At 33.0% G+C, this 60,948-nt stretch overlaps 4 protein-coding genes and 1 long non-coding RNA gene across 6 annotated transcripts; 2 read left to right on the plus strand and 3 right to left on the minus strand.

Moving 5' to 3' along the window:
• Nucleotides 1–16,550: 16,550 nt before the first annotated feature.
• RARE1 (Pentatricopeptide repeat (PPR) superfamily protein) lies at nucleotides 16,551–19,057 on the minus strand. Its single transcript, XM_012992567.2, has one exon. It carries the CDS (start codon nucleotides 18,957–18,959, stop codon nucleotides 16,659–16,661), a length of 2,301 nt encoding a protein of 766 aa, XP_012848021.2. The 5' UTR covers nucleotides 18,960–19,057; the 3' UTR covers nucleotides 16,551–16,658.
• A 7,482-nt stretch (nucleotides 19,058–26,539) lies between these two features.
• LOC105968420 (chlorophyll a-b binding protein 3C, chloroplastic-like) lies at nucleotides 26,540–27,605 on the minus strand. The gene has a single exon (XM_012993045.2). The coding sequence runs from the start codon at nucleotides 27,482–27,484 to the stop codon at nucleotides 26,690–26,692; it is 795 nt and encodes a 264-aa protein (XP_012848499.2). The 5' UTR covers nucleotides 27,485–27,605; the 3' UTR covers nucleotides 26,540–26,689.
• Nucleotides 27,606–28,261: 656 nt separating this feature from the next.
• Nucleotides 28,262–29,268, plus strand: LOC105968042 (chlorophyll a-b binding protein 40, chloroplastic). The gene has a single exon (XM_012992636.2). The coding sequence runs from the start codon at nucleotides 28,366–28,368 to the stop codon at nucleotides 29,158–29,160; it is 795 nt and encodes a 264-aa protein (XP_012848090.1). The 5' UTR covers nucleotides 28,262–28,365; the 3' UTR covers nucleotides 29,161–29,268.
• A 1,183-nt stretch (nucleotides 29,269–30,451) lies between these two features.
• On the minus strand, nucleotides 30,452–32,136 carry LOC148766873 (uncharacterized). Its single transcript, XR_016034270.1, has 3 exons — nucleotides 31,863–32,136; nucleotides 31,121–31,548; nucleotides 30,452–30,989 (listed from the first exon to the last, which is right to left on the minus strand). It is a non-coding gene; the product is annotated as an uncharacterized LOC148766873 (long non-coding RNA).
• A 22,820-nt stretch (nucleotides 32,137–54,956) lies between these two features.
• On the plus strand, nucleotides 54,957–60,125 carry LOC105968151 (aspartokinase 2, chloroplastic). Of its 2 annotated transcripts, none has more exons than XM_012992772.2 (13): nucleotides 54,957–55,486; nucleotides 55,599–55,681; nucleotides 55,903–55,943; nucleotides 56,442–56,596; nucleotides 57,559–57,708; nucleotides 57,801–57,896; nucleotides 57,980–58,096; nucleotides 58,551–58,670; nucleotides 58,861–58,953; nucleotides 59,050–59,166; nucleotides 59,272–59,388; nucleotides 59,483–59,545; nucleotides 59,677–60,125. In XM_012992772.2, exons 1-13 carry the CDS (start codon nucleotides 55,088–55,090, stop codon nucleotides 59,824–59,826), a joined length of 1,701 nt encoding a protein of 566 aa, XP_012848226.2. In that variant the 5' UTR covers nucleotides 54,957–55,087; the 3' UTR covers nucleotides 59,827–60,125. The 2 variants fall into 2 exon arrangements, with proteins under 2 accessions (XP_012848226.2, XP_012848225.2); XM_012992771.2 differs by having other exon boundaries at nucleotides 54,982–55,486; nucleotides 58,861–58,962.
• The last annotated feature ends 823 nt before the right edge of the window (nucleotides 60,126–60,948 follow it).

The following is a 60,948-nucleotide window of genomic DNA, read 5'->3' on the forward strand; positions in this document are numbered from 1 at the left end:
GCTAAGTTCCTGTATTAAATCATGGCTTGACTCAACATTACTTTACTATCATGTGCATTTGTGAAATGTAAGAATTATTTTACTTAAGATATCAAAGGTAGAGTTTGGTTTAACCAGAGGGTATGAGGTTTCCAGTGATATTCATAAGTTAACCATGTGGGCTTGCCTTGTTTGCCGTTATGCCGATGTAAGGCGCAGGCGTTTTCGGGCGTTAAGCTTTTTTCAGGTTAACTTATGAACTATGGATGTCCTCAGTAATATCCGATCTGTGTTTCTAAAAGATCCAACAGGATACTAATGATATATTAAGCGATCTTGTTTTTATATGGTATCAGAGCCATGTAAGTAAAGTATGTTTTGTTCTTAAGTCATGATTTAATACATTTCAATTAATGATGAATATCTTCAGAAATCAGGATACTGTTAAAAACAGTATGACCCAGGAATATGATGTTCCTGAAAATCTTGATTTATTAAATAGATGGACTATTCCACTTATTAAACCTAATATGGTTTACAAATTGGGTACTTTTGAAAGATTAGGGTTCAAACAAATTGTTAAAACCACTGAATCTTCTATACCTCTTCATGAATCTGAAATGGTTATTAAATTACTTAGTAAAAATGATATTTTACCTTTTAAAGGAACTCATAAGTTTTTACATATTGGTTGTGTTCAAGTTGCCTTTAGGCCACTTACATTGAACGGATTACCAGAAAGTTTCCTTGCTACCCTTAGAGATGGTAGAAATCTCAATTGGAAACAATCCCTTATGGGAATTATTGAGTCTATCTTAGTATACCATTTTTGAGAAATAATGATATTAATGGTAGATAAATGATTTTTATTTAAATTGTCAAACTCATCGGAGTCAATAAACTGAGGCTGAGTAGAAAAAGTTTCTTTTTCTTTGCCTTTTTCAATAATAGAAAGCCGTGACGAAAATTCATATATATATTTTAATACTTTTTTAATAAAAATATTTTTTTTAATTTTTTTTAAACAAAGCAGAATTTTTTTTCTCGACAAGTTTACAACGCCGAATATGACTATAGTTGAATATGACTATATGTGACTATCAATTGTAGTCATGTTCTTTCTTTATATTGCATTTTTTAAAATTTTCAACTTAAAAATCCGACTATATAGTGTGGTACAGTCATGTATACCAAATTATATAAAACAACGAAAATTTCCTATTGTTTACGAAAACAATCTAACCAACATCGCCACAAAAACTCACATTTTGAATCTTGCTATTTCAAGTCAACTTGAAACAAGAAGACACAACATATTCAAATATAACTGCAGTCATATTCAACAATTGTCATATTCAAATATGACTACAGTCATATTCGAAAAATACATTAATAACTATAGTCATATTATAGTCATGTTACTACTGTTGTTCAGATCTGAAACTGTATTTTCAGATTTGGAGAAAAAAAAATAAATAAATAAAAGAGAAATCGAAAGAGAGAAAAATAACGAAAGAGAGGGAGGGGAGTCGACGACAACGGCGATGGCGGCGGTGGTGAGCGAATGAGAGAGTGAGAGATGCGGCGAAGGTGATGGCGATGGACAAATCTGAAAAGAAAAAAAACTGAGAAATCGAGAAATATAACAAAAAAGAGAGAAAGAGTCTAACGAGGAAACGAAGGATGCGGCGGCGGCAACAAGCGGCGACGGTGGAGGTGGTGTACAGATCTACGTGAAGACGATGGTACTGTAAAGAGAGAGAAATCGAGAGAGACAACGAACACGAGAGAAAGAGATTATTTATGTGGAGACGAAGGAGGAAGCGGCTGCGGCAACGAGCGGCGGTGGCGGCGCGGCGGCAGCAGCGATGATGGAGGAAGCTTGGAATTTTCGAAGAGGGTTGAGGGATTTAGGTGGGGAGGTGGAGAAGAGAGAAGATGAAAGTGGTAGATGTGGGCAAATAATTAAGGTTATGGTAATTGAGGGTATCTTTGTCTTCTCTCACTAATGTAGGGGGTCTCACTAATTAAGAATGAAATTTGGGTATAGGCAAAAGTCTTTAAAAGTCAATTCGGTTTAGTTCAAAATATTTCCGGAGGGGGTATTGCATATATTCTCATATATATATATATATATATATATATATATATATATATATATATATATATATATATATATATATATATATATATATATATATATATATATATATATATATTTAATTTTGAAAAATATAAAAATTACAATTTATTTAAAAAAAAATTGAATTTTGATTTTCTTTCTTAATTTTGAAAATTTGAAAAATTTCTCAATTATTATTTTCACTTATAAATACCCCTAATCCAATCTTCACAACTTCCATTTTATTTAGTTTATGTCTCAAGGTCTTAATGGTTTTATTTTTTTCTAAAATTGTTTAGTGTTTAAATTCAATTTTATTTGTTATTTTTTTTTTTAATTTTGAATTTAAAGTTAATCGCAAGTTTTTTCAAGTTTCAATTTTTTTTTTCTTTCTTGTAATTATTTGGAAAAAATTTGGAAAATCGGTTTGGACCCGGACCCGGATGGACCCGCCCCACAACCGAACCCGCCTCCCCACGAGTTGGTTTCGAGTCCCCTAGCATTCGTATCCGACTCGCCCTGTGGCCGTGTCTAACCCTAGACGAACCCTATTCAAAATATTAAATATATATAAGTTTGTGTGCATGTAGCTCAAAAGCTACATGTGAGTAAAATTAGATCCATATGTGTGTCCGAACGTACCCTTGCCGCCCCGAGAAATTAAAATTGGATCATAGGTGAATGAAAATAATTAAGATAGTATAATATAGGGTTAAATACAGTTTGCACCCCTAAAGTATACCCTCTGTAACACTTACCCCCTTCAAGTATCATTTGTAACACTTACCCCCTCAAGCACAATTTAATTTGTATTTTAAATGTTAATACCTTAAAAAATTATTTTATTGAAAGGAATAACTAAAAGAATAATGAAATTATACAACTAAAAATATCTGTTGAAAAATATAATATTTAAAAATTTAAAAATATTATCTTGCGTTGGATATTTATTCAATAAATAACATCTAATTGTTGTTGGACCAACTAATCAAAAATACTCTATCGATTAACTTTAAGAATCAATACATAATTAATATAAATATTAAGTATTTAAATTTATTTTAGTTCATTAATTTTTTTAAATATATTTTCATTCATTATTACTCAATATATATTACTTTTTAATTTTTCTTTTCAACAATTAATTTTAGTTACTTTTCAATTTTCTATGAACCGTTAATTATTAGATTGTTATGTTTATTATTTTAAAATTTTAAAATATAAAATAATTGATGTTGAGGGGGGTAAGTGTTACAAATGATACTTTAAGGGGGTAAGTGTTACATGAGCTATACTTCAGGGGTGCAAAGTGTATTTAGCCCTATAATATAATTGGCATGTTCAAATATTAATATTTAGTGGGATAATTAGCAAGAACCACCTCATCTAGAAAAATGAGTTAAGAAACATCCCTTTTAAAAATAATTAGAGAAAACTCCCTTAGCTAATATCCTACTTAAATATTATTTTAATACTTTCCAAACCACCCTTATTAATATTAAATCTCTTCAAAACCCTAACCCATTTCATTTGCCGTTCTCTCTTCTTCTTTTCTCGTCTTCTCGTCTTCTCTCTTCTCGTCTTCTCGTCTTCTCTCTTCTCTTCTCGACTGAAATTCGGAAGAAAAATAAGACGTCGACCTATGGTGGTGGTGGAGAGTGTTTGTCACCGCCCCCGCCGTCGCGTGAAGGGTGGTGATGGATCTGTAATTCGTGGCGGTGGTTTCCACCGACGACGTTGAAGATGATGATTGGCGCTCGTCGTTGAAGACGTAGTGGGTTAACGGCTATGAGGATGAGGCATGAGAAAATCACTGTTGCAATTGATGTTGTTGAAGGTATTTGCTTTTTTTTTCTTTTTTTTTTATTTATTATTTTTTGAAGTTGGTTTTGACAAATAACTTGAATCATTTATGTTTTTTTTTTGTGGACATTGAAATGCTAATTTGTGTTTTTTTGTATGAATTATTTAATTTATTTATTTTATTCTTGTTAGGCATTGGTTGAATAGTGTATTGTGGCAGCGGTGTGGTGACGATGGGGAGGCAGATTTACGGTTTTTTTTGTGGATTGGGCGGATAACGGCGCGTGTAGAGAATTTCGCGCAGGCTGAAACCTTAATCGACTTATGTACATATTCATAGTCGATTAAGCTAATCGACTATGTTCTGGTAGTCGATTAAAGTTGATCGACTCCAATTTTTTTTTACTTTTTTTGGATTTTTCGTTTATTGATTCCAATTGTATAAATCAATTACAATGTTTGTATATTTTTTGTTTTTGTAATATATAGTTGATTTTGTATTTTTTCGCAGTTGTGATTTGTTATTTTTAGTAGCAGATTCTTAATCGACTATGCTCTGGTAGTCGATTAAAGTTGATCGACTCCAATTTTCTTTTCTTTTTCTTCTTTTGGTTTTTTTTTTTTATTGATTACAATTGTATAAATCAATTATAATGTTCTTATATTTTTTGTTTTTTTGTAAAATATAGTTGATTTTGCATTTTTTTGCAGTTTTGATTGTTATTTTTAGTAGCAGACTTTTGATCGACTATGCTTCATCATAGTTGATTAATATACTTGATGATGTTAAAAATAAATCACCTAGGGTGTTAAAGCAGGGAGAGCAAAGTAGGTCACGTGCTCAAGAGCTAGATAGTCCTGAAACACTTTAATTAACTCAACGATCCTGCGAACAGAAAACACGTAATCTAAGCCGGGGGTTGATCCGGCGGAAACTCCTACGACGCTCAAGTCAGACGTGCAGATAATCAATAATAGCTGAGAGATTTTTTGTTGAAAAAGTGATTGAATAATAAATGCGTACCTTCATTAAATGAATTTAAGTTCTATTTATACTTTATTGATTGGGCCAAGATCAATTTATCGGGCCCAACTTTATTTGGATGTGATTGGGTCTTCGTAGAAGTAGCTATTAAGTTGAGCCCAGTAAATATGAGTCTATTGGGTTGGACCAATAGGCATATCAATACTGATATAGAAAAAAAAAGTAAAAAACAAAAAATATTAAAAAAAATAAAGAATTTCCTTAATCAACTATGAAGCATAGTCGATTAAGGCTACTATGCTCCATAGTTGGTTCAGAAAACTTGTACATAAAAGAAGGAATTTAAAACGGAAAAACGGGAAAAATAAAAAATAAAAAATAAATTTTGCTGAGCGCGTGACCCACTGATGATGTGGCGGGCGGGGGCAAAGCTGAAAAACATAATAGCTCAAAATAGGTGTGTGCTTTGCTCAAATGGAAAGAAATAGTTTGGACCTCTCTCCATTAAAAAAATAATGAGGGAGTTTCCTCAAACAGGCCCATATTTAATATAGTACATGTGTCGAAATTACTAGGTCGAAATAAAATATACAAGAGCATAGGGGTTACAAATATATTAGCATTTGGAGACCATAGTCAGAGAGTCAACAGTCATTTTCATAGAGTTGAATTCAACAGCTATAAGCGGTTTTGAATTTTCCAGTGTCTCAATCATCAGGTTTTTCATATCTGCTGCTGATGAATTTTGGTGCTCTGAAAATTCACATTCTTCATTACTTGGTGTAAATTGCTCTGAAATCTTTGATGTTCCAATTACCCTGACTCTATATAATACATTAAATAAATTACAATAATATATATGGTCACATATAATCAATAACGTTAATTAATAATTGGGTAAATTACACCCACACCCCTCAGGTATGACGAAATAACTTTAAGGTCCCTATGGTATCGATAATTACACTTACCCCCTGAAACATAGTTAGAAACTCTAATGGGATAATGCATTAGATACGTTGTTACAATAGAGTTGTAACGGACTATTACTTTTGGTAAGTGGTGGACACAACACAACCATCTGCAATGGAAGAGAAAATTAGGGAACATTGTACCTTAAATTTGTTTGAAACAACACTTCAACATAGCTACTAATACGAGGTAAAACTAGATACCAAAACAACACATCATAAAACACCAAACAACAAAACATTCACCACCCGATTCTTTAAGAAATAACAACACTGACAAAAGCACTTTCAAACACCGTCGAAGTCAACACTTGCTTCAATGTCGTCACTGAAACGTACAGCTGGTTCGTCCGCCTCATTCCCCCCGCCGTCATTCCCGTTGTTGTTGTTTGCAACGTTGCCACCACCTTCGTTTCGGATTCGATTATAAAGATCATCTAGGTAGATCGCATAGTGGGGATCCACAACTAGTGGCGCATTTTAGAGTTTGGCTAAGGAGCAACAACATGTTCGTCAGCGTCTTCATTGCCGATGACAACCGGGTGATCCGGATCATAGCCCACAACTCTGCGAAAGTTGACCGCCGGGGCCTGTTTCACATCAAAAACAAAGTGGCAGTCTTCATACAATGGAAACCTGTTGATTCTAAAGGTCATGTCTTCCTCCGTCTCCTACACATCCATCCCATTAAAAAATGATTGAGTATTAAATAAAATCATAAAACTAGTTATTTGTAAAGTAAAAAAAACTACAAACTATATATAAGGAAAGACAACATTGCATGTACAGAATTTGAAGAGACAAGATATGTCCACAAAGACTTAGAGGGACAAAAACGACAACTGCAACTATCAAATTACTAGTTCAAGAATCTTAAAAGGGTATCTATACGTAGCTGTGAAATCGGCCCTATCTAAAAACTGCACTACATATGAATCGTGGGCTGTGATAATGTGTCAGTTTTACTTGTCCACAATTATTTTGTTAATAGAAGTTGCATGCGTTCAATCATTAAAAAAAAAAGAAAAAAAAAAAAAAAAAAAACCGACAAACAATTGTAGTTCAGTAAACTTAAAATAAGCTTGCGTATTACCTTTCGATTCATTGGCCAGATGCTCCTGTCCACCGTCAATGTCCCTGTACGAACATCGTAAGTGACACCGTCGTGTGCAATGTACTCTTTAAAGGCAAAGTATTTGTCCCTAAGCCAATTCATCCTACTCTTTGTTTCAGCCTCGTCGATGTTACGTGAGAATTGGAAGCACAAAGTGATGTAGACTTCGAACAGGCATTCTTCATACACCTCGAAGTCGTCCATGTTTCAACTTCCAGTGCCATAGGTTGCAGCCGCGTCGATCATACATTCGTCGTACCCGTACGGCCATCGGGCATTGTTGATTATGGTCAAGCTACGCTGATTCCTTGTTCGGGGCGTCATCATGGTATCTTCAATGAGAGCATAAAAAACACAACGTGAAAAAAAATGAAGACTTATAATATTTTAAATGCAGAGATTAAAATGGAAAAAATAAGAGCATCTTCAACCTTACTGCTGGTTGTGAATTGAAGATACGTTTTTTTTTTGTTCTTCCTTCTCTCAGGTGCAGAATACGAACAAAGTAGGACACACATATTAATATCCACTACCAAAATCCGAACTTATTTGGTCATTTAATGCTGCTGGGATTGGTATGGCTTTAGGTCAACTTATCCACCAACTTCTATACATAATTGAACCACTTTAATGCAGCAATTACCACTTGAATGGCCATTTCGCTCGAATGTAGACAATTAATGACATTTAATCATTGCATCTTCAACCATACAAATGGAGATAGAGGTGAACAACCATCATTACTTTTGTAAGAATGATTGATGTATGCTTTTACTCATTAATGGAGGCTGTCATGGCTCATTACATTTCCACAAGCTTTGTGATGCTTAGTATATCATGTTCGAACAAAAAATATCACATAATATTATAATAACAAATCATATATAGTTGACATTTTCTTTTTTGTTTTGTCAAATTGAGTGTACTATTTTTCTTTCAATACTCTTGTCAGTCGTTAATTGAACAAGAAATATAACCGCTACATACAATCATTAATTAGGGTTTATTTATTTTCATTAGTTATGGTTTCTTTATGTGTATAAATGTGGGTTGAGTAGCAGCAAATCACAAGTGTGGCTTCGACAAAATTCATCAGTTGCATAATATAGTAGCATACCATGGCCCCAAAGAAGAAGCCTATTTTTAGGCGCGACTATTTTTTGTACGAGTTGGACTGGAGTGAGAAGATCGGTGATTATTTCGTTAATCTGTTGTGCATGGAATCATGTCGGGGCAGCTTCAAACGTGAAGAGAAAATTGCACTTGCCCTATTTAGTTGTTAAGAAGCTATTCAGAATCAATTCAACTTTTGTTGTTTTACAAGCACTTGACGAAAAAAATTACGTTGCTACGCAAAAGGTTCACCACCTTTCACAGGATTCTAGCTCAAGAAGATGTTCGCTAGAATTCTACAACCAACATCGTTTCAACATCCTCCGACATGTGGGATCACATTTTGAAGGTTTTAACAAGCGTAGCTAAAAATATTCGTACGTTTTATTTAGTCTATAATCTTTAAATATTAGTTAATTGAATCCCAATCCCTATGTCTAATCACACATTAAATCAATTTTTCTGTTTCACGGTAATGCAGACTAGTAAGTTTGCGTTTTTTTACCGCCACTCCGGGGAGCCTAAGTACAATGCATTAAAGTGTATATTCGGACCAGATCTGTGCAAAAACCCAATGAAGCTGAAGAATTAATTGTGGTACTATCATATGACGATGAAGCACACCCTGAAGTAGACGAATGATCTTGATTTCCAAACCATGCTATTGACGCAGATCATGTACGAGTTAACGCTCTAACGACCCGCATACCGTCGTAAACATTTCGTCGGGTTCTTCCGAAAATGTTGACTTCGACATGCTTAATTATCTCAACTACGTTTCGGACTCAGAGGGATCAAAGAGACACCGATGTTAGCACGGCAAACTCACACTACGTGGACAGTTATGACGACCATCGGGGAAGCTCTATTTTACGGTCGAAAACGGGAAGCATGAGGAAATTCAAATCATTCGGAACTCCGAAGAGATCAACGGCTTCAAACAGGCCTACTACGATTGTGTTCTTAACCCAACAAACAAATAAGTTGTTCTAGGTCTGCCCTAGTGGTAAAATAGGGGACATTTTGTGCATGAAAAAACAATGGTTTGATATGCATTCTTCAGGTTTTAATTAATATCTCTTGTATGTTATATATGGTGTGTCCTTTGCGAGTTTAATGTGCTTATTATCTTTGTTGTATGTAAAATAGGGAAGTCTCAACGAAAACGAACAGCTGTAATATTGTGTGGTTTAAGTAATTTGTGTTGTGGTTAAAATATAATGTTTTGTTAGTAATATATTCACTATTGTAATTTCTAATATAGTAATGTTCGTAAATCTAGAAAGTTATGGAACTTGTCTTTTGCATAGGATTGTTAGAGTAACTTAGATATTACTATTGCAAATTAATATGTTTTCCAGTAACTATAACTAACTACAATTTCTAAAATAGTTAGCCCTAAATGCAATTGGTAAGTAAGTTATGGCACGACAACTTAATTATATTACATCAAAATTAATAGCAACCTAATTTAAATTTGTTCTTGCCCTATCCATGTTTAATAAATCACACTATAATATGGAAATTTAACAACCTCATTCATAGGTTAGAATTAAACACATAATAATGTGTACAGCTAAAAGGTCTACACTTCGTGAATGTGTTGTTACTAGTAACGTCCTTTCAATATCACCTGCACCCACGCCCAGGGCTCAATGTCATAGGGGGCCCAAATTTTTTTTTTTACTGTATATATTATATATTTTTATGTGTAAATTTTTTTTATTATTTTAAAAAAAAATGTTCTAATATTTTTAAAAAAAAAAAAAAATTACTCTTTTACTCTTTTTTTCTTTTCTATAAATTTATTTAAAAATAGATTTGAAGTTTAATATTTTTTTATTCTAACATTTGCTTTACACACTTTTTTTTTATCTAGACATCAATATTTCTAGACATCTATTTATGAGGTTTCTGTTAATAAATAATTTATTTATATTATTTCATTAAGCTTAAGATGTGGAAAAAAAATTCTGACGTTGCCCCCGAACTATCGAACAATTATATTCTCACCCCGGGCCCCTGAATACGCCGGACCAGCCCTGACTGCACCATATTTGCCTTGTGCTCATCACTCAATCAAAATAATATATCAAGATCTTTGGAGTTATCGCAAATGCGAGAAGTTTCTTTAAGCCTCTGTTGGAAAGTAAGATGTTGCATGTTGGCTAGTGCGTCAAAAACTTGTTTCCTAACTGCCGACAAATCTTTCTCGAACCCCATGCCACTTACTAATTCAGCCATTTGGACCTCGATTTTCTCGAAGAATTTTAAAGCCACCTTGGCGTAACCACCGTCGTTGGGATCACTACGTGATCGCGTCTTAGCCTTTGATTTACTCTTCGTGGAAGTTGCTTCATCGGCACGGCCTAAAGACATATACTGAGAATAATTGTCTGCATTTGACGGATCCAGTTGTGGAACTTCCTCATCATCGTTGGACATGTATTCTTTCCCTTTGTTAGAGTTCGACACCAGACCATTAATGGCCTCAGTGAATGCTTTAGCATGCTCCTTGGTGGCACGATCCTTGCCAAATATTTGATCCCAATCCTTGTAAAACGGCCACGATTTGTACCGCATGGAACGAGCATTGACATCGGTCTAGGTAAAAACACGGAGCATCAAGTTTAACATTAAGAAGTATATACAATTATTAATGTAACATAATTTCAAGAATTTATTTCTATTTTTTCGGAAAAGGAATACCTTAATGTAATCTTGCCACACTTGGTCGTCAATAACGTTAATGGTGTTGTTCGAGTCATTCCAACCAAATCCGGACCTTGACAACATGGTGCTTAATGCTCCATAATATTTTCTCCACACGTGCTTAATGCTCCATAATATTTTCTCCACACGTGCTTAATGCTCCATAATATTTTCTCCACACGTGGAAATGTTTTAACCATATAGTGTTCAAGGGTTCCTAAATAACCGGTTTTCAAACCATTTTCACATTTCCAACCTCTTGACACAATATCTTTCAAACCTAAAATTAACGTTTGCTCTTCAAGGACTGTCCAACAGCGCCTGCTTTTGGAGACACAATTTTTGCTTGTATTGCATTTTTCCGGAGCACCAGTACTTACCATACTACCTGAATTATATGCAAATTAACCAGCCATTGTAACAACATTAATAATATTCAGATTACAGCATGTACAAATAGGATAATGAAGCATTACAAATTTAAAACACATTAGTATCCATGTTGTAGTTAAACAAAGAAACAATGAAACACATTTAAAGTACAAAATTTGTAGTTTTTTTTTAACTATCGAGACGATAACCACTTATTATACATACTGATTATACATGTTAGTTGCAATTGTATCCCTCAATAGTGTTAATGTAATCCACTAGTCTGATATATATATATATATATATATATATATATATATATATATATATATATATATATATATATATATATATATATATATATATATATATATATATATATATATATATATATATATATATATATATATATATATATATATATATATATATATATATATATATATAGAGAGAGATACTATTTTATACAATTAACAAAAAAGATACAAAAATTTATAAAATTGTAGAAACAATTATAAAATGCAAAACTTCAAGTATCAATTATTGATTTATAAATAATTATAATTTTGAAAATTTTAAATTGCAAATTATAAATTTATTACAAAAAAAGTAATAGGAATTGCTAAATAATGAAATATGCTCTCATAATTTAACAAAATGACAAAAATTATATAAAAAAAAATACTTTATTATAGAAATTCAATAAATATTATAAAAATAAAATAAATATATCCTAGCCCCATTCCACCATCGGAATTTAGAAAAAAAAAATCTCTTCCCACCGTTCTCCAAATTGTACAAAAAATCATCAAAATTTCTCTTCATCATCTTCTAAAAATCATCGAAATCCCATTCCACCAATAACAACTGTCCAAATTCCATCACAACACCAACAACAACCACCAATTCCAACTTAATCCCGTCGTAGTACAAGAACCCATCACCGGATTTTGTGAAACAGTGCTGATTTTTTTGTGTTTGGGGATTCAATGTGAAGGTAAAAGCCTTACGAATGAATTTTGTGGAGAGGGACGTGATTCCCTGAGGAAGAACCCACCCTGGTCAGTCGGCGATGTTGTGGTGACTCGGAAGGGCCACGGCATCAGAAGTTTGCAACAGTGGTGGTCGAGGCAGAGGAGATGGCGTGTTGAAGGGAGGGGATCGATGGTGGTGGTGTAGGCGGCGATGGTGTATCCTTTCAATAGGAGGTGATCGATGGTGATGAGGGTGGTGAAATCATCGTCTCCACTTCTTGATTTTGGTGGGGTGTGGCTGAGAATTTTTTAGAAACTAAAAGACTAGAAGGGAGGGTATAAGAGTAATTGCACTGCAAAATTTAACCCGTCAAATTTCTGTTGACTAGTTATAAAAAATAGGGGTTTTTTTTTGTAGTTTTTAATACTACAGGGGGTGAATGTGACAATTTTTCATAGTACGGGGGTGCAAACTGTATTTGATTCTATTTTATATGAAAAATATATATACTCAAGGTCCAAGTAAACTAAAGTCCTTAAACATATTAATCGGTATCACAAGCTCTCTGTTGCATTTATTGGGTTCCTATATGTGGTTCTATTGAATTCTCTGTTGGACTTTCTTGCATTTTGCTGGCAAAGTCCAAAAAAAAATGAATTTTTTTTTTGAAAATTCCTAAATTTAGTTATAAATTATTGCACTTTCTGACATTTTCGAAGTTCCACCAATCTAGAGGCATTCAGAAATTGAAATGGATTTTTGAATTTCTATTTTTTTTTTAAATGAAAATTGGAACCAATTTTTAATTTCCAAAATAAAAATGGAAATCGGAAGATAAAAGATGTGAGTTGAGATTTTAGAAATATCTGAAAAGTACATTGGTCAATTTAACTTTTTTGTCCTATATGTTTCTCTATGTACGAATATGAATGATAACCACAATTTCTATTTTGAAAGGTTTAATCTCAAGAAATCAATTATCAACAAAAACTCCACATCATAAACCCATATTCTTATTGATCACAAGACTATTGTTAATTTTTAAGCAACATTACACATATCCATGTTCAAATCACTCATACAATCAATTTACTTTTCAACTAACCAATCACATCATTCACCAGTAATTCCAACAAGAACACTCTCCAGATTTAAAGTAATAGAACCTATTAGAATCTCTAACAACAATTGTTCGTCCTGTAACTAATGGAACGTGCTTCTCAAGTAGTCATCTGGTATTAGATGGATGGGCGGTTGCAATATTTGTCTATGTTTGCTATGAAGATGGTGGTCGAGCTTGTGGGAAATTTCCATTGGCAGACGTGTAGGTGGTTGTACATGAGGAAATTGTTGTTGAAAGAGAATGCAGCGGGATACCACGTGACCTTGAGTACTGCACTATTGACAACGACTAAGAAATGGACGAGCAGAGGTACGACTGTCACGAGTATTGGTAGGAATACTTTGTGTGATATTTTGAGTTTGTGTGGATGTGAACCGAGGAAACCGAGTTGTTGTATTAATAGAGGGTAGGGAAGCGGGTCGGGTATTTGTGAGATGAGCATAAGCTGGTATAGGTGAGAGAATTGTTTTGTTGCGGAGAGAGTTCTTTGTTGATGAGTTTTTCGGGAAGTTCATCAAAATAAATGGTGGAATCACGATCATTGACTGATTGATAGTTTTCGTCAAGCATTTCAACTATCTTTTCAGTCAATGGCAGATTGATAGTTTTCGTCAAACCTTTCAGGTATCTTTTCAGTCAAATCTTCAAGATCAAGAGGTTTGCCAAGGGTAGCTAGTTCGTCTGCTCGAACTTTTAAGAATTGCATGTACTCCGTAATAGATTGAGATCCTTTGGTGATATTTTTGAGGTGATCTTTGAGTTGTTTGATATGGCCACGAGATGGACAAGCGTAGGTATTGGCAACAATTTGCTAGGCTTGTTATGAGATTTTTGATTGAGTGATGAGTGGAACAAGAGATGATAGGAGAGTGCCGACAAAAGTCCAAAAATTAGTTTTTGTTGACGTAATCATGTTTGATATTTAGGATTTGTGACAGTAACATTACTTGTAGTGATGGTGGGTGAGGGAGCAGGGTATGATCCATCAATGAACTTTTGTAGATGGCGGCCAATGAGAATGGCTTCGACTTGAATTTTGCAAGAGAGATTGGTTGTTGGTGTAAGTTTAATGGAATTATGGATAATAATCATGATTATTGTTTTTTGGGTTCTTGGGAAATGATTGGTGATTTGAGGAGTCATGTCACCCATTAAAATGAGGATGAGAGGTTTGGCTCAAGAGAAAAGAAATTGGGTGGAGGAGAAAAAAAAATTATTCGATCAAAGAGTAACCTTAACTGTGATACCTTAAAAATAATTGGAATCATACTGTATTCTCATTGATGCAATATTATTATATATAAGTTACAAGACTGTAAAAATAGAAAACTAAAAACAACAGAATAAATAAAATGAATGTTGAATAATTACAATATAAACTGAAACGAATTAATCCCTTGATTATAGAAAATGTCTTAATTGTATTCCTTGATTTCATTTGATTGCATATATTTATGTGTTATGTATTTGTCTTGTTAGAAATTATAAATTATCAAACACATAAAAAGAATTTATTATTCAATTCATAGATTACTGTCCATAATCAGTAAGTAAATAAATAGAGAGATTTAATTTCGATAAGATTGTGTTGTTTTAATTAAGAGCATGTTTAGTTAAGTTTATAAGTTCTTAAAAATATCTTATAAGATGTTAAAAAGAATTCAATATATAAAAAAGTTTTTGGTAATCTTCTAAGGAACTTGTTTTTTTAAAATATGTTGTTAGAGCATATAAGTTGTTTCTAGAAAAGTATCTACACCCCACTTTTGTTTTATAAACGATAATTAGTCCCAAGTAACTTATAAATTTATATCAAAACACTGAGCTTGTCAGTTCCAAAAATATCTTACCGAACATAGATGCTTATAAAATATTTTAAATAAATTCAACCAAACACATCTTAAATCTGTTTTTTTCTAGAGTTTAATAAGGCGTTTCACCATGTGATGGATTGGACCATGTGAAATTGATAATATGATTGACTACGTATTCACTTAATTATCTTATATGACACTTTAAAATGTATAATGAACTTCGTTCACTAATTCGAAGTTCTTTTAGAACCAATGTGGTGAAATTCGAACATTGTTCCATATTCTTGGTTTTTTTTATAAATAGAGGGAAATAAGGAAGAATGTATACTCACAATATGGAGGATGTCATCTGTTTAGGAACAATAATGATTTCATATGTACTTCATAGAGAGTAAATCGAAAGTCACTAATTTGATCCGTGATGGGATGTGGATAAGGGTGGAAATCGAAATGAAATTTTGGAATTCTGCTGATTTTTATTAGAAAATATTCAAATTTAGAGCCGTGTATTTCATTTCGATTTCCGATTTCTTTTTTGTTTTTGAACAGAGTTGGAAGTGTATACAAGTTTATCGAAAATCGGGATTTTCGATCCGATTATAGTTCTGAATATTTCACTTTTTTACGAAATATGTAATATGGTTTTATGATATATTATGTAATTTCATAATATAATTTATGTTATATTTTATATGAAAAATATAAATACCCAAGGTCCAAGTAAACTAAAGTTCTTGAAAAGATTAATTGGTATCACAAACTCCTCGTTGCATGTTTTTGTTCTTATATGTGGTTTTATTTATTGCATTTTGTTGAATTCTCTGTTGGATTTTCTTGCATTTTGCTGGAAATTCCCATATCCGTATTTGGTTAAAAAAATAATGAATTTTCTGAAATTTTCAAAATTCCATCGGTTTAGAAATATTCCAAAATCGGAATGGAATGTTGGATTATGATTCTTTTAGAATGAAAATTTGAACCAATTTTTAATTTTCAAAAAAAAAATGGGAGATTAAAAATGTGAGTTGAGACTTTATAAATATCTAAAAAGATGTATTTTGGTCGATTTAACTTTTTGGAAAAATTAGCAAGATCTCCCCCATTTGAAAAGTTATGTGAGGTAGAACTCCTCAAATCAATAATTTGAGAAAACTCATTTCCCTTTAAAATAATCCTTCTCACAAATTTAAATTATCTAATGTACCCTTCAAGGAATGTAATCTCATTTTTCATTTATCTCTTCTCATTTTCACGCATTTCTTCTCTCTTCTCTGCAATTTTTTGTCTTTTTTTATTTTCCACCCAACTTTTGGTTTCTTCTTTCTCGAAGAGTGAAATATAGATTGAACCTCTCTCTATACAAATGTTTGAGGAGTTTTCTCAAAGAATCCCAAACCTTTTTCTCGTGCACTTCTCTATGTACGAATTAAATCATTAGTCGAATATGAGTGATAACCACAATTCCTATTTCGAAGTGTTTAATCTCAAGAAATCAATTATCAACAAAAACTCCACAGCATAAACCCATGTATATTCTTATTGATTACAAGACTTTTAACTAACCAACCACAACATTCACCAGTAATCGCCACAAGAACACACTCCAGACTTAAAGTGATGGAACCGATTAGAATCTCTAACAACAATCGTTCGTCCTGTAACTAAAGAAACGTGCTTCCCAAAATCGTGACAATCTTTACAAGCCCTCAGATTCTTGAAAACCACAATCGGTGCGGTACTAGCTGCCGTCGAAATCAGGCCAAACGCAATCGCGAGCCTCTCACTGTGCACAAGAAGCTGTTCTTTTCGATCCGACGTAATAATATCCGACACATCATCTTCCGTTAAAATTTCATCATTTTCTTTACGAGTGTCGCAGAATTTCAGTTCTCGCAATTTTGCATATATCTCTTCCGTTTTAGGATGGTGTAAATCACCCACTACAAAGCGGTGTACGTTGCTTTTAACTGTGATCCAACTGCAGCCGATTTCTTTCCTCAGTTCTCGTTCAGACATAAGCTTTCTAACATGTGCAGCTTCGTCCCATTTCCCAGACAAGGCATTCAAGTTAAACAAGAGGATATAAGCAGCACTATCTTTAGGGTCAAGTTCAAGAACCTTCTCGGCAGCAAATTTCCCAAGCTCGTATTTTCGGTGGATCGAGCATCCTCCGAGCAGACTTTTCCAACTCATTGCATCGGCTCCAAAAGGCATCGAATTTATCAAATCGAGTGCCTCGTTCAACAATCCAGCTCGTGCGTATATATCAATCATGCAATTGTAGTGGTCGATTGTGGGCTCCACTCCAAACTCGGTACTCATTGATTCCAAGTATTTCTTTCCTTCTTCAACCAGACCAGCATGGCTGCAAGCGGTGAAAACAGCGACAAATGTAACTGCATTTGTCCTAATACCAGAAGCATGCATTTGTCTGAAAAGGCTCAGGGCTTCCAAAGCGTTACCATGGTAAGCATAAGCAGCAACCATGGCTGTCCAAGCCACAGTGTCGGGTTTATCAATCGATTCAAACACTAGATAAGCGTAATCCAGCCTCCCACACTTAGCATACATAGTAATCATGGCACTTTCACCGTAGAGGCGCGAAACCAGGCATCTTTTGATAGCATCTCCGTGCGCTTGAGAGCCAAAACTGAAGTTGGCAAACGACGAGCACACTTGGAAAATGCTTGTGTACATGAACTCATTCAAAGCAATATCTTTAGTTCTTAGAGACTTGAAAACTTTAATGCATTTTTCGAATTCGCCAATTTGAGAATAGCCACATAGGATTGCACTCCACGACACGTCATTTGGTTCACTTATTACCTCAAATGCTTGACCAGCGGATTCAACATCTCCGCATTTGACGTAGAAATCCACTATAGGTGTACCAACCGAGACCTCACTTTGCAGCCCGAGTTTAACAGCCAAACCGTGAACCTGCTCGCCCGTTTTTCGATAATCCAACGCAGCGCAAGCCTTGAGAGTTATCGAAAACACAAACTCATCCAACTCAACATCTTCATTCAACATACCCTTGAAATATATCAATGCATCCTCATCTCTATTAGCTTGAGTGCAGCCCACCATCATTGTTGTCCAAGAAACAGCATTTTTTTCATTCATCAGGCGAAAATTCAGCTCCGCGCTTTCCAAATGCCCACATTTGACATACATGCTACATATTGCAGTGTTCAATGAAACATTGCCAGTGAAACCAGACTTAACTACTTGACAATGCATCTGTTTCCCGATCTCCAAGTACGACGAATCCGAGAAAGACTTCAAAAGGCTGATATAAACAAAAGGGTTCGATTTATATTTTGAATCTTGAATTTGCAAATACAGTTCCAAAGCGTTCTCCAGTAGCCCTCCATCTGCATAAGCAGATATAATGATGACCCACGAACCCAAAGTTCGGTCACGCATTTCATCGAACAGTTTCCGAGCATCAGAAAAACTCCCACAGTCACAATACATTTGGAGAACACAGTTCACAAGAAATCCAGGTGGGTTATCTTGCAATCGTTCGTGAATCAACTTTCCAAAATCTAAGGACCTCAGCTTGGAACACGTTTCAAGTAGGTGTTTGTACGATCGAGGAGCGACGGCAATATTACAACGGTCCATTTCGAGAAAGAATTCAATGGCTTCTTTGAGCTTATCCTGTTTGGAAAGGGAGACTAAATGGATGTTTTCGAGTTCGCCGTGAAGAGGATGGGTGTTCTTCAGTGGAGCATTGTTGGATTTGAGGGATACCCATGAAGGAATTTGGGTGAAATTTGCAGTTCTTGAGATCGATAATTTATCTGTTTGAGGAAGCGATGCTTGCGAACATATTAAATTGATTGAATGGAGAGTTGCCATAGATTTCATTTGGTGTTGTCAGATGAGAATGGAAGAGATCAACGCACGAAGAAGAATGTCAACACGTATCATCAGATTTCAAACCATGTACGTAATTTTAGCAAATTTTTCAACTTAATTAGTTTTTTCATTTGTTTTATTGGGTGTTTCTATGTGAGATCATGTGTTCTAAAATTATTGCTGAATTAAGTCAATTATTATTGGTAAAAATCATTAAACCACCCATTCAAAATTGCATCAACCTGAATTCGAACCTATGACCATTTGAAAATATACAAGAATACTTACGATTAAGACACAACACATAATTGACAATAAACTAACAATACGGATATATATCACAAAGCTACAATTTATAATGGTTATAAAACTTATATAAATAATGTTAAATAAATTATTAATTCTCATATAATTATTATTATTATATATTAAAAATATCCCATACTAACAAATCTTTATATAATATAATTTAAAAATCTAAGGAAATGTTGTTCAACTCGTGTAATTTAAAAATTAATTTCGAAAGAATTTGAAGTTTGAATTGAATCGTAAATTGTAAGATTTAATTAAATCGTAATATTTGAATCAATTAAGAGTGTGTGTTTTCAATTCAAAAACAATATTCAAAGATTTGATCGATTAAGCTCAACTCATTTCAATTCGTAGACAATATTCAAATATTTGAATCGGCTAAACTCAATAATTTACAATAGCGTATTAATCAATCTATGTATAGTTAAAGTTTAGTAACCTTTTTTTATTGAATTTTATCATAAAAAATAATAAAATTTAATTGGTAAAAATCGTAAGATTTAATCGGTTCATGGTTAGATTAAATCTTACGATTTACAATCTGATTCTTACGATTTTACGAATTAAATTATTATTTTGTTGTTAAAATTGAATTAAAGGGATAGTAGACTTTAATTATAAATAGTTAACTCGATTAATACGTTCTTGTCAGTGGTTGAACTTAATCGATTCAAATTTTTGAATAATATTTACAAATTAAAAGGATTTGCGCTTAATTGATTCAAATCATACGCTTTAATTAATCTTATGATTTGATTCTTGTGTAATTTAGGAATTATTTTTTTATGATAAAATTGAATTAAAAATGTATTACACTTTAATTAATAATAGTTAATTTGATTAAGACGTTCTTGTCAATAGTTGAGCGCGCTAATGAATCGATTCAAATATTTGAATAATGTTTACGAATTGAAAGGACTTGAGCTTAATTGGTTCAAATTTTACGCTTTGATAAGATATTATGATTTACGATTAGGTTCTTACATGTGTTAGGAGTTAAATTTATTATTTTTATGACAAAATTGAATTAAAAAGATATTAGACATTACTTATAAATAATTAAATCAATTTTGTAACATGTTATGTCAATAGTTAAGCAACCGATTCAAATATTTGAATAATGTTTACTAATTGAAAGGGTTTGTACTTCATCGATCAAATCTTACTAGTTGATTAAATTAAATATTAAAAGAAAATTCACAATATAGTATTTGTAGTATATAATTTTATTTTAAAGTAAGAAAACTACTAATTGTAATGAGTTATAATTTTTTCTTCTTCTAAATAAACATTTTATTTTATTTTTTATTTGGATTTGCCACACTATCGATTAAATAACATAAGTGAGTTTGAATTAAGTTATGCATTTTTTTTTATTTAATTGAGCATTCTTTACATTTTTAAATTGTGGATTTTATTAATACTTCTAATATTATATAATTAATGATAGATGTTTGGCGTATTGAACTGCAATTCTTTATATCTTTCAAACTTTATTTTATTAAATTTGTTAATAATTTATTTAATACCATTTAATAATAATGAATGTTGCAATTAATATTTGCATTAACAGTATTTATACAATTATGGTTAAATATTTCATAATAAGTTAATGTGTTGGGATGGTTAGGAGTAATAAATGTATTAAGAGGTCACAAGTTTGATTTTCAATGAATGCGTTTTTCTCGATTATTTATCAAATAAAACTCAGTCAGAATGAATTTAAATTAATTATTTAATTAAAATATAGTAGGGGGTAAATTAGACAATTCAATGTTAATCAATTTTATATTAATTTAATAAAAAAAATAATCGAAGGATAATTTGGTAAAGTACTTCATTTTTTAGAACATAAGCCATGTTATTTTTCTAGGGTCCAGATTTAATCTTAGAAAATTAATGGTGATTAATGCATATCTCAAATAAGTTTAGAACATGGGTGGTCTCACCCTAGAAAGACCCTGTTTTATTTTTACTTTTTTTGAACAAAAACTTAATTAGTTATATTTTAAAACTAATAATATTAAGGCGCGCGGTTACATGCAAAGCCTATTTTTTATTAGTTCAAGATCTTCAACATGAAAATTATAATTTATCATCAATAAAATTTAAAACTAAATAAAAAACACAAAATTTTAAAAAATAAAGAAAATCATTTCATTTGTACAAGACCAAATAAAATACATAAATCCAAAAACCCCTCTTCCTTATTTCACGACTTAAAAATCTCATTCTTCTCCTTCTTCTTCACAAACTCACCAAGAAACCCTATACACCAAAATTATCAAATACATAACAAACATTCACAATGGAACCAGAAAACAATGATATGGTGATTTACGAGGGTGGAGAACACAATGAAGTATGTTTTAACCGTTTATTTTTGCTTTCGGGTCGTTTTTTTTTGTTGGAAAAAAAAAAATTCGACGATACCAAAAATCGGTCTGCAAACACCGATTTTTGTTACTAAAGTCGGTAACCACATATCGATTATTTTAATAAAAATCGGTACTTAAAAACCGATTTTTGTAGTACAACGGCATGACAACACCAATTTGTTTTTGTATTATCGGTATTGTCATGCCGACTTGTACTACAAAAATCAGTTTTTAAGTACCGATTTTATTATCTGTGTTTTTTTAAGACCGTTTTCCCATACTTCGTGCAGCAACCTAGGGGATTGATGGAGGATTATTCAAATGAATTATCTAACAAACAAATATATGAGACACGGGAAGCTCTACTCGATTGGGTTAAAGGAGTTGGTAGACGTCACGGAATTGTGATAAACATTTTCGTTTCAGATACGGGATTGAAAGGGCGTAGAAGACCGTATGTTGTACTCGCATGTGAGCATGCGGGTGAGTATCGTGGGAAGAACAAAGCCGGTGAGGATGACCAAGGAGAGGGAAAGGGGAGGATGGGTTCTAAAAAATGTAATTGCACATTTAGATTAAAGGGACAAAACAAGAAAAGGATACCTATAATGTTGGGTGGGAGTTAAAATGAATTGTCCTATACCTCCTATGGCGGATTATTGACGACGTTACCATGATGAAAAAGTGGATGGTTGGAAGACTTACGGTAAGAAATCAAGGATTACAATGTTTAGGAAGTTAGTTGGTCAAGAAGTAGCCTTGCAAGAAACCTTCATAGATTTAACATACGTAAGTGAAGACGAGACGGTAAAAGATTTTTCGTGAAACAATGTACTTAATGTACAATATTTTAAGATTGTTGGTAGTCTTAATTATTACTATGCATTACTTACAATTGCTCGTAACATATATATTTATGCTTAATACCTCTACAGTTGTATTATAAGATCCAAACACCTAAGGATAGTGTGTATTACGAGTTGGAAAAAAAATCCAAAAAGCGAAAAATCGTGAAATATCGGATGCGTCGACCGGGAGGATTAAAAGGGGCAAGCCTTTTTTTTGGCTTTTCCACCTTGCTCTTTTGAGCATTTTCTTTTCGATTACGGTTTGAGACGGTCGGGGGTACACGAGGAGGTCGATGTTCCAGTGCAAAATATTTAAAAAATATCAATTAATCAAATATATAATATATTATTTAAAAACAAAATCTGAAAAATTTCGGTATTCGAAAACCGATTTTTTACTCAATAATTGACATTAGAACGCCGACTTTGACTTGTAAAGTCGACGTTGTGTCGCCGATCTGGTTAACAAAAATCGGCATTATGACGCCGATTTTCGTGCACAAAATCAGTCTGGGTAAACCGATTTGGGAAACTAACGACATCAAAAAAAATAAAAAACCAATTCCAATCTCAATTTTTTTTTCAAAATCGGCCAAAGCATTGCAACCCAACAAGAAATAAGCATAGATTAATGTTCATTCATACATATTTATCAAGAACCGATGCTCGATTAATGTTTTTGAATTTACAAACAAAAATTTAGTAAAAAGGATGTCGATGCTCGATTAATGTTTTTGAATTTACAAACAAAAGTTTACTAAAAAAGACTTACTTGTTGGTGGTGGTGCGATTGGTGGTAATGGTGCGATGGGTGGGTCGTTGGTCATCGCCGGTGCGGTAGAAGTCTCGCTGGTCGGCGTCGCGGTGGTCTGGCGGCGGCAGTCGTGATATTTTCTTTCTTTCTTTTTTTTTGATTTTTTGGTCTTGAACAAATTAAAAATATGATTTATTTGTATTTGAGTATTATTTGTGGATAAGGGTATATTTGTCCTTTTTGGTCTTGATGTAATAATTGATTAATTTACGGGCTTAAACTCCTTTATGTGGGTTTGAACTAATAAAAAAAATAGGCTTGCATATATCCGCCGCCTAATATTAATAGAAAATTGTACTTCAATGTAGTGGCTCTTTATATAACTTAATATAATTTTTTTTTCTTCTTTTTTTTTCATTTGTAATTGTAGTGAAAGAAGATGCAACCAACTATATAGTGTAATAATTCGTTATTAAGAGACGTAAATTACACTAGATTAACGAGAACTCATGTTGCACGGTCACTTCTAGGAGGTGCAAAGTCCGCGTATCTGACACCTATACACTCGGACACGCCCGGACACGGTTCGGACACCTATGTCGGGCCATGTCGTAATTTAACTAAAATTATGACACATGTATCGTGCAGTGTCCACAATTTTAAAAACGTTGGGATACGACTCTTATGTTTTAAGAGTAAGACCTAACAAAAATATGCATTTATTCTCTTTCTTCTTTGAGAGTCCACCCAAAAGTCTAAAACTCTAGCGACAACGGCGACCAAGAACACGAGCAGCAAGGACGAGCGGCTATTTTTTTTTTTTTTTTTTTATTTATTATTATTATTATTATTATTATTATTATTATTATTATTATTATTATTATTGATGAGATGGGGGGAAAAGATGAAGGAGAGAGAAATAGGTTAGTAGGTATTATTATAGGTTTGAAAAGTGGGAAAAGTTTGAATAGTGTATTTCTATTGGAATTTTTTTTAAGAAAAATAAAAATTTCCAAGTGAAAATTCTCAAACAAACATAATCCGAATTTTATGTATAGTATAAAACTGGAAATTCATTTTGAAAATAGAAACAAACATGACCATAAGCTCTTGAAAGCACAAATCTAAAATTGAGCTTTGCTTTTTAGATATAGACTTTGTTTATTTCTTAACAGCCCAAATCTGAAGGGCTTTTTATATATATCGGCTGGATTAATTCTCAAAAGCCCAAATCCGAAGTTGGGGTTTTTATATATGGGCTGAATTAGGTTACGAGTGCCCAAATCTGAAGTTGGGCTATTTATTTATGGGCTGGATTAATTCTTGAAAACCCAAATATGCAATTGGGCTTTTTATATATGGGCTGGATTAGTTATCGAAAGCACAAATCTGAACTTGAGATTTTTTATATACGGGCTGGATTAATTCTTGAAAGCCGAAATCTGAAGTTTGGCTTTTTATATACCGGCTGGATTAGTTCTTGAAAGGCTAAATATGTAGATGGGCTTGTTATATATGGGTTGGATTAGTTCTTGAAAGCCCAAACATGCAATTGGGCTTTGTATATATGGGCTGGATTGGTTTTTGAAAGCCCAAATCTGAAATAGGTCTTTTTATATAATCGAGGCGCATAATTTCGATATCAAGCAAGGCCTTTTGACGATGCTCCAAAATAACGGGTTATTTAGTGGATTGGCAGGTGAAGATCCGCATCTTCACATTGTCAATTTTCTCGATATCTGTAACTCCTATCGTCAAAATGGCGTTTCCCAAGAGACGCTTCAATTAATTCTCTTCAAACATTCCATACATGAGAGAGCTCGCCAGTGGTAGATGTTCCAAGCCCCTCACTCCATCTCATCATAGTCTCAAGTTCTAAAACTTTTCATGAAAGTTTACAGCTCACCGGATTAAAGAATACGATGGGAAATTCATAATTTTGTCCATGATCAAAGGGGGACATTATTCGAGGCGTGGGAGACATTCAAAACTCTTTTAAGGCAACTTGCAATTTCTTTCCCTTAGTCACGAGGTATTTGACAAACTTCACCCACTTTGGCATTTGTTGCAGTGCTTCGACGAGAGGAATATTTATACGAATTTCCTTCATCTTGTTAACAAAGCTTTGGTATTCTGCATCTAACTTCGTCTTTTGGAACCTTTGCGGGTATGGAACGGGCGGAGCCGATGTAACCGTGGTCTTTGAAGTGTCGCCTTGATCGTTTGAGCTCTCTTCCGCTGACCTGGTCGTCTTTGTTTTGCCATTAGTTTTCTCCTTTCTAGGGGCCTCCTCTAATTGTCGTCCGTTTCGTAGGCTCAGTGCTTGGACTTGCTCGTTTTGCCTTTTTCTTCGCTCCTCAATGTTCGATTTCCAATTTGAGTCTCCAATTTTGTATTGAGACTTTAGTGGTGGTCATAAATTGAACTAAAACCTCATCAAGGTTTGAGTTGGAATTTTGGGCCGGTGGATTGTTCCCTTGATAGCTTTGTTGGGTGGAGCTCGTTGTTGGTATTGCCCTTGAGGTTTTTGAAATATGTGGCCTTGTGAATTTCCTCCGTATTGACCTTGTGATCCCAACCCTTGATTTTGGAATTGGTGAGGGGCATAGTTGACGTAATTGAGTGATTCCAAATCTTGTTGGCATTGGAGCGTGTACTAATTTTCACTGCAATTTCACAGCATGGAGAATCCACGGCTTGGACTTGTTGTGGTGGGTTTGCTTTGATGTGCTGCAAAAAGAGTTGATTATGTTGAGCAATTTGGGTCATTTGAGCTTGAAGGCCCGCAATTGCATGTAATTCCAAAACTCCGAGAACCTTCTTGGCTTCAGTAATCGGCCTTTCGCTTGATTTAGCAAACCTATTATGCGCAATGTGATCCAACATAATAAATGAGTCAGGTATAGTTTGACTCCTAAAATTACCTCCGGTTGATGCATCGAAAAAGGTTCTCGCATTCTCGTCAATTTCTTGACAAAAGATGTGGATTTGCCGCCATTGCTCCACTCCGTGAGTTGGACAACGTCCAAATCTAAAGTTGGCCTTTATATATATATATATATATATATATATATATATATATATATATATATATATATATATATATATATATCGGCTGGATTAGTTCTTGAAAGCCCAAATCTAAAGTTGGGCTCTTTACATATGGGCTGGATTAGTTCACGAAAGCCCAAATCCAAGATTGGGCTTTTTATATATGGGCTGGATTAGTTCACGAAGCCCAAATCTGAAGTTGGGCTTTTCATATATGGGCTGGATTAGTTCTTGAAAGCCCAAATATGTTAAAAAATTAATAATATGCCACAATTTCTTCCATCAGATTAAACCCATTTACACTGAGGCATTGCATTAATGCTCAATACTAATCATTCATTTACACTAAGCATTAACAACAATTGTGGGCTCACATTATCCCAACTGAAAACACATTCACTTTCCGGGTACGAAGTTTGTGGCAAAGGCCCATGCGTTGTTGTTAACCGGGTCAGTTAGGTGGTCAGCAAGGTTCTCCAATGGTCCCTTTCCGGTAACAATGGCCTGAACAAAGAATCCGAACATGGAAAACATTGCGAGTCTCCCATTCTTTAGCTCCTTTACCTTTAGCTCGGCGAAGGCTTCCGGATCCTCAGCAAGACCCAACGGGTCGAAGCTACCACCCGGGTATAGTGGGTCCACTACCTCACCGAGGGGCCCACCGGCAATCCTGTAGCCCTCAATAGCTCCCATCAAAACAACTTGGACACCCCAGATGGCCAAGATGCTCTGGGCATGGACCAAGCTAGGGTTGCCCAAATAGTCGAGCCCACCCTCGCTGAAGATCTGAGATCCGGCCTTGAACCAAACGGCCTCACCGAATTTAACCCCATTGCGAGCCAAAAGCTCGGGGAAGACGCAGCCAAGAGCACCAAGCATGGCCCACCTTGAGTGGATCACTTCAAGCTCACGGTTCTTGGAGAATGTTTCGGGGTCAGCCGAAAGTCCGGCGGTGTCCCAGCCGTAGTCACCGGGGAACTCGCCGGTCAAGTAGCTAGGGGCCTCGCCGGAGAATGGGCCTAAGTATTTGACACGATCAGGGCCGTACCATGGGCTGCTGGAAGAGGCAGGCTTGGGCTTGGCGGAGGTCTTCCTCATTGAGATCCTGCCGGAACTAGTGATTTCGGGGGTAGGTTTGACTGCCTGTCCGGCAAAAGTTGGGGAAGATAGAGCCATTGAGGAAGCAGCCATTGAATCTAGGAAGAGAGAAGTGTTTTGCTTGTTTAAGTGTTTTAATGAGTAGAAAGAGGAAGGATGTGTTGGTGATAATGGAAGGGAAGAAAGTAGTTATTTATAGTTACGCGCGGGAGGAGGAATGGTGGTTGATCTTATTTGTAATATCTCTTCTTTCATTGGATTTTCAAGATTCGATTATACATACATTTGGCCTGCTCAGTTGGCAAATTATAGTCCATCATTTCAGATTTTTTCTCTCAATAAAATCTAGACCAAGATTGTTTTGCACGCACGTTGCATTTCAGTTGGTGTAATAAATAAATTATATTACAAATGACCCCCTCAAGTTTATATAAATTACAAACTCCTCTCTTTATTTTTTGCAAAGCTAAATTTACCCCTCAAATTAACCACAGCTTAAAATTAGCAATATTTGTGTAATATCCAAATTGCTCTTGATGTTTTTTATTTTTATTTTTACAATATCTTAATATTAAAACATATGTTATACACACCAATGTTATTTTCAAAGGAAATAGAGAGATTTGTTTTTGTCAAAATTCTCCAGCCACACACTTGGCAATACCTCATTGGTCAGAAGCACATACTCACAATCACCTGTTGTCCTCTTCTTCATGTGATTCTTACAAACTCATATTTCATGGCTAAAAAATAATCAAAGAGGATTAGTGGTGATAGCCGTTGCCAAATAGACATATATGCCACGTCAAGATTCCCAAATGCCACCTGTATATCATCACTACCAATCTAGATAATGATATTCATTGATAAGGCTCTCATGTCATAACCACTATTAATTCATATATAAATACCTTGCATTTGCCTCCTTAGAAATCAACCCAAACAAACACATTCTTTCATTTGATAATACAATAATGGCTGCCTCTTCAATGGCTCTATCTTCCCCATCCTTCGCCGGACAGGCAGTCAAGTCCACCCCTGAATTCACCGGCAACGGTAGAATCTCAATGAGAAAGACTGCCGCCAAGCCCAAGCCCGCCTCTTCCGGCAGCCCATGGTACGGCCCCGACCGTGTAAAGTACTTAGGCCCATTCTCCGGGGAGGCACCGAGCTACTTGACTGGCGAATTCCCCGGTGATTACGGCTGGGACACCGCCGGACTTTCGGCTGACCCCGAAACATTCTCCAAGAACCGTGAACTTGAGGTGATCCACTCAAGGTGGGCCATGCTTGGTGCTCTTGGATGTGTCTTCCCCGAGCTTTTGGCTCGCAATGGTGTTAAATTCGGTGAGGCGGTTTGGTTCAAGGCTGGATCACAAATCTTCAGCGAAGGTGGGCTCGACTATTTGGGCAACCCAAGCTTGGTCCATGCCCAGAGCATCTTGGCCATATGGGGTGTCCAAGTTGTATTGATGGGAGCTATTGAAGGCTACAGAATTGCCGGTGGGCCCCTCGGCGAGGTGGTCGACCCACTTTACCCGGGAGGTAGCTTCGACCCATTGGGACTTGCTGAGGATCCGGAAGCTTTTGCCGAGCTAAAGGTAAAGGAGCTAAAGAATGGGAGACTCGCAATGTTCTCAATGTTCGGATTCTTTGTTCAGGCCATCGTTACCGGAAAGGGACCATTGGAAAACCTTGCCGACCACCTTGCCGATCCAGTAAACAACAACGCCTGGGCCTTCGCCACAAACTTCGTACCTGGAAAGTGAAGTTGACACACACACACAGATGAGTGTAACGAATTCGGAGGTGATTACGAATGATGTAAAGTTATTGTGAATTATTGGAATATTATATATAATGCCTAGTTTTATGAATGTAAATGTTGCCTTTTTTCCTAACAAACCTGATGAGTTATCAGACGATAGATTCATAAATGGATAGAAATAATTAACAAAGAACAATAACAGTATATTGGAACATTGATGTAGAATGAAAGTACTAAAATTGGAAACACAACTGAATTATCAAGTAAAATAAGTAGAGCAAAGCAATCATAAATGGATACAATACGAGAGATCAAATGTATACCTTGTATATGTATTTTCATATGCCTCTGGATGAAAATAAGATGCTACTGAATTTAAGCTCAATTATGGAGCTTGTTGTTACCTACCCAGGCAATCTGGAATGAGGATCGACGAAGAAGAAGAAGAGGGGAATTAGCGAATTAGGGCTCAAAGCTGCATAATTTGAATGATACGACAACGTTTTTGGCGCACGATTTTGGGCAAGTAAGTCCGATTGGGCTTTATGGATCGAATGTATTGGGCTGAATTGGGAAACAAATAAAATAAGTAGAATCTTACCGTGTATATTGTGAAATATTTCTCGCTACGTATTAGTAGAATTCTTCTATACTATCTATTTGATTTATAAAAAAATATTAAAATTCAGTTGATTTTTTTTGGTAATCTTTTAGTAAAAATGTTTGCCGAAGTATTCGATTTTTTATTTTTGAATTTTTTTTGATTTTGCACAATGATTAAAAAATTAGTGGAACAATTTTTATATTAACATTTTCTTTCTTACTTGTTAGGAACAGGGTTGGTTCTGAGGGGAGGCGAAGTAGACGGTCGCCTAGGGCCCCCGATTTTTTACGAAAATTTGGGGCCCCCAAATTATTTTATTTACACTTTATATATTAGTACTTATTTTTAAAAATTGATTATATATAATATTTTGGAACATTGGTTCTGAAATAAATTTGAGCTAGATATTTTTGTAGTTTTCTTAACTTTGGGGTCCCTAAAATTAAATTTATAATGTCTTAATTACTTATTTTTATTCTAAAACTAGTACTACACCCGTGCGATGCACGGTAAATATATAGTTCTACTTTTCTATAGAGAAAAGTATATATTTGTAATTGACCATTGAATAAAAACATCTTAATAAACCAATTAAATGACAAAATTCTTAATAAACCGCTTTAAAAAAGTCCCATAAATGTCATTACCCATTCACTTCTTAATAAAGTACCCGATACCACTATTACGATAGCAAAAAGTATATGATAACTATTAAATAACATGAATAGTTCTGCCTAATGCCTACCATCAGCGAGTTTTGAACGATCGAAAATCTAATCAGAAGTCATGCAATTCAAGCAACACGACTTTGTTGAGCAGAGAAAACACACTTCTAAAATTTGTTTGCCTAGAGGGAAATTTTCTGCTACCGTGCGTGTTGAGTCTGCTATTGCAAGTTGCTTTTATTAATATTAACTATAGTTTCTCAATCTATTTCCAAATTTAAATTGTTGGTCAATTTATTTCTTTGGCTTCTTCAGCTGCCACATTTGCTCGGTCTCCTCAATTTTCATCTTCTTTATCTTTCAACTCTTGCACTAAATAAAAAACATGAAAATATTGCATATCTACAAAGCAAAACAACGACATCTAAAGATTCTAAAAAATTGAACCATGTAAATATATTGCATCAACAATCGTGAAACATGCTTCTGATCCAAGGCCGACAGCCCTTGAGCGAATCTTGGTTCCCATTTCTAGAGAAGACCTTATTTGTGAGGTGAAGCCTGAAATGAGGTTAAATATACTTCGATAGAAATAAAATTCCAACAACGAAAGGCTTCTAACTGGTACAAATTAAAAATTGAAAAAAGAGACGTTTGACGAATAAAAAAACAGACAAATTCAAAATACTCACCATCAGATCTATCTTGAACTTCTTTTTATTCCATTGAGTTCCTGAATTCAAAAAGAGAGAAACATTCCGAAGATTAGCCCATATGAAAATTTCAAACAAAAATGAAATCTTACCGCTCTTGAAAAGTATCATATCTTTGCATACTCCATTCTCTCTCGAGAGGCCCTGTTGGGGGTTTGATGCTGGAGATAATTGGAGGTGACGGCTGGACATTAAATCCGATTTGTTCCACCAAAGGAAGTTACATTTCCAAGCTGGAAAAAAAATGTTAATAGTCCAATCTTGCCATATACAATAGATCATAGTATTAAATCAGGTGGTTAGTGGAATAGTGTCTTAGCCAACAATAATTAAAAACACAAAATAACCTGGATTTTAAGGTTTGGAGCACAATATATGTAGCAATTTGAAGGCTTGTATTTTGGCACCTCTTAACAGAAAGTTCCAGAAGATAATCAAGATGAAGCAAAAGTTAAAACAAATAAAATAAATAGGAAAACATTTAATAGAGGATTGACATAATAGGGGAATATATCAAAGCCACTTCTATAGATAATTTAAGAGGATTATCACTGACATAAATACACGGAAGAACAAAGTACAACACACATATATTACGACGCTTGATGATGATGATGATAATGATAGAAAAACCGTAAGAGAGAGAAAGAAGATGTTTAATCAGAGGTTTTTTCTTAAACGTTGGCAATGAAAAACTGTAAAACGAATATTACAAACATACCTTTAGGAGTCTAAAAATTAGAAAGACCCAATCTCTACACAATCTTCATTTCGACTTTCCATGTACCGGGGTTGGATAAAATTCATACTTTTCTTAAGTTAAAAAAAAGGGGGCTTCTGCACAAAATTAAACTATATTAAGACATATTAACATATATATAGCGAAGGACAAACAATACAGTGAAGTCATTGCATAGATGATCGGAGTTCCCGGGCATATTGTGATCGAAAGTGTTTCCCAAAACGAAGATAAAAACACATGAACTTGAAAAAAATATTTCTCAGAAACCGCTGCTCCATCATCGTCATCATCATTGATGTCCGATAATTTTAATAACATTACATAAAACTACTACCGGTGCAAACAAAATTAAAAAAAGAAAAAAAAAATCATAAGCGATTGGAGAAACAAAACTGTTTAACCACTAAAAATAATTTGTGGAAAGAACTAATGCAAATTTTGTTATCAAAGTTTTGGCTTGAAAAAGACACAAATGCAACCGTATGTTGGGGACAAACAAATACTCTGCAGCGGAAGATCATCATGAAAAACTGAAGCGTAAGAAGCCTGGTGACTAATGAGCCTTGTGGAAAGCAAAAACAATCAAAATAGGCAGAAAACAGAGAAAATGGGTGAAACTTTGAAGAATTTATGGATGACGGCTTTTATAGCTTCAATTTCTGGGAATAATTAATTTTTTAAAGTTTTCTGTGTGCGATTCTTTCAGGCGTTCGTAATTTAGAATTTCGGTTGGTATGCATATGTGATGTGAAATTTGAATTGAGAAGATATAAGCAGAAGTGTAGAAAAATTGATGAAAATAAGTAACGGAAACAAAAATGTCGGAGAAGTTGCGTTGCAGTTAGAGGATACGAACGGGTTTTATTTATTCTAAAATAGTCCTAAGACTATCACAAAATTATAAAAACTGCCCTAGGGTTTTGAAACCCTAATTGCCACGTGTCAGAATATGAGGCAAGGTATTGTCTTTTTATATATATATAGATAGATAAGAATCAATATTCATTAGTGTATTTAAGTTTATAAATATTTATGAAGTCTATTTGCTATAAAGATTATACGTCACGAGAGGAAGTGAACCGGCAAATTATATTGTTAATTTTGAATTTTTTTTCTATATTTTTAGCTACTTTATATTCATACATTTCAAAAAATATTTCGAGGGCACCGCCCCCAAACCCCCATAATCTTTTATTTCATCATTTTTAGAAAATATTATTTATATTTTTTTTAATACGTTCAATTTCGAACTCCCATTAATAAAAAAAATGGGTTTATCAAATAGGGGGGCCTGTTTTCAGTTGTTCTTTAAACTTCGCCTAGGGCCCCCGAATTCTCAGTAAAAATTATTGGTTAGTAAACATCTTCAATACTAAACGTTTAACTTTAATTGAAACATTAAACTTGATATTTAGAATTCATCCGATACTAGTATTTCACCCGTGCGTTGCACGGAAGTCATTTTCAAAATGAGAAAAATAAACTTATGTAAATGATTATCTCTTTATAATAATACTTAATTTAGAGTTGCAATATATGAAATTAAGTAAAATATTACAAATAAGAAAACATGAAGCGGGCAAAACACGATATCGAGATTAAGTGAAATCATTTAAAACATATGGATAACTCTATTTCTTAGATTGCAATCTACTACACCATGTGAATTTTCTGCAAAATAACTAAGGTAACAATAATAGATTTTCAAATAACCTGCAAGTTTATCACTAATGGCGTTCAATTAGTGATGCACATTACTCAAACAACAATAAAACGTATAAATATTGCAAAACATATATGATGTATACGCCACAACCAGTACTGATACCAATGTTGATACCAATACTGATACCAATATTGTTACCAATAGTTATACTAATTCAATTAATACTGGTACTCATACTAATATTGATACTAATATTGATACTAATACTAATACTAATACTAATACTAATACTAATACTAATACTAATACTAATACTAATACTAATACAATACTAATACTAATACTAATATTAATATTAATACTAATAGTAATATTAGTACGAATACTGATATTAATACTAATATTGATACTAATATATACTAATACTGATACTAATACTAATATTAAAACTTATACCGATACTAATATTAATATTAATACTAATACTCATACTTATAATAATACTTATACTCATACTCATGCCAATACTAATACTAATACTAAAAATAATACTAATAATAATACTAATACTACTATTCATATTGATACTAATACTAATATGAAGAATACTATCAATATTGATACTAATACTGATAATAATACTGATACTTACATTGATAATGATAGTTATATTGATACTACTGATAATAATACTGATACTTACATTGATAATGATAGTTATATTGATACTAATAATAATACTAATACTGAGAATAAGACTAATACTGATACTAATACTAATAATAATACTCATACTTATAGTGATACTAATAGTGATATTGATACTAAAATTAATACTAATAGTAATACTGATACTAATACTAAGAGTAATACGGATACTAATACTATACTGATACTGATACTCATAGTAATATTATATTAACACTAATATGAATAATAATACTGATATTGACATTAATACTGATACTCATAGCAATATTAATACTAATATTAATACTAATACTAATACTAATAATGATATTGATATTGATACTGATGCTAATACCGATACTCATACTGATACTCATAGTAATATTAATACTAATATTGATTCTCAAACTAATACTGATACTCACAATCATACTGATACTCATACTAATACTGATACTAACATTGATATTGATACTGATACTAATACTGATACTGATATTGATACTAATATCGATACTGATACCGATATTGATATTGATACTGATACAGATTCTGATACTCATACTGATACTGATATTGATACAAGTGTTGATACTGATATTGATACTAATACTGATACTGATACGGATACGAATACTAACTGATATTGATGCTGATACTGATACTGATATTGATATTGATACTGATACCGATACCGATGCCGATACCGATATTGATGTCGATACTAATGGCGATACCGATAGTGATATCGATACTGATATTGATACTGATACTGATTTTTAGACAAATATTAATATTAATATTAATACTAATATTAATACTAATACTAAAACTAATATAACACTAATATTAATACTAATACTAATACTAATACTAATACTAATATTAATACTATTTTTAATATTAATATGTTAATATTGTTGATGTTAATACTAATGTACATATTATAATGCTAATACTAATTTTAATGTTAATGTTAATCTGGATATGCTTATGCTGATTATAATTGTAATACTAATATTATCCAAATCCCTATCCTATTCCTAATCCTATTCATAACACTATCATAAATTCTAAGCCTAATCACAATTCTAATCCTAAACCTATTTCTAACATTAATTATAATCCTAAAACTTTTAGTACTAATAATATTAATGCTAATACTAATGTTAATTCTAATTTTAATTCTAACCATAATCCTAATTCTAATGCTAATCATAATCATAATACTAATACATATCATTAATTGTAGTACTAATAATCATAATCTTAATTATAATTCTAATACTAAATATTTTAAATCTACTAGAAATTAATATTTAATTATATCGTAAGGGGGTTTATGTAAGACGGAAACAAACATGAGAGAAATTTTGGTAATTACGAATATGATAATATTAAATTAGTAAAAAATATAAACATATTTTGTGGTCATGTTCATGTAAAATGTATAATATCAAATGATTTATTCTGCAATATTATGTTTTTTAAATAAATCCAAGTTTATGAATTAAAATACAATTTCCGTAACACCATCAATCATATACAATTATAATAAGTGAAGATTTTAAATTGAATTTAAATAAATTTAAATTAAATTAATTACTATTAAAATTAATTTAAAAAATAAAACTATTTAGAATTTTCAAGAAAGTTGATATATTTAAAACATTTTATAAATAGTATGATATAAATATATAATAAAATAATTAAATATCTTTTTAATTTTGAAAAAGGTGACATGTTTTTTGATAATTTATTTTCACCAAGCAATTTGCCACATGGGATGAAAATGAATACATATCACCAATTGAAATTGACAAATGTCAATCAATTAGGTGTGGAATTCAACTTTTATAGATTATATAGATACTAATGACAATCCTAATTCTAATTTTGCATCAATGTTTTTGCAATTATCTATTATTTTGTATAAAAAATAATTCTATTCAATCTCGCAACTTTTATATCAAATTATTTATGTGTGGTACCTGAAACATCAAGAAACACATATTAAATATATTAGAAATTAAATTTAATTATATTATCAAACTGACATTAAAATTATTTAAAATAATATAAGGGTATAAGCAAACGTTAATACGTGAAAAGAACGATAATCGTTGTTCATAGGATAAATTACGAAAATCCTCATGTACATAGGCTAAATTACGAAAAGCACCCCCACTTATCGGTAATTACCAAAAACCCCCATATGTTTGTTTATGTTTTACACGACCCCTTATGGTGTGATTTTTTACGGACTTTTTTATTTCATGTAATATCCCAAAAATTGTGGATTCTACCCTTGCAGACGTGACATTTCTTTTATCTTACTTTTTAAATACAAAAATTACCCTTAGAGGAGGTAATATAGTAATACTAAAAAGTTGTGAAGATGTTATTTAAGAAGAATACATATTTTGTGTAAAGTCCCCCTCAGGGTAATTTTTGTCTTTAAAAAGTACCATAACAAATGTCGTGTGCATGGTAGAATCTGCATTTTTCGGGGAATATTCCACGTAATAAAAAAATTCCGTTAAAAATCATTCCATAAGGGGGTCGATGTAAGCCGGAAATAAACATGAGGGAAATTTTAGTAATTACGAATATGATATTAAATTAGTAAAAAAGATAAACATATTCGTTGGTCATGTTCGTGTAAAATGTATAATATCAAATGATTTATTTTGCAATATTTTTTTATATATAAATCCAAGTTTATGAATTAAAATATAATTTCCGTAACACCATCAATCATATACAATTATAATAAGTGAAGATTTTAAATTGAATTTAAATAAATTTAAATTAAATTAATTACTATTAAAATTAAATAAAAAAATAAAACTAGTTGATATATTTAAAATATTTTATAAATGGTATGATATAAATATATAATAAAATAATTAAATATCTTTTTAACTTTGAAAAAGGTGACATGTTTTTTGATAATTTATTTTCATCGATCAATTTGCCACATGGGATGAAATTGAATACATGTCACCAATTGAAATTGACAAATGTCAATCAATTAGGTGTGGAATTCAACTTTTATAGATTATATAGATGATATATATATATATATCAATATATATATATATATATATATATATATATATATATATATATATATATATATATATATATATATATATATATGGGTTGTTTTACATACCCCTGGCCACCAAATAAACTAGGGATAAATCCAAGTCCAAATCATCCTTTGACATACCCCCTGAAGAAGCGAAAGTACTATACTACCCTTACGTGCAATTTTCGGCCAAACTGCATTCAGCACTTATGGTCCTGCATTTATCATTTTCGATGATTTATTTATTATTATTTTCCTTTTTTTTTATATATATAAATATGTTTGTTATATATATATATATATATATATATATATATATATATATATATATATATATATATATATATATATATATATATATATATATATATATATATATATATATATATATATATATATATATATATATATATATATATATATATATATATACATAGTTATGTTCGTTTTTTTCCCCATATTTTTAGTTGATCAATTGTATACACACACAAATACTGACTTATACAAAATAAATTCATAAAACCCCAATAAAAATTTTACAAATTTAAATATTTTTTTTATAAATCACATCAGAACCCATAAAATACAAATCGAAAATAAAAAAATATACGCATATGTAACTACATGTTACTATAGTAATGTATAGAGTCTGTTGAGCAGATCAGATGTAACCTCAAAAAAAAAATTGACACCTTCAAGGAAAGGATCAATGGCCTTCATTAAGCTGCAATTGCAAAATCAAAACAAAAAGAAATTACTTTAGTGCAAATCAACAAAATTTGAAGAAAAACATCAAAACACTCAAAAATCAACAAACACTAAGAGATCGAGAGATATGTAGAGAGAGAGAGAGAGGTTATTGCTGGGAAATGCTACAGATTTTAAATCAAACAGACAGTGACTCCTCACCCCCCTCGCCTCCTACCAAAACCCTAGACGCCGCTAATAACCACCAACGGTTCCGCGCGCCCACAAATGCAAAAAAATATAAAAGTAAATCTGAAAACATAAAATAAACGAAATTACCATCAAAATATAGATCCCGACGAGAGGAATGCAACGGTGGGTGACCCGTCAAATTTCGACGGGTGGAACACAAAATAAAGCTCCGGCAAGACCACCGTCCTCGAATGAAAAAAAATTGCAGAAACAGATCAGCGCTCGAAACTGAATGAAATCACCACCAAAAGAAATAGCTCGACGAGAGAATCCAACGGTAGTTAAACCATCAAATTCCGACCACCGGAGAGAGAGTTATGGCTCCGGGAAGCAATTTCGCCGGTGGGAGGTTTGTGGAGGCGGGATTTTGAATTTGGGAGAGAATAAGAGAGAGAGAGACCGTGAGTGGCTAGGGTTTAAAACTGATTTTAGAAGGGTATTATAGGAACTTCAGGGTAGCCCATGGGCGTATGTCAAAATATTTTCGAAATGATGGGGGTTTCCCCTAGAGTGTAATCCACTTGGTAGTTAATTCTATATAATTTGAAAATGAGGGGGTCTACAAAATAATCCCATATATATATATATATATATATATATATATATATATATATATATATATATATATATATATATATATATATATATATATATATATATATGCATTTTTCATTAGTAGAGATTTTTAATATTAATAATAGTGAACATGTCAATTAATAAGTTATTAAACATTAGTTATATAATTGTTATAATCATTTTATAGTGTTATTTATATTTATATATTTATAGTTAGGATTATTATAATAAGGAATATATATAACATAAATAAAAAGTGTAAAATAATTATAATAAATAATGTTAAATAGATGATTAAATATCATATTCATTATTATTAAATAATTTAATTAAACTATTAACAAATATAATATAATAAAAAAATTGATATGACTTGAGCTTAATCCATTTAAATCTTACGATTCGATTCTAATATTTGAATAAAATGTAAATGTAAAAAAAAATGATTAAATCATATGATATTTGATTCTCTATATTTTTTTAAAAGTTTTTTATATTGCATTTGTTGATAATTTAATTAAAATTATTAAATAATAATTAATAATTTATTTAACTAATTTATATGTCATTTAAATCATTTTACACCGGAGTTTTATATTATATATATTTATTGTCTATGTTTAATCAAATATGTTGGTTAGCCTAGTGGTAAGAATTGTCCATTCTTTCTACTCTTGCCCGAGTCTGAACCCCTTCATGTCCAATTTTTGGAGAAAAATGTTGTTTAATGCCCGGGTCCTCGGGCCGGGCCGGGCCGGGGCGGTCGTCAAGGCGGGTCCGGGTAAAACCCGGCCTGTGGCCATGTCTATGTCGGCGACGGACGAAATTATACATAAAATTGAGTTTTGGATCAAAATTGAATAATTTGTGAAATTTGGAATTAAATTGAATTCAATGATGAAATTGGAGCATATTAAAATGTGAGGGACATTTTAGTCTTTTACACACTTATGGAAAATATTTGGATTTTTTTTAAAGAATTATTTGTCTAATTAAAATGACTAGATAGGCCCCACTAACTAATTACTGGGCCAATGTATGTGTGCTCGCCGAGAGTGAAGAAAGTGAGACGAGAAGTTTAATTCAATTCCAAATTTTGCTAAAAAATGGGATTTGGTTCAGTTATATTCTTAATTTCGAAATTGATATTATAATCATGATAAAATATAAAATTAAAAAATAAATAAATAGATAAATAAATAAATTATATTGTAGTCGATCAGAAGCTAGTCATTTAGCATTGTCTTTTATTAAGGGTGTTGCTATTTACAGCGAGGCTCTCGCTTTTACTGAATACAGCGAAAAAAATTTCATTTTTTTTTAAATTCTCTCCCCTACTCTCAAACTCTCTCAAGACATTCGAATTTCGGAATTTTTTTCGACTTTGAATCCGTAGCAAACGAGTCTCGATTCCGGTAATTTTTCAATATCCGTGCTCTGTAGAACGGAGAATTCAAGTTTTTTGAACTTCCCGTTCTGCAGAGCACGGAAACTTGAACTTGCTTCAAGTTTTCGTGCTCTGTGGAACGAGAAGCTCAAAAAACTTTTTAATTTTTATTTTCGGAAAAAAAAAAATGAATCCCCCGTGCTGAAGAATACGGGAACTTGAATAATCTTCATGTTCCCATGCTATGCAGAACGGAGGACTCAAAAAACATGAAGTTCCCTTTCCGCAGAACACATGAACTTGAAGATTATTTAAGTTCCCGTGTTCTGCATAACGGGAACTTCATGTTTTAATTCATTTATTTTTTAATATCTTTTTTAAATATCGAATTTTGTAATTATTTGAGGAACAAGATAACACATATTCGGATTAATGTACTTGTTTATATATTCATTGTCAAATTTTTCGTCAAAATCACCATCATCATCCTACCAAATAATACTAAAGGAATAGATTAAACCCAAAAAAAAAGAAAGATAGAAAGAAAGAACAAAAAAAGAAACTAAAACCTATATTCCTGTTCCCTAGAAGACGAGTACTTCAAGTTTTTTTCTTTTTTTGTACCCTACGTGCTGCACAGCACCATCTCCCTTCATTTTTGTTTTTTTTTTTTTACCTTGTATAAGTAATATGGATCGGCCATAAAAAAAAATGTTGTGTTTGGTTTCGAATTTGTCGATCGACCTTCAAATTCTTAGTTTTCGACTTTTTGTAGTTGAGAGAGTTTCGATTTTTTAGAAAGTTAGAAAATTTACAAATGAGACTACCGCTACAAATAAGTCAATTTCAGTAAAAGTCCCACTACAATTAGCATTCCAGTTTATTAAAATATGTTCAACAATTCACTGTCAATTTTAAGAAGTCTATAGATTTATATGCCTATGAAAATCTGTTAACCTAAGTTGTAACAACTGTTGTGGGAACAATATTCAGTTACAACTACAATTCTTTTGTTAACACAGTTATAAACTACTGAAATCGAGTAAATAAACACAAGAATTTAATGTGGTTGAGACACAAATGTGCCATACATCCACGTGGACCTGCAGACACGATCTCACTAGTTCAGATTTACAGTGTACATTATGGGACTTAAAAATGATAAAGACTCCCTCTTTAATTTTTATGCCGTTCTTGTACACAACTCGAACTCCGTGTCTCTCTCTACAGTAGCTCCACTTCGCGTGCCTTGAACTTCCTTCAAGCCTGACTCCCTTCAGAAACGTGGTTGATCTCCCTTGAGATCTATACAGCAGATCTGTATATGTTGGCACACACAGCGATGGTGCAGTGTAACGATGGCACAGTCTTGCTCCGCATAACGCCTTAGCAAACCTTCGATGCTATTAAGTGATTTTTCTTCCAAATAATGCACACGTTCTTTAGAGTCTAGGCGGCTTATATAGCCAGAAAAATAACCTCTAAAACTTAACTTGAACCTCAAGAAATCGATTAACATAGGCAATAGAATCATAGTCGATTTCTACTTCTATTATAGATAAATACAAGAGATACCTAACAAGAATAAAATACATGGAAATAAATCTAAGTCCTAATAGAATTATTATAAAAATAGGACTCTAATAAATTCCAAAATAAACATGGGAAACAAATCTTTGCCAACTTTAATTTCCACGTAAGGCGGATTTCTTCACTCACGGAAATCTGGCGCCAGCAACGTCCATTACCATATTTTGTTAAAGTTTAATAAGTTCGCTATATTTTTCAAAACTTCACATCATTATTACAATATTTCGTTGAAATACTGAAATTAGTTAAAATACTTATTTTCACATCCTAATAAGTTAATAAAATAGTGTTAGGGAAACCATAATTGTCTGTAATCTTTATATATAAAAGAAAGGTTTTGCCCAAAACCCTAGTCCTATTTTTGTGAGATATTAGTTGACCTAGGAGTAAATATGTAATAACAAAAATTGATTTCCTAAATTTTGCACACAAAAAACTAACACGTATTTATTATATATAAAAAATTGCCGGATTTTTACTAAATATATCTTTATGAAAGCCACAGGAGAAGAAAGGAAAAAAGAAAAAGCAAAACAAGAAGAAACGTTGTACATCAATCAGATTAATTTTCCTTTTTTTATAGGGTTTCAAAAAATCACTTACTTTTAAGTTTTAACCTTTTCTTTCTCCTGATTTATTGCACACAGTTCACTATATTAGTTTTTTTTCTCTTTTTCTTTTTCTTCTTCCTTTCTTTTTTTTTTTTTGATCAGCCACCTAAGCACGATCTGCTAGAAACTCCTCTTCTTAACTGCACCACTTTTCGCCTTTTTGTCAACGATTTCTCAATCTCAAACTCCACAAATTGCCCTATATATACATGTCACCAAAAACACTATCTATTTACAGACAATATTTATTTTGCCTCTCTTTCGTCATATAGTAATCTTCAGCTTAAGCAATTATTTATTTTCTGTTTTGTTAACAATTCGATTATATTATTTGTTTTTCGTTTTTGTAACGTTCTTCATAAGTGTTGCTTAAATTTTTTTCACTTTCGTTGTTTTTGCTTACTCAGTAAAGTTTTGACTAATATTATTTTTCAACCTTTGTTGTTTTCCTTAATTAATGATTGCATAATGTTTTTTTATTGATATATTTTTTGTTATTGATATTTTTTTTCTCAAGTGTGTTTGTTAACTACTTGGTTTCATTGCAAGTTTGTTTAGGTATGAACTTAAGTAACACCAAAATTTTGTGCGCGTTCGATGCCCGTACTTTGATAGTTTATTGCCTTTTTTTTTCCTTAGCATGTTAGTTTTTTGTGTTTTCATGAGTACTCAATTTTACAGTACTTTTTTATGTTTTAATTTTTAAATTTCTTTAGTTCCGCACAAAAAAATGGGGAAATAGATGTCAGTTCGTGTGATACATTTTAGAAGAGATTTGTGTTCCATTTTTTAAATAGTTTCTACCTAGTCAGAGAAACTAGACATTCCTCTTTATTTATTAGACATGTGTAGACATGTGTATGGTATAAAAACGAGATTGATTGGAAGTTTGATTTATTATGTTCTATTTACTTTTCTATTTTTTTCTATGTAATTTACTGAACGATACTGGTATTGTTACTTTCATTTTTATAATGTTACCCCGTCCATCGCACGGGGAAAAATAATAGTAATTGATTAAAACAAATCACAAAATTGGGTTAGTTAATCACTCAAAAATCTTCCTATAAAATTACTCAAAAGAAATTGTCATTTATGGTTACTGACATGTTAAATGTCGTTTCAATTTTATAATACCGTTTCTAACTTCGAAAGTGATTTGACTTTTTTCTAGCCTGATTTTGGTAAAATTCAAAACACGAAAACTGTGGTCCTATAAATTATCTTTCTAGTCAAACTTTAATTAGCTAAATTAAATGTCGGGTGACAACGTTATGCATGAATGAGTTACATTTTGCGTTTTAGATAACTCAAAACATCAACATTATGGTAGTGTTCATTAATTTTTTGGCCAAAAGATTTCTATATATTAATAAAATGAAATTATAAGGTATATTGTTAAAAACCTTGTGGGTCAACACACGAACAAAAGTACTCCTATAGAGTGAGAATACAAATCAATGGAAACAAAGTTTCTAACTCTATGAGAGCTGCTAAACAAGCTGCCACAAAACATTAAAAACGAAAATATGAAATAAACCTAATCTGTTATTGTGGTAGACGAATGCATAAACTTATTGCCGATAGTTCCATAATCCCATGTGATCATCTTTAAACGTCTCACGAACTTGTTGCGGAAGATTAGCCACTCAATAGAATTCTTAAAAAGATTGGCAAACACGAGACCATGCAGCCAACCGATCCGTGACCCGATTTACCTACCGGAAAACATGCAAAATTTGATATGTAAAAAGAAGCTGACTCTTACATTGACGAAACAAATATTCCCGGTCCCAATCAACATTATGGCCGTCGTTCACCGCTTTAACCACCATCGTAGAATCACTCTCGACAATAAGAGTCACGAAGTTAAAGTTACGACAGTGGCGGAGGCTGCGCGAAATGCCATGAACTCAGAAAAATTATTGGTGCCCAAACCATATTCCGATGCAAAGGCAAGAACTATGTTAGCCTCACTATCATGAATTATCCCTTCCCCAATGCATACTCCATTCCTCATCGAACCATCAGTGTTAAGTTTATACGAACCATGTGGAAGAGGAGTCCAGCAAAGCCACAATGCTCTCTAAACAACCATTCTCTTAACTGAATACCCGTAACCTCCAAAATCATTTTTTGGCAAGATAGAAGTTGTTTCGACGGCACAACTATTAAAGACGACAATGTTAATTAATTGACATGCATACCTTTATCACCCGATATTTAATCTTGTTAATCCAAGTTGTATTAAAAAACTAACTCAAAGAACTACAAAAATCATGTTTTGGGTATAGCTAGCTAAATTCAGCCTTGAAAATAATCAAAATTACGTTTAAAGTCCAAAACTATAAAAATGAAACGACATTTATCATGTTATGGGTATATTTGATTTACTAAATTAAATGTTTCGAACTTTTATTTGCTCAAAATCTTATTAATAAAAGTAAGGTTGCTCATGGTAAATCTTAGGGGTTTTCCCGCTCATTTGATAGGTATATTTGTCATTTATTTAATTAATCATATTTAATATAATTTAGCTTAACAATATTTAATTATTGGCTCCTATTAGTTTGCCGTGAATCTCTACAATTAATTATTGTCTCCTATTATTAATTTCATCGGTATATTTTATTTATTAAATTAAATGTTTTGAATTTTTGTTTGCTCAAAATTAGGGAAAATATCAAAACTTAGCAATTTTATTGACTCCTATTATTAATTTTCTGGGTATATTTTACGTATTCAATTAATTATTTTGAATTTTTGGTTTCTCAAAATCTTATTAATAAAAGTAAGGTTAGTCCTCGTAAATCCTAGGATTTTTTTTCACTCATTTGAAGCTATATTTGTCATTTAATAATTAATTTCATTTAATATAATTTATTTTAACAGTATTTAATTATTGGTTCCTATTCTTTTGACCCGAATCTCTATAATTAATTATTGTCCCTTATTATCAATTTCCTGGGTATATTTTATTTGATAAATTAAATTTTTCGAATTTTTGTTACTCAAAATAGGGAAAATATCAAAATATTAGCAATTTTACTGAATCCTATTATTAATTTCCCGAGTATATTTTATTTATTAAATTATTTTTTTTCGATTTGTGGTTTGCAAAAAAATAGGGAAAATATCAAAATTAGCGATTTTATGGGATTTACTGATCTCTCTTGTAATTCAGTGGTATTTAAATTAATTAGGTTAATTAAATTTCAGCCATTTAAGTTAGCCGCATCACAAGGCAAATGAATAGCATAAAACTTTAAAAATTCGACAATTCAAAAATAAGGTTGAAAAAATCAACGCATATCTTCAAATCTAAATCTTCACACCGACGTAACTTCTGTTAAGTATTTTTCTCTGCAACTCAAGAACCTTGCACTTGGACCAGCAATCGGTAGAATCAACCCTTTGTATATCTCAGTTCAGATTTTCCTCTCCTTATTGAATTTGACAGGTGTCATATTAGAAGACATGAGTTTTGTCCATCTTGGTTTTTTCTTATTGTAGTGAATATCATGATATGATCCAGCCATGTATAGAAGGTAGTTTCGAGTTAACCAGATTGCAAATTCTTTCAATGCAAGCCGAAGAATATGGTAACGTAATGCAAAGAAATAATATTTTGCATTATTGGTGCCATGAGGGTGAAGGCGGATCTACTAATGACGAATGTAATGACATCTTCTTCGAAGGGCAAACAAGCAATCACAATGGCCGGTCATGAACAAGGATTTATATATACTCCTTTTGAAATTTGTCCGGATTCGAGGACGAATTTTGGTTAATAAATTGATATTATTCTCTTTAGTTCTTTAAAGAACTTTTCGATCATATCGGAGGATTCTGTGCGTTCACGCCAACTTATCAATCAATCTTTCACAATTGATTGTGGTGTCTTCACATAACAAGGTTCTTGTCTTTTTAAAAGTAACGGGTCGCGGTTCCACCCCCTTTAATTCCTTGTTTTTTGGATGTTTCGATCTTGCTTCCGCATAATGTATTTGGTCTCGTAACAAGTTCTACGAGGTTCGTATCAGTTGGTAATCAGAGCCAACATCCAAAATATTTCTCCTATCTTTATTTTTATTGTTCTGTTTTCTAGTCTATCTCATCTTTTCTTGAGTTCTGTTGTCTAGAGTCTCCGTAAAAGAAACAAAATTCAATTTTTTGCTTATTTCAAGTTCTTCCCTACCCAATTTAGGGGTTTTGTTAGTGTCACAAAAAAAGGCTGATTATAAAGGAGAATGAATTGAGCAGCGTACGATGTCGGCAATGGAGAAATGGCCCAAACCTTATTTAAAGAACTTGAGGGACTCCACGACCGAATGGAAGGAATTAAAAACCAATTATATGAACGATGCAAAGATTGAACTATTCGGAAGCCACACGTAAGACATGATGTTCACCAACCTGTTATACCTCACCACGATAATGAGGTTTATGATGATGGAAGTTTTGGTGTGGTCGCTTGCACACACATCAAGGAAGGAGAGTATGGAAGATGGTCCAGATTGTATACATCAAGAAGAGGTCATTCCGAGTATTACGAGCGAGATTTGGTTGTTCATCGTAGATCATCTAAGTCCTCAATTCGCTCATTCTATGTAAATAAGTTACAAGAAAGCCGTTCGCCGAGTTGGGAATCACAATGGAGATCTTCAGCGAGCCAAGTGGGAGAATCGTTACAAAGACCCAAAAGAGATCAATTCAAAACCTAGCCTCAATTCGAGACGAATGAACGGGGTATTTCAATTTTTAAGTCTCATAGAATTGATGAAACTAAATGTTTTTGGTGTTTAAGTTTTTGTCATGTCGCTTCAGATTCCTTGAATAAGCCATTCATGAATTTGTGGTCGGACTACAAGGAATTGAAGAGGAAAGGTGATTCTTTTCCATCACTTGGAAATGATGATACTCGTAAATCTTTTGAGGACGAGAACATTCAAGCAAATTTGTGAATTTTTGATTCGATAGTTGAGGAAGAGGTAAATGAGAGTCATGAGATCGAGTTCGATGGGGAAGAAAAACAAGCTTCGGATTATTGGGGGAATCCTTTTGAAGAGGTGGAGAATGATATGATCCAGCCGTGCATCGAAGCTAGTGCCGAGCTAACCAGAATGCAAGCCGAAAAATATGGTGACATAACGCAAAGAAAGAATATTCTGCATTATTGATGCCATGAGGATGAAGGCGGTTCTACTAATGACATATGTGATGACATCTTCTTCGGAGGGCTGACAATGAATTTGTCAGCAATCACAATGGCTGGTCACTGGTCATGAACAAGGATTTATATACATTTTTTTTCAAATTTGTGCAGATTCGGGGACGAATTTTAATGAATAAATTGAGATTATTCTCTTTAGTTCTTTAAAGAACTTTTTGATCCTATGGGGTGATTCCATCTGTTCACCACAACTTATCAATCAATCTTTCACAATTGATTGTGGCGTCTTCACATACCAAGGTACTTGTCTCTTTATAAGCGACGGGTCGCGGTTCGAACCCATTTGATTCCTTATTTTTGGATGTTTCGATCTTACTTTCGCATAAGGTACAGAGTCTCGTAACAAGTTCTACGGGGTTGTATAAGTTGGTAATCAGAGGTAACATCCAAAACAGGTTTCGCCTATCTTTATTTTTATTGTTGTACCTTCTAGTCCATCTCTTCTTTACTTGAGTTGTGTTGTCAGAAAGTCTTCGTAAAAAATAAAATAAAAATCAAACTTTTGCTTGTTTCAAGTTCGTCCCTGCCAAAGTTAGGGTATTTATTAGTGTCACAAAAATGAAATTTTTTTTTGCTTGGATTATGTACGAGAAGGCTGATTATAAAGGAGAAATAATTGAGTAGCGTACGATGTCGATAATGGAGAAACACTTCCAACCCTTATTTAAACCAATTGAGGGACTCCACAATCTAACGGTAGGAATTCAAGACCATTATATGAATGAGGCAAAGATCGACCTATTCGGAAGCCACACGTAAGACGTGATGTTCACAACCTTGTTATACCTCACCGCGATAAAGAGGTATATGAAATGGAAGTTTTGGTGTGATAGCTTGCATATCAAGGAAGGAGAATATGGACGATGTTCCAGATTTGTATACATCAAGAATAGGTCATTTCGAGTATTACGAGCGAGATTTGGTTGATCATCGTAGATTATCCAAGTCCTCAATTCGCTCAATCCATGTAAATAAGTTACAAGAAAGTCGTTCGCCGAGTTGGGAATCACAATGGAGATCTTCAGTGAGCCAGGTAGGAAAATCGTTACAAAGACCCAAAATAGATCAATTTAAAACCAAGCTTCAATTCGAGACGAAGGAACGAGGTATTTCAATTTTTAAGTCTCATAGAATTGATGAAACTAAATGTTTTTGGTGTTTGGATTTTGGTCATGTTGCTTCAGATTGTTTGAATAAGTCATTCATGTTGTGGTCGGACTACGAGAAATTGAAGAGAAAGAGTGATTCTTTTCCATCACTTGGAAAGGATGATACTCGTAAACCTTTTGAGGATGAGAACACTCAAGCAAATTTGGGAATTTTTGATTCTATAGTTGAGGAAGAGGTAAATGAGAGTCATGAGATCGAGTTCGATGGGGAAGAAAAACAAGCTTCGGATTAATGGGCGAATCGTTTTGAAGAGGTGGAAAATGATATGATCCAGCCGTGCATCGAAGCTAATGCCGAGCTAACTGGATTGCAAACTCTTTGAATGCAAGCCGAAAAATATGGTGACATAACGCAAAGAAAGAATATTCTACATTATTGGTGCCATGAGTTTGAAGGCGGTTCTACAAATGACGGATGAGATGACATCTTCTTCGGAGGGCTGACAATGAATTTGTCAACAATCACAATGGCTTGTCATGAACAAGGATTTATATATAATTTTTTTCAAATATGTGCGGATTCGGGGATTGATTTTGATGAATAAATTGAGATTATTCTCTTTAGTTCTTTAAAGAACTTTTCGTTCCAGTCGGACGATTTCGTGCGTTCACGCTAAAGTATCAATCAATCTTTCACAATTGATTGTGGCGTCTTCACATACCAAAGTTCTTGTCTCTTTATATGAAACGGGTTGCGGGTTTTTGGATGTTTCGATCTTGCTTTCGCATAAGGTATTGAGTCTCGTAACAAGTTCTATGGGGTTCGTATCGGTTGGTAATCAGAGGCAAAATCGAAAACAGGTTTGGCCTATCTTTATTTTTATTGTTGTGTCTTGTAGTCTATCTCATTTTTTCTTGAGTTGTGTTGTCAGAAGTCTTCGTAAAAAAAATTCAAATTTTGGTCTGTTTCATATTCTTCCTTGCCAAAGTTAGGTTATTTATTGGTGTCACCAAAATGGAAAAAAAAATTGCTTTGATCATGTCCGAGAAGGCCGATTATAATGGAGAAAGAATTGAGCAACTTACGATTTCGGTAATGGAGAAACACTTTCAACCCTTATTTAAAGCAATTGAGGGACTCCACAATCAAATGGAAGGAATTGAAGACTAGTTATACGAAGGACGCAAAGATAGACCTATTTGAAAGCCACACGTAAGACGTGATGTTCACCAACCTGTTATACCTCACCGTGATAAAGAGGTTTATGATGATGGAAGTTTTGGTGTGATCGCTTGCACATCAAGGAAGGAGAGTATGGACGATGTTCCAGATTGTATACATCAAGAAGAGGTCATTCCGAGTATTACGAGCCAGATTTGGTTGATCATTGTACATCATCTAACTCCTCAATTCGCTCATTCCATGTCAATAAGTTTGAAGAAATCCGTTTGCCGAGTTGGGAATCAGAATGGAAATCTTCAGCGAGCCAAGTGGGAGAATCGTTACAAAGACCCAAAAGAGATCAATTCAAAACCGAGCTTCAATTCGAGACGAAGGAACGAGGTAACTCAATCTTTTAGTCTCATAGAATTGGTGAAACTAAATGTTTTTGGTGTTTAAGTTTTGGTCAAATTGCTTCAGATTCCTTGAATAAGCCATTCCATGAATGGTTTCTTTTCCCTCACTTGGAAAGGATGATACTCGCAAATCTTTTGAGGACGAGAACACTCAAGCAAATTTGGGAATAAGTGATTCGATAGTTGGGGAAGAGGTAAATGAGAGTTGTGAGATTGAGTTCGTTGGGGAATAAAAAAAAATGTTAGGGATTAATGTGGAAATCTTTTTTTAAAGGTCGAGAGTGGTGTGATCCAGCCATGCATCGAAGCTAGTGCCGAGCTAACCGGATTGCAAACTCTTTCAATGCAAGCCGAAGAATATGGTGAGATAATGCAAAGTAAGAATATTATGCATTGTTGGTGCCATGAAGATGAAGGCGGTTCTACTAATGACGGATGTGATGACATCTTCTTCAAAGAGCTAACAATGAATTTGTCAACAATCACAATCGCTGGTCATGAACTAGGATTTAATTTTTTTTTTAACTATGTGCTGATTCGGGGACTGATTTTGATTAATAAACTGTGATTATTCGCTTTAGTTATTTAAAGAACTTTTCTATCCTATGGGATGATTCCGTCCGTTCACCCCGACTTATCAATCAATCTTTCACAATTGATTGTGGCGTCTTCATATAACAAGGTTCTTGTCTCTTTATAAGCAACGGGTCGCTGTTCAACCCCTTTGATTCCTTGTTTTTGGATGTTTCGATCTTGCTTCCACATCAGGTATTGGGTTTCGTAACAAGTTCTACGGGGTTCGTATCAGTTGGTAATCAGAGGCAACATCCAAAACGTGTTTCGCCTATCTTTATTTTTATTATTGTGTATTCTACTCTATCTCGTGTTTTGTTGAGTGTTGTTGTCAAAAGTTTTCGTCAAAAAAAATAATTCATTTTTTGGCTTGTTTCAAGTTCTTCCCTGCCAAAGTTAGGGTATTTATTAGGGTCACAAAAATGAAAAAAAAAATTGCTTTGATTATGTCCGAGAAGGCCGATTATAAAGGAGAAAGAATTGAGTAGCGTACGATGTCGGTAATAGAGAACCGCTTCCAACCCTTATTTAAACCAATTGACGTACTCCACAATCGAATGGAAGGAATTCAAGACGAATTATATGAACGACGTAAATATCGACCTATTCGGAAGCCACATGTAAGACTGATGTTCACCAACCAGTTATACCTCACCGCGATAAATAGGTTAATGATGATGGAAGTTTTGGTGTGATCGCTTGAGTATGGATGATGTTCGAGATTGTATACATCAAGAAGAGGTCATTCCGAGTCTTACGAGCGAGATTTGGTTGTTCATCGTAGATCATCTAAGTCCTCAATTCGCTCATTCCATATAAATAAGTTAGAAGAAAGCCGTTCACGGAGTTGGGAATCACAATGGAGATCTTCAGCGAGCCAAGTGAGAGAATCGTTACAAAGACCTAAAAGAGATCAATTCAAAATCGAGCTTCAATTCGAGACGAAGGAACGAGGTAACTCAATTTTTAAGTCTTGTAGAATCAATGAAACTAAATATTTTTGGTGTTTTCGTTTTGGTCAAGTTGCTTCAGATTGTTTGAATAAGTCATTCATGAATATATGGTTGGACTACGAGGAATTGAAGAGAAAGAGTGATTCTTTTCCATCACTTGGAAATGTTGATACTCGTAAATCTTTTGAGGACGAGAACACTCCAGCAAATTTGAGAATTGTTGATTCGATAGTTGAGGAAGAGGTAAATGAGATTTATGAGATCGAGTTCGATGGGGGAAGAAAAAGAAGGTTCGGATTAATGGGCGAATCCTTTTGAAGAGGTGGATCGGAGTATGATATGATCCAGCCATGTTGCATCGAAGCTAGTGCCGAACTAACCGGATTGCAAACTCTTTCGATGCAAGTTGAAGAATATGGTGACATAACATAAAGAAAGAATACTCTGTATTATTGGTGCCATGAGAATGAAGGCGGTTCTAGTAATGACGGATGTGATGACATTTTCTTCGGAGGGCTAACAATGAATTTGTCATTTCATTGTCAGCAATCACAGTGGTTACAGTGGTTTGATGAACAAGGATTTATATATACATCTCTTGAAATGTGTGCGGATTCGGGGACAAATTTATATTAAGAAATTAAGATTTTTCTCTTTAGTTCTTTAAACAATTTTTCGAGCCTATCGGAGGATTCTGTGCATTCACCCCGACTTATCAATCAAGCTTTTACAATTGATTGTGGCGTCTTCACATACCAATGTTCTTGCTTCTTTATAGGCAACGGGTCGCGGTTCCACTCTCTTTGATTCCTTGTTTTTGGATGTTTCCATCTTGCTTCTGCATCAGGTATTGGGTCTTGTAACAAGTTCTACGGGGTTCGTATCAATACGGTGTTTCAAATGATGCCAACAACTGATTATTTATATCTTAGACTCTTACCGTTTATTTTTTAACAAGCTTTTTTTTTTTATATTTTTTGGGTACTATTTAGTGACACGTTTCTGTATTTGGATTGATGAAACTGATTTCATGTGGCTAAACATATGAAATTGTATAAGAAATTAATTTGTGGACATTACTTATATTCGAATTCTAAGAATTGTTCGAGCTTTTTCCTTTGTCTATTTGTCACCCATAAATCCTTTTTTATGTTCAATATTTCATCAGTCCAAATAATATATTTTGTTGTTTAATATATTTTTCTTCTGCTCTCTTGAATTTGCCACTCTTTATTATGTTTCGAGGCCAAAAAACGCTCCACATCGATATTATTTTGTTGTTGTTGCTTGAAGTAAATTTGTTTTTAGAATATATATGCATGTGTTATTTTTATTTTTGGCTTGCTGATTTTTTACTATATGATCCTTAACTTAGAAATTTGGAGAACTTACCAAGAACTATGATTGCTAATTTTCTTTTTATTTTTTTATATTTTTTCTCTATTTTCTCTGTTATTTTCCATCATATCTTCGATCTAATTTTCTCTCTATGTTATTTAATGTCGTTGCAGTCACTTGGGAGTCTGTCTTCAATGTCACTGTATAATCTAATGTTACGTCTGTTTTATATTTTATTAGAATTCACTTATTTTTCGCTATTGAAGCAGGGGTAGACCCAAGATCAATAGTTGGGTGGTGTGGGGGTGTTAATTTTTGTGGTTTCAGGGCAGCACCCTCAAATAAAATTTAGGTTCACAAAACACTGCAAAAAGAAGTTTGTATTGTTAAATTTTCATTCAAATAGTACATATTATAATCTTATTATATTTCAAACATCCGGAAAAAAAAAAAACTAATTAATTAATCCAAATCATTTCAATAATGTATGGCATTTAATATTGTAAGGATTTCAAAACACCATTCCACAGTATTTTTTTAACGGTAATAATAAAAGAATAAAAAATATGTACATATTTATAGATTTTTTTATTAAAAATAGTACTAGTTTTAACCATTTTATTATGTTATATTATTATATTAATATATATATATATATATATATATATATATATATATATATATATATATATATATATATATATATATATATATATGAACTACAAAATAGCTAAAAAAAAAGTTAATCTTGGGGCTACAGCCCTCCCCACCCATTATTGAAATTATTGAAGGGGATTAATTGATTAAGAAATCACGTTCTACGAAAATTGTTGGTGCATTGCTGCCTTTTGTGATGCCGGTGGTACTTTTTCTTATTTGTTAAGTTCATACACATGCAAACATTGATATAATTATTGGTATATTTTGAGTTTCTGCTATAACTGGAGTTAGTTGAGCTATTTCTCAAGTAACTTATCCTCGGATTGCGCTTATTTCAATATATTTTTTGAATACTCTCAAAGTTTTCTTATAATCTAATTTTCTATTAAATTGGATATTTTTATTTTTGTACTTGACTGTTGGAAATTTTATTTACAACATTCCCTGTACCAGAAGTTTGTGATTTCCCTTCCTCTTGGTATTTTGAGAATTGAGTGTTAATTTTTCCCTCATTTTTGTATGATGTGTTCAATTTTTTTTTTATTTTTCCACGTGCATGCACATAATTTTTCCCTCCTTTCCTATGTTTATAATTTATTGTATACATGCACATAATTTAAAAATTATATATCAAAAATATATATGTCGTGCATTACACGAAAGGAGTTACTGAGTGAAACAAGATGTTTACATAAAACTTTAAGATGTCTTTTGAAGTACAACGGATTCTTTAGTAAATTTACTTCACCTTTGCATTAATTTTTTTCAATAACGTGTGAAATTACTAGTATTAATTAATAGAAAATCATGATATTGCCATTTATGGTTAAAGTGATGAATTGAAAAATGAATGATTTTGAATTTATATTAAATTCCGCAATCAACAGTAATTCATTACCAAATCACCACATAAACAAAATCAACATGTTCATAATAAAGTCAAACATTTCAAAAATAATTAACGCAATCGAATTATTAAAAAAGACTGTTTAAATTTCTATACTAAATAGATAAAAATATATTATTATTTATTCCCATTATAAAATTAAATTAATCGTGACCAAATCCAATCATCCATATCTGATTTTGTAAATGATTTAGTGCAGCATTTCATTCATCCCCTATTGACTTTAATTTCCTGTAATTTAGTCTGTTTGACAAGGTTGACGATTCTCTCTCTTCCAACTCACACTAAAAAAAAGAAAAAATGTCGATTTCATGTCACGCATTAAACCCCAGAATTTGGTGCTGTAGATTCGACAATCAAAACCCTCGTTTTTCACGCTCTTCCCCCTTCAGCTTCGGCAACCACCAAATTGTCGATTTGGCTTCCCGTTCCCGATTATTCGCCGATCAAAAAGCGTCGCCGCTTTTCACGGTTTATAGCAAGAGATATGAGGATGCCGCCGCGTTTGAAGAAGCTAGTAGTTTCTCCGACGGGGAAACCGCCGCCGCGGCATTCACGTGCGTCATGAAGTTCGGCGGCTCCTCCGTGGCGTCGGCGGAGAGGATGAGAGAGGTTGCTCATCTCATTCTTAGCTTTCCCGACGAAAATCCGATCATTGTTCTCTCTGCCATGGGAAAGTCCACAAATTATCTCATTCGCGTATGTAATCGTGCAATTTACTTGCTGCTCCTTGGTTATGCAAAATAGCTGTTTTTTTTTTTTTTTTTTTTCAATTTTTAGTTATTGGAGTGATATAATGATCGATTTATAGGCAGGAGAGAAGGCGATCGGCTGTGGATTTGATAAAGTGTCGGAGATTGAAGAGTTGGTCTTCATAAAAGAACTGCATCTTAGGTGATTTTTTTAGTTTACTTTTTGTTAATCAGAGTTGGTTGTTATTGGAACTTCGATTCTACGCAACATAAATGTCGATGATAATTGTGTTTTGTGTGTGTGTTTTGCATATTGGACCTTAATCAATGCATCATTCATAAGGTGCATTTAACTTGGTATTGCAAAATAGCTAGTGGTTAATTTGATTGTTATAATAAATATTTTTTGTGTATGTTTTCCAGGACGGTGGAAGAGCTTGGACTAGATGGTTCTGTTATATCTGGTGAGAACTCGATTCTGGTTTCAATGTTAGTTTTCTTTCATAGAAGTGTACATTTAGGTGGATGGTTTTTTGTTTTCTTTTTTGGTATTTCGGTTTCGGGTTTCGGTTTCATATTTTGTTATGAACAAAAACTGGCTTGGTTAATGTCGGCTTTTTATCTTTATCACCGAGGTTTAAAGTAGCTTTAAAATGTCGTTCTAGTTATGAAATTTTCTCATCAGTTGCTCAAGAATTTTGTTCATTTATCGATGTTGCATTTCATGCCAGGAATCAAGTGTTTTCTCTTACATGACGAACAAATTAGTTTTCAATAGTCTTTATTTTACTGAAGAACTGTTTCCTTTTAAGTATATATAGAATGTCGATGCAACATTTGGAATGTATAAGAATCAATTTTCGTGAGATGAAACTGTTACAGAATACATTTTGTTGGCTTGTCATAACAGCACCTTTAGACAGTGTTACTATGCCCCTAAATTCTTCATCTACTCTTTTTAGGACAGCTAGAAGAACTGGAGATGCTTTTGAATGGTATCGCTCGATTGAAGGAGCTGACTCTTCGGACTCAAGACAAACTTATGTCGTTTGGAGAGTGCATGTCTACCAGAATCTTTGCTGCTTATTTAAATAGCATCGGTACTAAAGCACGCCAAGTATGTCCGTACACCTCTTACCTTTTTCCTGATGAGAATTATCCAACCGACCCAATAATAGAATAGGAATAAAATATATACTACCTGGGCTAGCTTTGTTGCACCACCACATGATTATTTTTACGGAAATGTTAAATGTCGTTTCAATTTTAATAACACTATTTTGACTTCGAATGAGATTTTGACCCTTTTCTAGTCTGATTTTGGCAAAATTCAAAACACAAAATTTGTAGGCTTTTAAGTTAACTTTCTAATCCAACTTGAATCAGCTATTAGCTGTCGGGTGACAAAGTTATGCATGAATGGGTTACATTTTGAATTTTAGATATCTCAGAATATCAAATTTGTGGGCAATGTTCATTGATTCATGCATATCTTTCCCATCCGACATCCAATCTTGGTGATTGAAGTTGGGTTAGAAAGCTAACTCGAAGAACTTCAACTTCTGTGGTTTGAGTTTTGCGTTTTGCCTAAGTCAGACTTGAAAATGTGCAAAATCACGTTTGAAGTTGAAACGGTATTATTAAAGCTAAAAGGACATTTATCACACCCCTTATTTTTATCATAAATTAGAGAATCATTCATGCATGTTCATACCTTTGGCTTCTTAACTTGGTGAGGAAATGAGAAGTTCCAATGCTCAGAGAGCATTTTATTCTGACTGGTGCTTATTATTATTATGTGCGTAAACTAATAATGGGGCAGTGTTATTTTAATAGGTTGACTTTATATTTTTGCCACTTGTTTAGTGATTTGCAAAATCTTGTTTATATTATAAATTAGCTTGCACTAGACAGCCTTCTAAATCATGATTTTTACTGCATCACTTCATGAAAACATGCTTGAAAAATTATTGTTTTGCTTAAAAACGTGCTCATAAGATTAAATTTATTTTCAGTGTATGATGTGAGATCTCAGCTCTTTGTAAATCGAACTTAATGTTTTTTCCACATATATTGCAGTATGATGCATTTGATATCGGGTTTGTCACAACGGATGATTTCACAAATGCAGAAATTCTGGAAGCAACTTATCCTTCTGTTGCCAGTAAATTATACAACGACTCGACTAATGATCATGCAGTTCCCATAGTCACTGGTTTCCTTGGAAAGGTTGTAACACAATTATATTAACAGCGCCATATTATTTCCTAATAGGGAAGTTGTTCAAATTATTAAAAGATGTTGTTTAATTCCTTCTTCAGGGATGTAATTCTGGTGAAATTACCACTTTGGGCAGAGGCGGTAGTGACTTGACAGCTACCACCATTGGCAAAGCTCTGGGTTTACGAGAGATTCAGGTAAGCTTTAATTGTGAAGACAACCTTATGATAACTATTTGGTATTGTTTGATGAAATAAATATATTTTTCAAATTTTGACAGGTATGGAAAGACGTAGATGGTGTTCTCACCTGTGATCCTAGTATTCATGCAGGTGCCAAACCTGTGCCCTATTTGACATTTGAAGAGGCAGCAGAGCTTGCTTTTTTTGGAGCTCAGGTTATTATTATATTCTTAGACTTTCTTGATTGTCTATTTCCGAACTGGCTCCTCTGTTGTTTCTTAATTTACCGTTGGATGTATATAGTTAACTTACTCAGATCTTTCTTGAATAAAAGTAATTCTGCTGATTCTTTCACTCATTGTTTCTTTGATTTTGATGTTGAGTTTCTGGTGACAACTGACATTTGAAAAGGTGGAGAATGGGTGCAGTCTTTCCATACTATAGTTGAACGCAGTTTTCTCGTTAGGGAGAATTAAGGCAGAATAAAACATGATTTGTATGCTACATACATGACTGCCTCCCTGAAATTATGCATTTCCATAGATCGATTTGAAACACACACACACACACACACACACACACACACACACACACACACACACACACACAGACACACACACACACACACATGTATATATATTGGTTATGAAGCCAAATTTGGTTCTGCAGGTATTGCACCCACAATCAATGAGACCAGCAATGGATGGTAATATTCCAGTTAGGGTGAAGAACTCTTACAATCCTAAAGCTCCTGGAACTCTCATTACTGGAAATAGAGACATGACCAAGGTTGAATATCCCACTCTATATTTATTATTTAGATTAAATATATATATATATATATATATATATATATATATATATATATATATATATATATATATATATATATATATATATATATATATATATATATATATATATATATCTCACTTCTCAAAGCACTGACCTTTTAATTAATGCCGAATAAAAACAACAGGCTCTGCTTACAAGTATTGTCCTGAAGCAGAATGTTTTGATGCTCGATATAGTTAGCACTCGTATGTTGGGTCAGTTTGGCTTCCTTGCAAAGGTTTCTAATGTAAATTATCTTTACTTATCAGACTATATGAATGGTTTCATTTCATCGTAAACAAAATATTTTAGTTTTCTTTTTTTTTTCTGCCAGGTATTTGCAATATTCGAAGATCTTGATATCTCTGTGGATGTTGTTGCGACTAGTGAAGTCAGTATATCTCTAACGCTCGATCCCTCCAAAATTTGGAGCAGAGAATTAATCAAGCAGGCAAGTTAACTATCATCTTCTCTGTCTTTAACCATGGTTCAGTTAACTAATGAGAGGACTGACAGTGATAAATGGATATGTTTTTTGTTACACAATTATAAGCAGGAACTTGATCGTGTGGCTGAAGAGCTTGGAAAAATTGCAATAGTGAAACTTCTGCCTCACAGATCAATCATCTCTCTCATTGGAAACATCCAATATTCTTCCTTAATTTTAGAAAAGGTTTTCCACATCATGAAAATCCCGTTTTCTTCTATTTAATAAATATATCCTCTCATTTCCCCCTTCGAATAAAGAATTGGTTTGTGATTGTCAGGCCTTCAACGTTTTCGGGAAAATTAACGTGAACGTCCAGATGATCTCTCAAGGAGCTTCCAAGGTTCGTTTATTACCACAAAATTGAAAAAAAGACACACACACACACACACACACACACACACACACACACACATATAATATATTGTTTGTGTTATGGTTTGTGTGACAAACGACTATATGTTTACGAACCAGGTGAACATGTCACTAGTAGTAAACGACAGTGAAGCAGAAGAGTGCGTAAAAGCTCTTCATTATGACTTCTTTGAGAGTGGTGAAGTCTTGGAAATGGACTTGGGTACTTCATTTAGCAATGCTAAGATTGAGGCTGCTATTCAAATATAGTGGCTTGCCCACATATGGTGGGGTCCACTTGAGGAAATAATTTGTGACGGAAGAAGTAGGCGGCAGCTGATGCCTGGAATATGCGGCTTCATGAGGAATCGATTTTTATTTTTATTTTTCTTTTTTATTATTTTTTTCCCTTATAAAAGTATGAATATCTTTTTTGTTCTCAACTTTTATGCGGTGCCTATTATGTCCTTTATAGTATTTTTTGTTAATTTTACTAGAGTTTTGGCCCGTGCGATGCACGGGGTTGAAGTAAAATTAATATAAAGTAAAGTTCAATTTAAACGACAAAATTGAAGTTTCAATTAATTTTGATATTTTGCTATACATATTGATGCTAATCCCCATCCATAAACTTTTTTGTCATATTTATTAATTTAACTTTATATTTTTGATGTAATATGGTTGTATATTTATCTTATCTCAGTTAATGTTAAAGTTTGACGAATCTTCTTCTTTATCATCTATAGCAGACTTCAGTAAATTTACTGTAAATCAATGATGTCATTTAATCTCAAGAGTTTATAAGGAGCAAGTTTACTTTTATTAATAAGATAAGAACCAAATATTTTTCTAAACAATTAACTAATTTTTCCATCAAATTAATATTAAGTAAAAATGACAATTTTTGTGTAAAAAAACCCGTAAATTTGGGGCAAAAAAGTTTGAATACTTAACGGATTTATTAAACTTGATTATATTAAATATAATAAAACAATAAAATTAATTAATTAATAATAAATGACAATTATAATTTATAACTATCAAATGAACTGGAAAAATTTCATATGGTTTAGCAGGAGCTACCTTACCTTTATTAATAAGAGAGCAACTTTACTTTTATTAATAAGATAACAACCAGATGTTTTTCTAAACAATTAAATAATTTTCCCATCAAATTAATATTAAGTAAAATGACAATTTTAGTGAGAAAATATTACTTTTATTAATAAGATATTAAATGAAAATAAATAATAAAAGTACATAATTAAATAAATAAATAAAAATTATAACTATCAAGTGAGCGGGAAAAATTTCCTATGGTTTAGCAGGAGCCACCTTACTTTTATTAATAAGATATAAGAACCAAATGTTTTTCTAAACAATTAAATATTT

This window comes from Erythranthe guttata, chromosome 11 (genome assembly GCF_056151865.1).
Source record: "Erythranthe guttata isolate IM_541 chromosome 11, IM_541, whole genome shotgun sequence".
Classification (NCBI taxonomy): Eukaryota; Viridiplantae; Streptophyta; class Magnoliopsida; order Lamiales; family Phrymaceae; genus Erythranthe; species Erythranthe guttata.

Excerpts from the sequence above, each read along its gene's own strand:
- RARE1 (XM_012992567.2), bottom strand. The coding sequence starts at position 18,959 with ATGAAATCTATGGCAACTCTCCATTCAATCAATTTAATATGTTCGCAA.
- LOC105968420 (XM_012993045.2), bottom strand. The coding sequence starts at position 27,484 with ATGGCTGCTTCCTCAATGGCTCTATCTTCCCCAACTTTTGCCGGACAG.
- LOC105968042 (XM_012992636.2), top strand. The coding sequence starts at position 28,366 with ATGGCTGCCTCTTCAATGGCTCTATCTTCCCCATCCTTCGCCGGACAG.
- LOC105968151 (XM_012992771.2), top strand. The coding sequence starts at position 55,088 with ATGTCGATTTCATGTCACGCATTAAACCCCAGAATTTGGTGCTGTAGA. Across the intron at positions 57,897-57,979 it reads TGGGTTTACGAGAGATTCAG|GTATGGAAAGACGTAGATGG; the intron begins GTAAGCTTTAAT and ends AAATTTTGACAG. Across the intron at positions 59,167-59,271 it reads GCAGAGAATTAATCAAGCAG|GAACTTGATCGTGTGGCTGA; the intron begins GCAAGTTAACTA and ends AATTATAAGCAG.